The 60,948-nt window shown below is 39.3% G+C and overlaps 3 protein-coding genes across 3 annotated transcripts; 2 read left to right on the top strand and 1 right to left on the bottom strand.

Moving 5' to 3' along the window:
* Positions 1-986: 986 nt before the first annotated feature.
* cfap70 (cilia and flagella associated protein 70) lies at positions 987-13,763 on the top strand. The gene is made up of 26 exons (XM_061065647.1): positions 987-1,125; positions 1,563-1,749; positions 1,938-2,033; positions 2,124-2,182; positions 3,255-3,440; positions 3,730-3,912; positions 4,233-4,327; positions 4,677-4,767; positions 5,352-5,489; positions 6,311-6,424; positions 6,667-6,756; positions 6,883-6,974; positions 7,282-7,342; positions 7,453-7,632; positions 7,803-7,934; positions 8,017-8,145; positions 8,365-8,498; positions 8,930-9,045; positions 9,750-9,947; positions 10,389-10,531; positions 11,010-11,162; positions 11,298-11,459; positions 11,902-11,991; positions 12,313-12,414; positions 13,064-13,111; positions 13,410-13,763. The coding sequence occupies exons 1-26, from the start codon at positions 1,060-1,062 to the stop codon at positions 13,518-13,520; spliced, it is 3,156 nt and encodes a 1,051-aa protein (XP_060921630.1). The 5' UTR covers positions 987-1,059; the 3' UTR covers positions 13,521-13,763.
* Positions 13,764-14,148: 385 nt separating this feature from the next.
* Positions 14,149-22,141, bottom strand: LOC132978841 (transmembrane protein 138-like). The gene is made up of 5 exons (XM_061044177.1): positions 22,022-22,141; positions 16,969-17,174; positions 16,578-16,749; positions 16,138-16,213; positions 14,149-14,288 (listed from the first exon to the last, which is right to left on the bottom strand). The coding sequence occupies exons 1-5, from the start codon at positions 22,139-22,141 to the stop codon at positions 14,176-14,178; spliced, it is 687 nt and encodes a 228-aa protein (XP_060900160.1). The 3' UTR covers positions 14,149-14,175.
* Positions 22,076-46,876, top strand: LOC132995493 (CD151 antigen-like). Its single transcript, XM_061065531.1, has 8 exons — positions 22,076-22,284; positions 26,519-26,603; positions 31,442-31,633; positions 40,982-41,056; positions 43,358-43,462; positions 44,935-45,093; positions 45,299-45,385; positions 45,508-46,876. The coding sequence occupies exons 2-8, from the start codon at positions 26,520-26,522 to the stop codon at positions 45,565-45,567; spliced, it is 762 nt and encodes a 253-aa protein (XP_060921514.1). The 5' UTR covers positions 22,076-22,284; position 26,519; the 3' UTR covers positions 45,568-46,876.
* The last annotated feature ends 14,072 nt before the right edge of the window (positions 46,877-60,948 follow it).

Genomic DNA, 60,948 nt, shown 5'->3' with positions numbered 1-60,948 from the left:
TATGAAATATTTTAACCTAAATATAAAGTGTCAATTTAAATACAACTTAAAGCTTAGACTTAACTTAAAAAATACAAAATATAAAGGAGTAGATATAAGTGGACAATGATCGGACTAACAGATGTAAACAGATGTAACCATAACTATGTGCAGTAGTGACCAGATGTAAACAGAACTATGTGCAGTAAACGAGAAATAAATAGAGCTATGTGCAAGTAGGCTAAATACTAAATACTAAATGATAATTTAAAAGGTGCATGGTGAATAATGGAACAACAGAACTAATATAAACAATATAACTGTAAAGGTAAAATGAGATAAATAAAGTGATCGTAGTGCAATGATGGATAAGAAACAAGTTGCTTATACATGTTCTGCCTACAACTTAATTACAACATGAGTATATCAATTTACTATTAATAGTAATAATAGTGATAATAATAATAATACATTAGACTTATAGAGTGCTTTTTTGAATATTAAAAGACGCTTAAATTCATTAGTAGGCTAAACATCATTGTTGTTGATCCATCATGAAAGGTTCCACTGAGAGCAGTGACCCCTGCTGCCCATTTAGTCTAACTACAGAGGAGCTCAAAGTTTAATTCACTGAAAACAGTGGCAGGAAGAGACAGGGAGAAATTCTACTGTGGATTTCTTGAATAAAGAGTTAAATCGGTAGAACAGCGTTTTTAGTCGACCATAAAATTGTAACATTTTCAGCGGTGCTGTCTGTTTGTTGTAAATAGCAAAGAATAAGATGTTTATTAGATTTTAAACAACTTTGATATGTTGTTGTTATCTTGTTCCGTTCTTCTCTGTCTTAAGAACTCGTATCTTTGATTTCTAATTTATTTTCTATGATGGCCTGAAATGTTTTTAAAAATATACTGTATGTATATATTGCTGCCCTGTCTATATTACAGACTGTACGTAAACACATCACCATGTTTAGCAACGTTGCCATGGAAAAGTCAATGTGCGGTTACAACGATAAAGCGTAACCGATCCAACACTGCAACTTCTGCCAACTAACGTTTTGATCATTTGACCTCAGAAATGGAGACACAGAGGAGAGGAAGCGACTTGAAGATAGAAATAAATGTCACGCGTGGAAATAACCCGGTAAGGTGGCTCATAGTTCGCTAAAGTAAGCGCAAATCAATGACGAAAATCAGCTACACAACACATGCTAACAGGAGTTTAAAGGCCTTCATACACAGACTGGAAACAGACTGTCGTCAAATTATGGTTTGAAGCATCTTTATAGGAAGAGGTCACAACATAACAACTGTTAGGTATAGGCCTAGTAAAACAAAGTAAGTAAGAAGTCAAAAGTAAGAAGTAAGCTTTCATTTTTATAATGTTTTGTTTCCTTTTATTTTTACTTAACTTCATGAGGGACTCAAGTAGTTGGAGCTGTTTTACAAACCCCTGTGTTAGAAAAAATATTACATATATGATATTATATTGCAGGACTTACAGAGGCTGTGTGGATGACAGAATCCATATAATATCACTTTTTCTTTTTCTAATGCTTCTTATTCTGGGGTTTTTTTCAGCAAGGAAAAAAGGAAGACGGCTTCCAGACTTTTCTGCGGGTTGAAGTTGATGGCAATGTGCTCGGGCAATCAGACCAGAAGCAATTCATCCCTGCGGAGGAGTGTGTTTACTACGATTTCACCTGTAGTTTCCATTGCCCAAATGATGCTCAGGCTCTCAGTGGCATGGCCCATAAACCGATCATTCGTAAGCTGAGTTTAAAAACAACATTCTGATGTCTGATGTAACTGATTGTTGAGCCATTCATCTTCAGTCACATGTTTTATTTTTTTTTGTCAGATGTTTTTATTTCTTATTATTGTGTTCTGCAAATTAGCCACCAATGTCTCAATCAAAAAAAGCACTGTTAGATGTGAATGGTTTTGTGTGATCAGTGACGGTGACGGAGATTCTGCCTGAAGACAAGAAAGTTAAAGTGAAGACATCTGTGCTGGGTCAAGCTGTGGTTGACCTGCTGCCACTGTTACAAGGTATAGCTATATCTGCTAAAGTCACATGTTAAAATTGACTTCAAAGAGTTTGCATTTAAAATGTTGAATTTGTTTTTCTTCTGTCTGAAGGTCAGCGCAGCTTCTTGAGCACAGTCCCATTGAATCCAGTGAACAACTGCACGGCCAAGGTGAGAAGTGCTTTTAAGTTAAATTGTAAACTAAAAGTGAAGTTAATAATATCAATCAGTTAATATTAAGGCAAAAGATAGACCTGTCACATTCTCAGTATTTTAGCACTTTCTACAACAAATGTGTTAGTGTCGTAGAAAAGTACACATGACGTTTTTTTCTTTGCCATTAAAAATACAGCAACTCCATCGTACTGTACAGTGTAAGCTTATTTGCGGCCATGTTAGGTAGAGGGTGTGATGCTCAAATGTTGCATATTCCTGAATACAAAACTGTATAGATATATTTTAATATTAACATATGTCATGATATCGGACTGAATTCCTTTCCTTCACCCCTGGTGGTTTCATCCAGACAGCTTGTAGATTTAGACGGACGGTAGTTGCTTCTTTCTGATTTCTCTATCAGTGCATGTTTTACAATCACAGAGCAGCCAGAATGAGGACAGAGCAGTTAGTGCCAAAAGGAAGTGGCTGGCCGGCAAAGCCCTTTTAAAGTCCAAGAGGAAGGTAAATCCATGATAACTCACCAGTGCAGGAACAGTTACAGTGTGGATACATTTGTAACCTTTAACATGTCAGAGAAGAACACTGTCACATGTAGAAGCTGTGGCTCTAAGAGGGCTGTAGGGCATGTTTATCATACAGCATCGAATTGTGGTGCTAATGAAAGGTACAAATAAAAACCATCATTGGTTTTTTTTTTCATTAGTCTGTATAACTATCAGAAATGTTAATATGTTATGTGGTTATTTGTATGAGCTGGCTGCCAGGTTGAGGATGATAAGGTTACACACAAGACCAATAAGGACTACAGTGCTTCACTCAGGCGTTCTCAATGATTTCAATGTCACATAACTGTGACAACTTCACTTTCAGGTATCATCACTTCTCCCTCATCACTATAACTCAATACTAATAACCTCAAACTCTGCATAGCGGATTTAATCCCAAACCAGAGAGAAATATAATACAAATGTTCACTGAGACCAGTAGGCCAAAAGTATAAATTAGTTCATCGCTGACTATTTAAAAACATGATGGTTCCTCCTTACGATTTGACTCCCTTTAGCTAACAAGCCTGGATGTATGTGTCAGCGTGTCAGAGCCAGTGTTGTCTGAAGGTCAAATCACAGCCTCCAACCTGCTCAGAGTAACGGTGGAGACAGCTTACTCTGTCCCTGAAGCATGGCTGCAACAAACTGGCCCCGCCCCGAGTGTGTACACTGCTGCACTGGAGGTCCCGCTTACTGCAGAGGTTAGTGTTAAACTCTTTGTTTTATGGAGCTACTCTATGGTCTTTTATTTTTAACATATCCTATTCCAATCTTATACTCTTTGGTTTAACTGTTTACGGAAAGTGCATATCTCCAAAAATAAGGGATAGTTTTAACTCTCAATGATCTAAAATTTATGAGCATGCTTAAATAAATCAATCAAAATAAAACAGAATAACCTAGCTGTCTGATTCAGACTAACTTCAAATGAGAATCTCTCCAGGCTGAGGGACTTGATCACTGTGGCTGTACTATTCCCCTGACTTTTAGCGAAATCAGGCGCTGGTGTTCTCTGAAGGGTCTTTGAAGGAAGGGGGGCTTAGGGAGGAGCAGGGAAGACAGAAGAAGAGGCCCCATCAGGCCCTGTTGGCCCCTAGCAACCACTTCCTGCATGGTGTCTATTTCCAGAAGGAGTCCATAGAATTAGAGGACGGCGAGCTGACCGGTATAGAGGTACTGTTTTTGTAAATGTATATCTGCTCCTGCTAACAGTTGTTACCTGGTATACTTTGATGCATTGATCAGTTTTACAGTATGACACTTTACTGTCTTTTATTTTAATATATTCAGCCACGTTGATGTGAAAATGTCACATATCTACCTCTCATTTGATAGACATTTTAGTTACATTATACATCAAGCCATCTGAGACACAAGCTAAGCTAGTGACAAAACTGTAGATGACGGGATGAAATAAATAGAGAAACATGTTCATGAGGGCAAAACCATTAACGTATTCAGTCACAAGCCTAAAGGTGTAAATGTTCCTTCAGGATGCAGAGTTTCGTAATGAGGCAGAGACCATGAAGACCAGGGTTAGCTGGGACACAGAGATGTGCTGCTTCCTCGATGCAGGAGGGACAACCAGGTTAGCTACACACACGACTCACCCCTCGACGTTATTCACCATCATGTTACATGTTGACCAGACTCGGGATTTCTTCTTAGAAAGGGGAAGCATATTAGAAGTATTAGCACTTTCTTGAGGCTAAAAATATCTACAAATACCACATTTCAGGATCATCGCAGAGTGTACTGGAAAACTTGGAAAGCAGTAAATAGAATATAAACACGAGAGGAGAATAAGAGAAAATAAACACGCACAATCATACAATTACTGTACAGTATTGGGCGTGGATTTTAGGCTAGAAAATACAACAAGCAAAAAGGATTTACTGATAAGGTTGCTAATATATCAGTGTTGACTTTAATTTCAGGCTGCGGCAGAAGGTCATTGAAAGCAGACTATGGCCTCTGGAGATCATGAGGTCATCAGCTCCACTGGCAAAGGTTGCAGAAACCAAACTGGTAAGACAGCTTCGTTTTCTAATGATAGGTTTGGAAACATTTCCTAAGTCTCCTCTCCAGTGTTGCTCCTGCAGCGTTACCCCTTGATACAAAACCCAACATAAGACATTTCAAGCAAACAGACTACATACACAATCTTTTCAGGCATAATTATTCTATTTTAAGTAAGCTAATGGGATGCTTAAGTAGAGGCTCCAGTAAATATGCTAAGTAACAAATTTAAGAATATTTACCATCTTTCTTTGTTTGGAAACATGAAGCAAAGACCAATGAAAGAACAGCATCTTCATCTATTATATTTACACCTGAGTGTCTTGGTATTATGTTTTGTGATTCTGTATATAATATCTAAATCAAGTGTTCACACGCTATAATTAGTTTCACTGATAAAGGCAGAAAGCATTCTATTTCTCTCAGATTGAATGCATCTGTTCTTTACACTATGACAGTTTGCCTGAAAGATTTCTGAAGATAGAAATATATATTGAAAGGTAAGCCCTGTCACATTACATATTGTATCAGATACCGGGCAATAAACAGCCCTATTAGAGTGTGTTGATATGCATGTGTGTGTATGTGTGTAGCCAGATGAGGAGAACCTAGCGATCCCCTTCCATGGTGTGGCGTTCGTAGACATGGGGAGGCTGCTGTGTCCTGGAGTCAGGCGCATCAGAGGAGCATACAGCATTCAGCCATTCTCCGAAGCCGAGTTACGAAACAAGGTTGTACAAATGTACACACATAAATCATTTGCCTTCATATTTTTTTTTTTTTTTGCTTTTAACTTATAGTTCTCTTGATCAGGGTTGTTTATTACCTCTATCTGGAATGTTATATTAGAAAGTCTGAATGACCAACACTGAAATGGTTTTAGGCTCTCATTTTTAAAGAAGCACTTCTTAGAAATAATAGTTGGAGTACTTAAGTGGAGTCTGGCAAAATTAGTTCTTTGTCTCAGTGTCCAACTAAGTCACTGGTTGTATTCAGCTCAGTCCTGATATGTGATACATATATATAGCCTAAACTAAAAAGTATGGTGTGCCATTTTATATAAATATTATTAATGATGTGTATATTGTTGATCAAATTACAGTTTCATAACCCTTTGCAAAATTATTTGAATTTGTACAGTTTGAATGATTTACAGTAATGGTTAAAGGAACAACAACACAGAAAGTGATGTCACTAAACAGAGCTACGATCTGGGTTAGAAAACTGCTGCTACAAAACACTAAACGCACTCAGAGAAGATGATACAGCTAGTAAACTCTACAGAGAGCAAACTCACAACTTCCCTGCAAGCATCGCTTAAATCACTATCTTCGAATCCTAGAAAGTACACTGATGTCTGTGGGCGTCTTTTATGTGGTTTGATTCAAGCCACTTTGTTTGGTTCCCATTCACATAGTCTTGACATAACCAGGGCTGTGTACAAGCACAAGATTTTTTACAGCGCATAAACAGAGCAGACATCCAGCTACACTTAATAGTAACACTAGGTTAAATTGTCAAAGTCAGTTTGTCTTTCATCTTATACTTCAAGGCCAGACAGAGTGTCAGTGTGTTAAAGGAGCAGGCCAAGGCTGCAGCCAATCTGGTCAGATCTCGTGCCAGCTCATCTGCAGGTTCTTACAAGGCCAGGGCGGGAAAGAACAAGGTGAGCAAGGCTGCAATGCTAAATGCTTATTGTACATTAATGTTTTATGAACTAAATTTACAGGGGATTGGAAAATGTAAACTTGTGTACTGTAAAACTATAAAGTTCTCAAAGCTTTCTCTGACATAAATGATTTCACCACAATGTCTGTTTCACCAGAAGTTTCACCAAACTACAACCTTGGAGGTCTCAGGTTTTGTTTGTAGGGTTCGAAACGATTGAACCTGTTTTTCATTTTGCAGCCACCTATTAGTCAGAGTAAGATGGAGGGAGTCACCAGCGTGTCCCATACCCCAACCGAAGCTGAGCCATACATCAATATGGAGGGAAATGTAAGTTTACTCTAAACAGCAACACTACTCTGTACAGCAATATTAATCTAACCCCCCCCAGCTCACATCCTTGATACTGTAATATACACTGAACATGTGGTCAGTATATATTTTGGTTGATTACAGATGTATTTGGAGGCCAGAACTTATATTATCATTGAGGTAGCCTTGGACAAGCCACTGGTACCAAAAACCTCACCAGAGGAGCTGGCCAGGAGGTAACGTTTTATATAAATCTTCTTACTTTCTATTGGTTGCACTGTCTTGTTAGATTTAAGCACCTGCAATCGTGATATATAAGATATTAGAACTCATGAGATATTATTAAAGCCAACTTCTAAAGTCATCTAGTTTTACAATGATATCTTACTCATTAATGGTGCCACTCTAATAGTGTCATGTTTAAACCCCTTTACCAACTGCACTCTGGTCTTTTACTGTTGGTCATTGCCTGTTGGGTTTCGTACTGTATGCTGAACAAAAATAAGTTAGAATCTGCTAACATGATTCTCTATTTTTCTTCAGGGTTAAATCATTGATCCCTCCCAGACCTCTGCTTCCAGTGGGCCCTAGCAGAGCAGAAAGAGTAAAAAAAACATACACTGTTTTAATTTTACAGTACATTCACAGATACACTCACCAGAAGTTGAAAGATGCTTACTTCTTGACCCTTCCCATGGCTGTGTGCTCCTGCAGGCAGTGCTGGGATTCCACAGGCAGGTAGGCAACGTCGTGAGCCATGTTTCAGACCAGTACAACGAATTGTTCGGAGCCACCCAACCATCGGATGCCTGTAGCCGGGAGAAAATGATGGTTCAGCTGATGGGATCACTCAATGTCTCTGGCAGATATTTCGCCTTCAAGGAACAGATGAAGGTCAGAAAAACTACACTCAATGATAAATGAATGATAAAACTTTAAGGAACTCTGTGACCTTTTTCTTTTCTGTAGAAGCTTCAGCCCCTCAGGTTTTATGTCCTTGGGGGTTTTGGCTGTTCTGTCTCTTTAACACTACAAAACAGTGTGTACTTGTTTCTGTTTTTTAGCCTGCAGTGGTGCGGATTGTACGTGACAGGATGCAGCGGACAGAGGCGTTCACTGACCCTCAGGAGCTCAGGGCCTTTGTCAGCAAGCTCTATGTCTACCTGGTGGATGAGATGAAACATTCTCTAAACAAGGTCTTTCATTCAAACTCATACTCAAACACACATATTTATATACTGCACAATCTTTTAGTTTTTATCCTTGCCTCCACACCAGATTTATTCAGACGACATTGATGATGACTCCCAGGATGAGATCCAGTTGAGTTCTTCACAGCTAAGACATTTTGCCAGAGAGGCTCAGTTTACTGGGGATTATCAGCATGCTGCTCACTACTTCCAAGAGGTACAATGATATGCTTGCCTTTTCTAACACTTCTTCTCTTCACTCTGTATAAATGAGGAACATTTTGCTGAAAAAGTCACATCTCTTTTGTCCAGACTACGTATACTCAGCCATCCATAGTCATGTTTAAGAGTAATTAATAACAAATTCCTTGCCAGTACTGAGTCTAGCTGGGCAAAATATGAAAGTGGACTTTGAACTTTTTCTGTTACCTTGTAGTTAGTGGTGAGGCACCCATATGAAGCGTCATACAAGTTTGATTGGGGAAGGCTCTTCATGCAGAAAGGAGACTACATGAAAGCTAAAGAGTGTTTCCATGAGGCCGTGTCTGTTCAGCAGGAACACCAACCCAGGTAAGAAATGCTCTAGTTCCACTAAAAACATAAAATATCAACAGGTTTTCAAACTTCAATTTAAAGATATCATTAGTTTATATCAAGAGAGGAAATATGAGTCTTGCTTTCAAGAACCACATGAGCGCACCACTGAATACCTGAGTGTACAAACATTGTATCAGAATTATTTATCCATCCAAAATGAAATAATTGTCAAATGAAACAGATCCCCACTTGCTGCAGTTTCCCTTTTTTTGCTTTATCACTGCTAATAGGCATGGCAACGACATTAATAAACTCTCAAACTCAAGCAGTGCCTCTGTTTCAAACTGTGTGACAATATACATTTGTATCATTTCAAATTCTAAACAAAAAGGTATAACATAACAAAGGGCGAAATCTTGGAACTAGTAAATCAAGATTATGTCTGTATCCTCTTGTAATTCCAGCCTGATGATGTGTGGGGTTCTGGCAGCAATATTTGAGAATTTTGACGAGGCTAAGACCTTCCTGGAGCGAGCCACCAGCATTGACCCGCCTAGTGTGGTGGCCTGGACCCTGCTGGGTGAGATCAAAGTGTCTATTCCTACAGTACCTACTGTGGTTTAAACAGTGAACCTGCTCAAAACACAGAACACATACATGAATGATCGTGCTGCCATACAGCTAGGGCTTAGTACAATCACAGCTACAAATATAATATATTATATTTTTACTTTATTCAAATACAATAATGTGTCCCAGTGTTTCACCACCAAAATCATTTTGGTTCATCAGTCTTGAACAATAAAACATGTATTAGTATAGTAGCAGTGCAGTTTTTGTCTCATACAGTGGTTTCAAGGGGGCGCCAGTGGCCTAACGATTAGTGTGCATGCTCCATGTACAGAGGCTACAGTCCACGAGAGCAGGGAGCCCGGAAACAAATCTGACCTGTCGCTCCTTTCCCTCATGTCATACCCCACTCTCTCTCCCCGGTTTCTGACTCTATCCACTGTTCTACCTCTAAAATAAATGCATAAAAAGAACCCACAAAAGTGTTATCAAGTGATTTTTTACAGCCAAAAGGAGAAAAAGCTGTTAGTAAACACACAAAATGGTAAATATCTCAAGTATCAGAAATCAAAGCAGATGTCAACATTTAGCCACTTTGGTCGTATAACATCATATTAGTCCTAAATCAATCAAAGTCAAAACTTTCCAAAAACAGGAGAGTTGCATGTTGGGAGTTTTATATGTTCATTTCACATTTATGAGTGTGCTGTCAAGGTTTGATCCATGAGAGCCAGAACGAATCCATCCTAGCTGATTGGGCTTTTCTGGAGGCCAGAAAGCTGCTGAGGCTGAATGAAGCAAAGAAACAAACACAGAGGGAGGGGGAGGACAAAGACAAAGAGGATAAGAAAGAGAAACAAAAGGACAAGCCAGAGGAAGTAAAGATGGAAAAGTCTCCTGATGCTGAGCAAGGTGAGATGCAGAGGGGGGTAAAAAAAGAAAGTGCTCTCTTTGGTTCTGACCTTTGTTCTTACTAACAGATCTGCAGTGTGACCCATTTCAAATTATCCATTAAAATCATTTACATTCAGTTAAATTATCTGTACAATATCAAAAAGTTTTTGTTGTGAAAATGGCATGTTCTCATATGTCAATGAGTTGTTGTTTTTGTTTATTTCTGTTCCAATGCACTTCATTATTTTTATTCAGGAATGAAAACATGAAAACAGTGTTGTAATAATGTATAAATGGTGTAGATGATCTTTGCTGAAAAAAGATAACCAAAAAGGGACTCAGCTTTTCACTTGTTAGGGTTGTCTGTTTGTTGAAACTCTTCATGAATGAAAGACTGGCACTTCTGAGTTCTTGGAGCGGCTATTGCTCTCTGACAATATTATGGTTGTTTCCTAATAGACCCAGAGTGTGGAAACCAGGACTCAAACAGGCAAGGACAGCCTTCAGCACAGGGCGTCATGCCCAGACCAACTCGAACTAAACCCTCCACCACCATTTACACAGAGACAGTTCAGTTCTTGCTGCACAACATTGCCCTACAGGTAAAAACACACACACACACACACATATATATAGCGGCTGACCTCACCAGCTGGACACACATTGGTAAAATATGAATGAAACAACCTACAATGTAGAGTATTCCTGTTTGTTTTCTCACTTTACTTACTTGTTTTTTTACTTTATGCAGCTGTATGTGCAACAGGGATTTATGTCAGCCATTAATGCTCCAGCATGTGGACAATGTTAGTTGGTTGTGGGAGAGTCATGTAAATTGGAACCACTTTTCTGGCAGAAAAAAATAAAAGAAATATTGGTATGAATTTTTAGCACAACAAAAGCAAAATACAACAGCAAGAGTTGTTATTGTACATATGCTTTATTAGTACCAGTATTTCTTTTAAACAGTGGCAAACTTGAATGCCTTAAATTAATTTAAAATTGTCAGCAGAGTTTCAGAAAAGATCAAACAGAAAAATAAGACCCTGTTATCATCTGTCACTGTTTTCATTTTGTCAGATGGTGGAGCGTGCTCTGTCTCAGGAGCTGCTGTGTTTAGATGGAGGTCACAGTTTCTCCTATCTTCTTCATCTGGCCCAGTGGCAGCTGCTGAGAGCAGACTACTGCAGTGCCATAGCCAGCCTGAGGGAGGCACTGTTTTACAGAGAACAGGTACTCATACTCTGACTACTGGCTGCCCCCACTACATAATGTCTGGGTGGGAGATGTATCATGCATGGTTCACTGCTTCTGTACTGCTCTTTTGATGGGCCCTGACCTGAAAGGTGTATTCCACCCTGTGAATAGGAAGCAGATGCCTGGGCTTTGAATGGTCACTGTCACTACTTGCATGGGGCCTTTACTAATGCCCAGGAGAGCTACGAGCGGAGCCTGAACTTCCTGCAGCAGCCGTCAGATTCTCATATTGTCCTACTCCGTCTGGGATCCACCTACCTTCAGCAGGGGAAGGTCAGCTATTGAGAGCAACCTAACTGCTTGTCTCCTGGGTCAGACAGTTTAGTCATGTGTATTGTGTCTGTGGATGAGTCAGGGGAGGACGTGTTTCCAGGAAAGACAATAAGTTTAATCAGTCAGGGTTTTGTTCCCACCCCAAGGTGGGGCTCATGTGCATCTTGGGATACTCTTAAATACTGTGATAATGCAATGAAGTCACAGTGGGATTTATTTTCTACTGCTGAACTTCCCGTAAGGATGAATGGGTTTTACTAGTGCTTTGATTTCAGTGATTGTGTATCACTGTTTGAGTGTGCCATAAAAAGCATTGTGCTCAAGAAACCATACAGATATCACATTGTTTGAAATTCAATTTAAGTTGAAATGTATTGTTATGATTGTCAAACAAATTACACGAATCAACAATTTACTAAATCTCTCTGTTTGTGTGTTTTAGTTGGAGCAAGCCAAAGTTGTCTTCCTGCAGGCTTGTGAGCAGTCTCCATCCTGCCTGACCTGGCTGGGCCTGGGTACAGCCTGTTACCGGGTAAAAGCAAGCTGAAAATAATCTCAATTTAATTTAGGTTTTTAAGGATCTGAAGCAGTCTCATTCCCATGTTGTATGTTGTGATAATACAGTTTTAGAAGCTGTTAACACCAGGACTATTAGCCTCGGTTTTGTGTCTGTGTTGTTGTTATTTCTTTTCTCGTCTCTACTCTTGGATGTGATATATATATAGGCAACCGATAAGACTCATGTAGTCTAGTCATGGAGATGGTGGTTCAAAACATTATAAACATGTGTGGAGAGAAGTCAGCCATGGTTTAATTTGCAGATGTATTTTTTTTTGGCTGTCTGTCTGTGTAGCTGGAGGAGCTGCGTGTCGCTGAGGACGCTCTGACTGAGGCGAACCGCTTGAACAACCAGAACTCAGAGGTTTGGGCTTACCTGTCTCTGATCTGTCTGAAGGTGAGTCATAATGATGCTCTAAACTAAAGAACGCCTGAAAAATGTGTCCAAGACATCATGCCTTTCCTTAACACAGGAAACACAGCTGGTTTATCCTTTGGTCATTAGTATCCCACAGTCCCTTTCTCAACAATCATATTATCTCGGCATATTCCTCATCCAGACTAAACCATTGGTTTGTGAGGAAACAGTAGTTTTACTTAAAGGTTGACATATTATGCTGAATATACTTTACCATGTTTATGAAACACTCATATTTGCCCCTAGTCTGTCTACAAACCTCACAATTATGGGAAAATTCCTCTACGTCTTTTGCCTGCTCCACTTGTCAGAAAATGTGTGCTCAAACAGGTGGACAGATAACAGATTTTCCCTTCATGACATCACAAAGGACAGAACCCCTCCCCCAGGTGGGTGACACTCTCACAGCTAAGTGTTTGTTCTGCCCTTTGAGTCTGCCTCTCCACTGTAAACAATCGAGCAAGGGTGCAAGAAAGCCCGAGCGACACAAGCCCTTCCAGAGAGGGGCGTGGTCAGACACAGAAAATTTACATTTAAAAAAGGCATCACCTTTTCACCGTCTGCAAACAGATTTTGTTTCCAGAGTCTCAATGACATGAATTACTTTGTGATGAACTATTTGTTTCAGGCTGGCAAACAAGAGGAGGCAGAGCAGTGTCACAAATATGCTGCAAGGGTGAGTTAGTGCTGTATTTATCTATAATGGTGATTTTAGAATAGGGATAGTATTATATCTACGAGCTAGGAATTTATTGCTGAATATATTGATAAGGTTTTTCTTCTTTTTGCACATTTGGTTTAGTTTTATTGTCATACAAGTTAATAAAGGCCCCTTTATTTCTAACTCATTTTGTCACAATGAGTTCATTGAACTTAATAAGTCTGTGTAATGTGAGACCTGTTTGAAAGTTGCTTTCATTTCACACAAAGAAACTGCCATCATAAAACAACCTTTTCTCTTCTTTCATATAAAGTTCAACCTGCAGAACGAGTCACTCCTGAAGGAGTTCAGTGACTTGAAGGATCAGCTCCGCTTCGGTCATCTGGAGTCATGCTTTTCAGCAAGCTCTGAAGCAGGGGTTTAAATCATAAAACAAGTATGTTTCCTACATACAAACAAGAACAGTCTTAATGATCGATGTTTAAGGACTTTTTATGGTCATTGATGTACTGTAATGTATAAATATGTGCAATTGTTGTGACAATGAAACACGGCCAGCTCAGAGAAGTAGCTGGCCAAGCCATAACAAAGTGAATCCTCTTTCAATATCAACATTACAAACAAACTCAAAGCAACACTTCAAATGTATATAAAACAACAGAAACATATTCCTTTATTAAAAAATGTACAGTGTTAACAAAAGTAAAGAAAAAGGGCATATGGTGAGTAGAATCAACTGAATATCTGTCTCACTTTTCATTTCGTTTTTACCCTGTGAACGACAAAACACTCTGGCCCTGTTGTCAAAAAAAACCTCACCAGTTTTGGCACAATTCACCCTGCATTGGAAGGGAGGTTAACTTGAAAAGGTTTGAATTCTAATGTAAATGCTATTGTGATCTGAAATTCATTTCAAATAATTTTGATACACTTAATTGACCCCTTGGGGAAATGTGTTTTGAATGTTCTATACCTTTAGCATACCCTTTATGAAACTGCTTGCAAACTGAGTTTTAACTTATGGGTTTTACATGTGTCATCATTACACTTGTTCCACTATGTGCTCTGTTGTAGCGAGATCAATGTCTTGCCCGAACAAAGACCTCTCGTAGCCACGGCGAGTCCTCATAAAGTCGAGGGTCACCCAAATACTCTGTGGTCCGCTTGTAAAAGTAGTAGTACAACACAGAACCTGCAAAGGAGAAAAATACAGAGACTATGATTCAAAGTCAAAGGTGTTTTGAGTGAGGCTCACCTTTGTACCAAAGCATAAAAATGTAAAGGTTGATTTTAAATGATAATACTATTTTAACTAACCGTTTTAATCTAATGCTGAATAAAATGTGGACAAAAATAGCCATTAAAAATCTTTACTTCATATTTTAATGAAATTACCATGTTATCGTTTTTCTTTTCTGTCTAGCTGTTTTACTAAAAATCACACATCACAGGTGTAACCCCTTGTCTTGATTTGTTTAGTTTGGAAAGTTTACATGCTATATTAATGTGAAATATTGTCAAAACAATCAGCTTGCCAAATTTTAGAAGTGGAAGAATTCATGTGACTCATTTCAGTTATGATGTATTCATTAATTCAAACTCATTTTTGATTCATTTGCTCGTTTCAATGTGTGATTCCAACACAATAACACACAACATGAAACATTTTCTCATAACACTAATAAACTGTCCATGAACAAACAGGAGCAGGAAGAGGAAAATGAATAATACCTGCCCCTTTCTTAGTAACATTTGTAAAACCTGAGGGATGGAAATTGGAATTGAAATGATCAGAAATGTAAATGTTAACAATGGGATACAAAAATATATGAATGGCCTTTTTGCCATTTGTAAGCCAGAGGTATCAAGGTTACCAGGAGCATATTTTGTAATTGTACATTCACATTAGCATTGCAAACACACAGAGAAATGGAAAACACCTAGCAGAAAGTAATAGGCATTTGTAGGATCATAAAAGAACTCAGCCCAGCACAGTTTACTGTGTCGTTAAAGAGGGCTCATAACCAAAGAGATTTGATGTTGCTCCACTGAACTACACACTGAGTAATCGTCTGAGTGTGTCCTAAGTGGCAGACAAAACAAAGCGTCAGATAAAACATGGCTGCCGTGTGCAGTCATATTTAATAATAGAGAAGAACAACAATAAATCTCTTTATCCACTTATGAGCTTATACATGTATGAAATCACACCCACATGGCGGTGTGGGATCACTGCCTGTAGAAAGACAGGAGGGGCTTTAAGGAGGGACTATCTATCCATCCATCCATCCATTTTCCTCTGCTTATCCGAGGTTGGGTTGTGGTGGTAGCAAGCGCAGTAAGTCAACCCATATTTCTCTTTCCCCTGCAACGTTTTCCAACTCCTCCTGGTGAATTTTGAGGCGTTCCCAGGCTAGACAGCATATATAATCCCTCCACAGAACTCTGGGTCTACCCCTTGGTCTCCTCCCAGTTGGACGTGCCCGTAAAACCTCCAAAGGGAGGCGTCCAAAAATCTATCAAGACAAATGTGTGCTTTGTGGCAGTGACCTTCTTTAGAGCTCAGTGTGATAATCACACTCAAAACCATTTGGTTCTATTCTTACCATTGGTAAGTAATTGTTACATGGAAGCCTAAAAAAGAGTGGGGGAAATGACAGTGTAGTGTACGTAGTTCTAATAACTATGTAATGTTTCTTCTGAAATTCAGCAGTCACTCTTTTCAAATGTTGCTGTATAGGAAATAATTTGACATATTACCTTTTAAAGTACAAATCACATTAAGCAGAGAGGAAACACCACATGATCAGCTGTTTTCTGACCCGTGTTAATTCAGCATGTCTCAAATCCAGATGTAAACCAAGTAAATCAGAACACACCATCATAGAGTCTCACTGAGCTTTATCCTCAGAGAAAATTAGATTTGACATTCAATATAACGCTCTAAAGGCAGCATCAAATTATTAGGCTTCTTTGTTTTGGCATGAAGAAAACATCACTTTGGTTTGCTATAAGAAAAAAAACGTTATAAATAATCTTACCGACTCTTTGGACTACAAACAGCACCTGAAGGCCATCCGTCCAAATAAATCTGTTGCTATTTAGCCAGCGCAGATTCTGGAAAAAAATGACAGGAAAAAATAATGATCATTCCAACTTCATAGCTCTTTGTTACATAGAATAAAATGAACAGAAGGCAAATAACTCTTGATCCAATTACACTCCCTAAAATGAGACTGGTGGAAAAACTGGACAAGATGGGCTGTGTGAGGGTTTAAAATTTCTATTTCAATGTATAAGTCACATTTAAGCAATTTTTATTAAATCTATAGTATTTCCAACCCTGTAGTCGTGTATTCATCGATATCAATTCATTTATTATGTACATTTATAAAAGTGCAATAAGCAACATACAAAGTAAAATGAATAAGGACTCAAATTTAAAAAAGTCTCAGCCTATTTGTGCACACACAGCACGTACCGTAAGCCAGGAATGGAGTATGATACTGAAGGTCAAATAGAGAGCAGAGAACATTAGCAGAGATCTAAACCGCTCCAGCAATATGGCCACCAGGCCGATCTGGAACACGAAGGTGTTAAACAGCATCAACAGAATGATGATCACGTTGAACAGGATGGAAATGTCCTGCATACTGTTGAAGAAAAGCAGGGGGGGAGTGTTACCAACAGAAACAATAGGGAAAATAACAGAAAGCACTAGACGCTCTTTGTTCACAGTTCTTTCAGTTCCACTTCAGCATTTAAGATGGCTCAGAAACAACAACTGAAGCAGGCTATTTTAAGCTCAGAGTTTTTCCTGTGGGGCAAAAGATAATATTCTGCTGCAGAAATAGTGAGGAAGTATTTCTTACATGAAGAGTACCAGTTGCACAGCTGGTTCAGTCCTCAGCAGCTCGCTGAAGGAGTTGACAAACAGGTCGAAGGAGAGCAGGCTGAGCTGAATCAGTAACACCAGAGAGTAGTTGCTGGTTTGGAGCGTCTCCGGCCCGAAGGCCGGGCGTCCGGCTGGACTGTGGTTCCACGATGGATCCAAGGCTGCACTGCTCTCGCACAAACACTACATAGAAACATCAATCCTCATATAACAAGTCTGTTATGGGGCTCTCAGTGTGGCTTTCCTGCCTTGCTAGCCCGAATGATGGGGAAGTGGGACTCTTGCCAAATCAGGGCTCCATATTTTGTTTAATTAGTCCACTTTGCTTTGAAAAAATTAGAATGCAGGTCTTGGATGAGCTGCCTGGAAATCACAGATGCAAACATGTCACAACTGCTGATTGTTCAAGCTCCAAAGTTATAAGATGTGGCAGAGCAGGACAGTCTATTGTCTGTTGAAAGCCTCCAGAATTGGCAAGCTGTGATAGAAAAGGTTTTCTTGTACCTTCATGTCAAAGCTGTTCATCCATCAGGGGCCAAATAAATCCACAAAAGGCTCTGTCTAGGGTGAGAGGAAAGAATCATTAGTTTTCTGCTAGTCATGCAACTCTCACTATGGTGCAGATTTACATGCACTCAATGCAGAACTCCAGTTGACATTACACATTTTACAATGCTAAAACTGTAAAGTTGAATTAATTTAACTGTAAAACTGGCTAAACCCTCAATCTTTTATCAGTAATACCACAAACAAGCTGCTTTTACGATTGCTGGCAAAACATTTCTGTATGACCAGTAACTTCACATGTTGAACCACAAAGTACAAGTTTTGAAAAAGAGGGACAACATTGTTCAAGTATTGACTTAAAACCAAGAACAGTTCTGGATGTACGGTAAACAGAGATTGCCATGTTGATGACTGAATACAATTAATTCTGTGACAAAATAAGCAGAATATTTCAACTGCAAAAGATAAGCTGTACACGGCAAATTATTTGCACTGGTCCAGTTGAACTTGTCGGGTCACTAGAATCTATCCATGCAAAGATTGTGAGCTGTATTTGTTCATGTTTTGAATTATCTGAGATGGGAGAATTTCATTAACCTGGAGACTCTGTCCTGACTCTTTAAAGAGGAGACAGTGAGATTATCAAATGTTTTTTCAGATTGTCACTTGTGTGTAGTTTTTCACACAAGTGACAATCTGAACAGATATGTTTTTTTAATTCATTGAGTCAAAACCTTTGAGGCAACTTTATGCAGGAATTCATTTTTATTTTTGTTGCCACGACTACAGTTTCAGTGCTAACCTCTGTACTCTTGTCCAGCCTCTTACTTGAGTAATCCAGCTTTTTCTCTTCCAAACGTCAATTTTTGGTCTATTTGCCTCTTCTATAACTCTGTCCACACTGTGAATACTGTAGGCTTACTATAACTAGAAGGAAAGGTGTTTACCTGTAGGGCTTTATGCCAGAAAGCTTTGCCTAAAGTTTCACGTATGTAGCCTAAAGGTGGACATATGTCTCACTGCTCAAACCTGCTAAACCCAGATTACATCAAGATCCTGAGCTATTCCTTAAAGCTACTTCAACACATTTAGAGTAGAGCAGCCTATTCCTTCATAGTTGTGTTGCAGATAGAGAAAACAGTCCCCCTTTTACTACTGTTGGTGTAAGTGTAAGATAACTTTAAATCTTTTGCTTAGCTCTTTTGGCATGAGCCAGGATCCATCAGGCTGCTTCACACCCACACCAGGTAGATCCTCTTATGACCCCTGTATTTATAGCTTTGCACGACTGTGGCAGGTGTGAGGAAGATTAAGCATACCTCTACACTGTGTAGTGTCAACCAAAGGACTACTTATTCCTGAACACTGTCTAACTACAATTCTGGCTTAGCGGCTTTGTTGGCTCTTGGGAATAAAACTGTTTAACAACTATATGCTACCCAATAGAGAAAAAATACTGTAATTATTATAAAGGTGAAGCATCTTTCTTTGGTTTTCATGTGCTATGGGTTTGCATCTGAGATTAAATTCATATCCTACTCTTGTGATATAGAATAAAATCTGCAGCTATTGACCATTTTCGATGTCAGTTCCTTTTTTCAGTTCCTCTATTAACATTTTATTGTTTAGTCTGTGACGTCAAATAATTGTGTAAATGTTCCTCAGAGTACCAAGAGATGTTTCCAAATGTATTCCTTTGTCTGACCAACAGTCCAAAACCAACAACTCTTCATTAAGTATGAAAAACATCAAAGAAAAGCAGCAATTTCTTACATTTGAGAAGCTATAACTAGCCAATCTTTTACATTTTTGCTCGAAAATGGCTGAAACTTAAATATTAATTTAACTGACTTCTATTAAATTTTTCCTCTGCAGCTCTTAAATAAATAACTTTGTCAGGCATTGCAGTTTTCCTTTGAGAGGAATAAGATGGTGTAATTAAGAAACATTTGTTATTGTTGTATGCACCGAACTTCAAGTTCTTAGAACTGCACCTTTTAATCTTCTTAGGAAAGTCTGTAGCAGCTTGTTGCTTTAGGACATAAACCACATATCCTTGCTTTTACGACTGAACATAAACAAGAGCAGCAAAACACAAAAAAAGTATTTACCTGTAAAAGAAGATCGATGTTAGAGGCTGGAGTATTGAGGATCTGTCCAAAAGATGCATGAGGACAACCAAGTGTGAGCACAGATTGACAGCTTGTGTCTGTCCTACTGACAAGGGTTTAACCCCCTCACTTCGCTAATAGACAGGCACAAGCTTTTTGTCATGACATGTTTTTGTGGTTGGTTGGCTGGCTTGTTGGTTTGTTTACATCCACATTAATGACAAACTACAGTATCAAGACTGGATGTGTACAGAAGTAGTGTTGCTAAATCAAATGTTTGAAAGATTGGATGGTAGAGATTGCACCCTTTGATGCTCAATGGATGCATTGGTGTGACTTCCTCATGTGACTGGCTTTTGATGTATTTTGTGAATGAATAAATTTGTTTATATTTGACAGTGACGTCTGGGACATTTACTTTTCATTTTTTTATATCTCACCTCTGTGGTACTCATATTTTTACGTTATTTATTCTGTAATACTCTACACACACTCCTTTTACCTGGAAATTATCTGGACTTTTTTCTTGATGGTATGTTTGAAAGCACAACACTTCACAACAAATTTCTTTGGGTCATTTGTTCAATTACGTATCATTTTTGTTGTTCTTTTTTTTTTTTATTGAGGACAGACATTTAGGTCAACATGTAAAGGCTTTAGTAATGAGAACTTTTTAAGAGGTTATACGAGGAGGCTGTTTGAGCTTTCCCCAGTTTTCTTCCCCAGTCACATTTCATTGAAGATTACGGTAACTCTTCTAAGAAGGACGCCTGGAGTAGAGCCAGAGGGAAACCACTGCCATCTGGTGGTGAGCGTGTTAAGACCAGCAGTGTGATGATAAATATTGCTTAAGTCAAGGTGCTTAGTTAAATTCCATCACTGCAGGATACATATCACTTTATTTCATAATTTGGTGAATGTAACATTTGTAATTAAACATTGTGGTATTTATTTCCTATTTTAAAACTCTAAAATTCACTCTTTTTAATGTGTCAGAGGAACTCTCTGCCTGGACCCTGGAAATATGACAGAAACATCACAGTGATATAATGTCCTCGAGCTGAACTATTAGTTCTGCATTAATTCGTCAAAGTACACTTCTGACCAATCATCTGTGAAACAGAGATTACAGTCGACCATAATCATTCTCCTTTACTGCCTATATAAAAGTTATTATGAGCTTTTTGTTGAGTCTTCCGTTTTACCACAGTTCCCTTGTGATAATTTCTCTAAATTTCTAACATCTATTGATCTATTTTTTTTCACATTATATTCTTTATAGGACCAACTGTTATGCCAGAATGTCCCCCTGGGGATTAACAAAGTATTTCTGATTCTGATTCTTAAACAGAACAAAAAAAAAGCAATTTCAAGCAGCAACCTGTGAGCTAACAATAATGACACAAAGTCACAGAGGGTATTTTGTATTATATAAATGAACAACTAGACTTATAATGAGCTGGGATTTTGATTTGATGCTCTAATTTTTTCCTCTTTAATTCTCAATGTGACTAAACTGCAACGTTAACTTATGAATTTCTATTGTTATCTTATTGTATCTTCATACAAGCGTATATCATTGCATTATAATTTATAAGTAGGCTACACTATATTTTGTATTGATGATTTGAATCTGCATAGTTATTTTGCTGTCAAAGTGTCATGATTTGGTTTTGTATTTGAGTTTCCCTGTTTTATCCCAGTGTTGCTTGTTTCCCTTGTGTGTTAATGTTCCCTAGTGTTGCTGGTTTTTTCCCTTGTGTGTTTCCTAGTTTTGTCTTCAGTGTTTTCTGTTTTATTTTGTCATTTATTATCCTCGTGCATCTCTGTGTTCTAGTGTGTTTTTGTTTCATTCTTGAGTTCTGTGTGTCTTTAGTGTTTCATGATTTAGTTTGTAGTTGTCCTCAGTGTTTCTTGTATTCCTGCCTCTGTGTGTTTCCCAGTGTGATTGTCCTCACCTGTGTCATTAGTCTCACCTGTGTCTGATTACCCTATGTCTGTTTATTCTCTGTGTTAGTTCATTGTATGTGTTTGTCGGTGCGTATGTTATGTCAGTGTACATGTTATGTCAGTGTACAGGTGGCTCCCTGTTTTTGATCCTTGTGTTTTAGTTGAAGTAAGTTTTTGTTTGGCTTTTTGTTAAAATAAATAGTTTAGTTAATTCTGCACTTGGGTCCACACCTCCTTGTTTCCCGACTGTGACACAAAGAAATGAAGTGGGGAGAAAGGCCTGTTTCCTGATGGAAGAAATATCCCACAAAGAAGCAAAACAGTTCAATACTGAAATATAGCACAGGAATATCAAAATTACATTGAAGCAGACGTGCAGTTCTTCAGAAAGAATAGTCACAAACACGCTTACTTTTAGATACTCATCCCCTTTTTCCCTCTCTATCTGCTTGCGTCACATACCGCTAAGCGTAAAGCATTGCCCCGGGACAGTAAAGAAGAAGGCAGGAAGCATGTAAGGTGGCCTGGGGTGGAGTCAGCCTCAGCCGCAGCAGCTCCACACTCCTCTCTACGTGAGCTCATTTTGATTTCTGTAGCCTCCAGCTTCACTCTACTGTCGGAGAGGCCTTTATCCGAGCAAAGTGGAATGAAAAGAAGCAGAATTTAGGACTACTTTCCACACAATTCACCGCGCTTAAATCGACAGAAGATCAAATAAACAGCAGGTAAGTGAAAGTAGTAAGTACACTCTGAGTAAACCGTGTTAGCTCACACTGCGGGGTCGTGTTATTAGACTATACGTAGTAGCATTGTCGTCTTTTGCAAGACAGTTGAACACTTACTAGCTTTGCTGTTTGAGCGAAGGTTGCCACAGAAGTTTTAACAAGGCTATTGTTGTTTCAAAAAGTCTGCTGTTTGGATGCATTTTTACCCTGTTGTATCAGCGGAAGCAAACATAGGACGAGTCGTAGACTGTTATAACTTCAGAGTTAGCTTGAAACCAGCGAACAGATGCGCTATAGCGTTAGATTAAAAACACACAAAAATGACAGTAAAAATCATGCTGGGTACATTTTTATAGAATAATTAATGTGGTTTATGGTCATTTTAACTACATTTTTCTCAAACTGCAATCTCATTCAAGTGTTTAATTAATCTTAGCGTTGTGATTTGTACTATATTTGGTAGCTGACTTTACATTATAGTGTGTAACCATGGTAACAACCTTACTACTACTAGGCTACTAAGCACATTTTTATATATTACATACCGACTAGTCCATCAACAGGGGTTTCATTACCATAGGTGGTTTTTCCGGTCATTTCAAGGTGAGGTCTCAGATACAATTATTCTAAAGTGACTCACCTGAAACAGAAGATGGCTGTGCTCAGACTGGCAGCATAAACCTGACATACTCACATTTATACACACAGATAGCCTATATTGTTTTACACAAACATGTTTTTCTCCTGTGTTGTGAATCAGAGAGGGAACACTGAAACATTAAATATTTGAATGTGACACGTTTAGGCCTTTGAAACTTTATGAGAAGAGGCTACTCAGGATGTGGTATACCTTTTATCAATGTTAGCTTTTCACCTTTTTTAAAAAAAATTTGGAAACACTTATACGAAAACTTTTAATCAAATTGTTGGTAAATAACATTACAATGGCTCAGAAGTCAGACCCACAAAAAGTCCTGGTATAGGCTCTGACAAGTGCTTTTGCTTAATGACCCAGTGCACCTACATAATGCATACCTTGAGACTTGCTCAATCCAGACTTTAATGCTAATTTTTTTTTTTTTTTTACACCAAAACAGATCCAGTTGCAGAAGTCCAGTGTAAATGTGTCTAAACTCAGCAGCTCTCTATTGTCATCAGACTTTATTTACAATCAGGAGTGGAGACAGATGAGTCTAAATATAGGATGTGAGAATGAAATGGGTTTGACGTGTGATTGTCCGTGTCCAGACCTTCACATGTAACACAGTACTCATTTATCCAAGAGTAACTATTTTGTTAAATACACAGAGCTGAACCCTGTTCTTTGCATTACCTATTACTTTTAATGTATGTTTTTTGTTGTTTTTTTTTTGGGGGGGGGCGCCTGTTATTCCTTTATTTATTTTATCTTTTTAGATTTAGGACAGTGGACTAAGTAAAGAAACCAGGGAGACAGAGAGATTGGGGAACGACATGCGGGAAAGGAGCCGCAGGTCGGACTCGAACCCGGCCGTCCACCTGGAGGACTATGCCTCCTCACATGGGGGGCACGCACGATAGGCTACCGTCCAATTACATTTGTTATCTGGGATGTAAGAAGACAATGAAATAGGATCGAGGTCAAGGCTTCAGCATACGGTTATAAATTCAACATGTACAATAAAATTAGAAAAAAAAGAAAAACAGCAAAAATCATTTCACTAAATAACTTAAAACAAAGGATCAGCTTCGGAATTTTTAAATAATGTTTTTCTGTTGATTACTTTTCATTGCAGCTATAACTGTGCAAGAGAGTATGTTACTTTGTAAAGAATAATAAGAACAGGAGTCCTAGCCATGCAGGCCAGCCAAATCATTGCCCTCCTTTAAAGCTCCTGCGTGGAGTTTTTAACTGGTTTTAAAATGGATTGAAATGATACTGAGGCCTGTTGATGACCTTCATAAGCAAACAAAATGAAATTTTGAGATTTTGAGAAAGCAGGATGAGTTTTCGTGTCAGAAAAAAATAATTAAAGTTAAAATTAAAGTAATTACACAAATTTAGCGTGGACTGCTTTTCTACAAGAGATACGATAGTCGATATGTACCAACTGTTCCCCACAGACACTTTAAGCAACACATAACATCATTTTTATACTGAATTTTAGTGACATTTCTAATTTAAAAAAAATATTTTGAAATAGCGGCCTTGCCACGCTTTTTCATAAGTTCATTTTATTTTAGTATTCACCAAAGCTGTTCTTTGTTTTCAAAGCTAATACTGAAAATTTCTGCATAAAAAATACGTTTTGGTTCAATTTTTGCAAATATATCTTCCATACCAGGCCTGACAACTTCCCAACATTTGAAAATACCTGATAGCAAATGCAGGTAATATAAACTCCTCTGGACCTGTTCCAAGTATTTCACCACTGTAGTTCCCCAGATTAGACGAGACATTACTAAATGCTGTTTATAGTGAGTGTGTCAGACAGGCTGTATATCCTGGCTGACAGACAACAGGCGTATTTAATGGGCCTTTGAGTAAAGATACCACATACTAAAATAAACTGAATCTGATATGATTCCTATTCCTAATTATGCAGCAAAACATCTTACCCAATATGTAAAAAGGACATTTCTTTTGAGTGTATTATTTTTCTTTCCTTTAGAAGACTTGTTAAATGTACCTTCTTGACTCAGCTGTTTTCAACTCTAAAACGTCCCATAGGGAGGTAATGTTTGATTTCAATTAACAGGATCGCGCTAAGAGGGCCAGATGGTGGACAGACAGAAGCCCAGACGTTCTCTCACTCATTCATTCAGTGCTCACATCTGAGTTGACAGTAGTGTCTGTGGGGGAGGGGGAGCAGACTGAAGAGTCATGGGAGGGAGAGGAGAAATGAGGAGGCAGTCAGAGGGGGGCAAGTCCGGGCTTGAGTGGTAACTAAGCCAAGAAAAAAAGCGTGAGACTTTTCGAACAAAGATTACATGAAGGCAGCAAGTGTTTTTCTGAGATTGGAGCTATAAATCTTGCAAATTTCAAGCTTTCGAGTCGTGTTGTTGTAGTGAATACATTGTCAAATGTTAATACAGTGTCATACTGCGGCCTGATCACAGAGATGGTGGAGATAAGATTCAATGTAATTTTAATCCTGCTTTAAAAAAAACACTGTCTCTTTAAATCTGATTTATGAACCTAACTCTGCTGAAAAAAAATAATCTGCTGCTAACTGAAGTTCATTTTTGCTGATAGAAGCATTGCATATTATTGGTACTAAGTTCCAGGGAAGTGGGTGGGTATAATTTCCAGCCTTTGGCAGCTCCTACTCAGTGCTTAGTCATGGATCTCCCTGCATACACATGTAATAACTCAGCTCACTGATTCTGCCTACACTGCTGATCTGATGCTTACTCCCTTATGTTCTGCTTTAGCCCTGTAGCATCTCATTTGCTAAAAGCACCTCACATTAAAAGAAAGGCTTGCTTTCACTTTGAAGCCCAATTCTTTAGCCTCAATGCCAACTACCAGGCTGCGCTGTACCCTCTCAGCCTGTTTGTGCTTCAACAATTAGTTGATCAGATCCTGCATTAATTACCCTTTTACAGTTATTACTATAGAAAATGCAACAATGTTTCTGCCTTTCTTTGTCATCTATGTCAGCAAACTAATTATAATTGGGTTTTTGAACAGTTGCCTAATCAATCGCCATTCAGGGACAAATAAAGTTGAAGTTGAGATCTTGCTTAGTTTACAAAAAAAGGTTGTATGCAGATACAAACCTGTTTGAACCCATATAAAAATTACTAAATGTGTCTCTAGAAAACATCAACAGGTTTCTACAATGAAAGAACAAGACACCAGCCACCTTTACACACTTACCTTTACCAACACACCTTTTTTATTTTGAAAACGAAACGTGTTATCCATAGTTAGGCGCGTAGCTGACATCATTAACAGTTCGCCGCGATGTAATGGTTCAACAAGAGGCCCAAAATCCGCCTCAGCTTCGACTCTCAGCCTGTCTTTAGGTTGACTGAAAGTTAGGCTGAGACAGGATTTCCAACATGGCGGCGGCTGCCGATGAGCCTTTGGAGCCCAATGCCGTAACAGATGGCTGACTTCACTCAGGCTTCGTCCATTAATATTTACATGCTGTGTTTTGGTCACAGGTTCAGTGTATTGACTGTGTTGAAGCTGCAAAACATAACTCCTTGCATTTCATACTAACATTTAATCTGCTGTCTCTTCCAGCATGGGGGCCAATGAGGAGAAAAAAGAAGCATGTGGAACCGTCTGCCTGAAGTACCTCCTGTTTACATTCAACTTTCTCTTTTGGGTAAGTTTCCACTCTGCTGAGTTAAGCCTGCACTAAAGAGTTAATTGCCAACGTATTTGTGTTGGTTTAAAGGGTCTCTCTCTCTCAGTCACCTGCGTACTTGAGCAGGATTTATGATCTGAGTATTTCACTTTCTAAACACTTGCTTTGGTTTGTTGGTTTGGAGATGGTTTTTATTGGTTATAATAACCTTTTCTCAGCAAGAGAACTCCTGAGACAGTGAAAGAATGACATCTGTTTAAAACTAACCTCAAGGGTTGCCATATGTTACTGTTTTTGGAAGAGTAAAGCAAAGTAGACCTGCAAAATGATTCCCCATCACTGCCCTGTGGGCATGCATCACAGTTGGTTTAAAAGATAAATAATTTTGCGTGAAAGTTTTCTCTATGAATAAGGTTTAATGTCTAGATGTGGGTGGTCTGCATGGCAGTACAATGTTTGTGGTGGTTTCATTTTAGCCTCTGCTCAAATCCAATGTGTAGAAAATTCGTTGTCAATCGATTGAAAATGATTTGTTAAAACAAAAACTAAAAAGCCAGAGGGATCAACACAGATATCTCTCTCCAGAGAAGCCCAAGTTGTGAAATTAATTTAACAGTAACCTATCAGAAAACATATGTAACCTAATTCCTTTAAAAGAACAGGCTATTTTCCGTCTTAACAAACCGAAGCCAGTGAAAACATTCTTTTCTTTGACAGCAAAATGACAGGGAGACACATGCACACAGCTTAGGCTTTGCAGACATGAATATGTTGTTATGTACTTGGTGTAAATTTGAAAAATTAGCTGATAAAACTCCTTCTGAACCCATCAACAAAGCCTCTTTTCAGGCAGAAGATAAATGCCTGCTGCTGTTCCAGTTCATAGAATCAAAGCCAAGTTGCATACTTTCACAGAAGAACACAAAAGATGCATTCACAGCCGGATTCTTTTCAAATTTTTAGTGTCAAGAATACAGCGTTCCAGGATGGGAGCACACCAAATAACTGATCTCATAATTTCCCTATGTGGTGATAAACAGGAGTCAAACACCACAGCAGCCGCCTCACTGTCAGCAGATGAAGGGTGTGTGTTTCGTTCTCGTTCTGTGTGAAATCACACTTACAGCTCTGCCCATATGTGATAATCATCTGTCTGCCCAAAAAAAGCTGATGTCTGTCAGATTGGCAAGACCAACATTTCTCAGTAATTTCAGTGTCAGATGCTGGAGTAACAAACATGAATATTTAGGGACCCAATTAAGTCTGTTGACTAAATTTGTTTGGAAAAAGTATTTATTGTAGCTTTATGCATGGCTGCTATGAAAGTATTTCTGGATAGAATATCAGCACATGATGCTGTTGAGGAGACCAATACCAGGGACAAATTTGTTTTTTTTATCTGTTCGTCCTGCACCTTGGCAGAGTATATCACCGACCGTATGGCAGCAGCTTGTACTCTATATAAAGTAGGTGAATGTGGTCACCAAGGATAGCCTGTACTTTTTTTGTAGCTCTGGCTCTGTGTCAAAGGGCAAGTTCATCAAAACTAGTGCCAGCAAATTTACTGCACATTCTCACTATTTGCTCCAACTTCTTCCTAATTTTCAGATTAAGAGAACCAAACCAGCGGATAGAAGATGAGGTTAAAACAGACTCACTAGAACAAGAATAAAAGATTTTGATAAAGACCCAGTCAACGTTAAGAACTAGTACAAGTTCTGGAGTCATATTCCTAGTACATATCTTTTGTACATTTTGAGGTTAAAAAATGTTTAACTATTTTTAGTTTAAATTACACCAATGATGAAATAGCTGTCATAGTACGCTCCACTTTGTTCTGGAAAACTTGACTTGAACATTTGAAATCAACTTGGATGGCCTTCAGATCCCAAATGCAAACAGAATCTGCGGTGTGAACATGAAAAACAATGTAAAGGCCAAGTATATAACTTTGAGCAAGCAGAGCACAGCAGAGCCATTGAAAAAAGCATACTGCAGCAGAATAATTAATGTTATTACAGCACCAATGGTGCACTGCACAAACACCTTAGAATTAGAATAAAATAGAGTAAAATAAATACATATCTATCTATGGTGTTCTATAGTGTCACCCAGCAAACAGAAGACATATTGATCTGGCATAATCTCTTCTTCACCTCAGGGTCCTTTGAACTTTCATTTTCTTCCAGTTCCTACCTCTAACTGCCACTGGAGGTCAGCAAATAGTGCATTTCCCATGTGCAACATTCAATTACACTTGAAAAGTATTCATTAATTCCTGTGGTTCATTGAGTTTTAACAGCAGATAAAGCTGCAGCTCAATCCCGCATTGAGTGATTATTGCTGAACCCCTTTCTGTTACTAATACTGTGGCTGTCTGGGCTGGACTCTACGGGTAGCATGAGGATTTTTAGAAAGTCTTAAGAAGCTTTATGTAGAAGAAACAAAAAAGTAATGCAAACAAAACTGTTTCACATGGTTTCTTTATAATGTGGAGTGTAAAAATTATCTAAAGTCTCTCTTGCATCAGAGTCTAAGTATTAAATTGAAACCAACAACTCAATGGGACATCTTTTATAGTGCTGTTTACTTCTAAAATGCAGCTGGTGACAGAAGGTCGGGGATTTAAATGCTCATCATGAGCCACCGCACAGAGAATCACAGACTTTTGAAGATATCTGCTGTCTACAGGCTTCAGACATGGAGGGAGTGGACATATGTATAGTTATCAGGTTATGGCCTGAACTGAACTCTACCATACTTCAGTGGAAGTAAGAATTCAAACAAAAGAATCCAGCACTGTAACTCACTTTATGACCCCTCCTGTTGCGTATAAAGCCCTCTTTAAAACAGTAATGCTGAGTAAAGACAGTTGACTGAAGTGTTCTACTCAGTCTTGTTGTTCTGTGTTTAATCCTGCCGCTCTGTTTCTGGGTGTGAATCTGACTCAGTGTGTAGCTTCTGCAGCCATCATCATCTTTCTTTGTCTTTATAAAAAAAATCAGAATTACACAAGCTGTTGGATTGATGACTTTTAGAGGATGACAGACTTGTGTTGCATTGCTGCACCAGCTGCTACTTGTCATTGTGATATCCTACGAGTTAAATTTTCCTCATACTCTGAGATTAGATATGGTTGGAGATGATGGACTCTGACAGTTTTATGGTGGATTAAAGCATTGACTTTTGTGCAGTTTTGTTCTTACTCTTGGTCAATCCTGATAACTTAATTTTAGACTTCTTTAGACTTTGAAGCAACAACATGTCACTATTTTCCTGGAAAATTAAGCTTCAAAATTATTTTGATGCTACGGTAAAATGTAATATGGAAAATGGTGCTTCTTTTGTTCCCACTCCACGCTCCAAACTCCTGTGCCAGCATTAACAAAACATTACTTGGATATGATCTCCAGAGAGAAGGATGGCTCTGTTTCCGGATTTAAAAAAAGCCCTGATGGTATACTTGTATGGTTTACTATCTTAGCTCAGTGTTCTTAATACCAAACATATATCATTGCAAGGACAAAGAGACGGCAGAGGACACTGATAGAGAAGAAAGTAAGAGAGTGACAGTAGAAGAGTTTGTCCATGTAATCATGGTCTGGCTACACTAAGACTGTAGGGGAGCCAAGGTGGAATATAGATACAAATATATTAGTTAACCTGCAAGGGATTTTCTTAATTAGTCTGTTAGTCTGTAAATGGAAATATGTAACAAGAAAAAATAGTATTTGTATAATTTAGGGCCCAAGAATCTGTACTTACTGATATTAAATGTATTCTCGTATGACAACAGTAAAGATGGAAAAGGAAAGCTGCAAATTCTAACACTTGAGTCTGTCTTGAACCAGAAAATATGAACTAAAATAATTAAAAATGTATTTATTTTAGTTACATTTAAGAGCAAGAAAACGTTGCCAACGTTGTCAAATTGACATTTAGTTACAACTGTTTAAAGTTGAAATGAATTTTTTTAAATGTACATGTGTTTGCCATTAGGTCTTTATGAAACAAGAAGAAACAGCCTGTGACATGAATGGAAACTTTATTGCCCCTAGAGCGATTTGCCTTGCACCAAGAGCATCAAAACACAATTAAAGTTACCAAAGACGTGGAAGCCATATACAGGACAAAAATACATCATTCATCATCACATATAAAATGCATCATTAAAGCATCACATGATTACATGAAGGATTTCAAAAGCAGGTTCAATAAAGTGCAGAGTGCCAACTTCATACTGTATGATCAGAGTTTATTAAGCAGCTGAATGCTACGTGGTACAAAGGATGTAATGCCTCTTTTAGTGCTCATCCTGTTCCTGCGCCCTGACGTCTTTCTTGCCCTTGCAACCTTGTCACACTACATTACAGAATATGTAAATAACGGTAATGTCACTGACAGTAAGTCTTAGTTCTGACTGACAGTCTGAATCCAGGGTTTAAGATGTCCAAAATAGTTGCTGACTAATGTTCCTCTTTTCCCAAATCATCTGACTAATGGCCGCAGACGTAGCTAAGATTTAACTTTTTAGTATCAAACCCGTCTAAGTATTATCGACAGCCTTGGCTTCCTGACCCGCGCAGCTCAGTCAGCTCATTCACAATTATCTTACAGCATAATCTGATTCAAGATTAGATTATTTTGTGAGGACGTGGTGGGTCTTTTTTTCAATCTGTTCACTTTCCACCATAGGGGCGATTATTCAAGGTGTCTCCTTCACCGCTTTGAAGGAGACTTGGTTGATGAATAATTGAAACTTTTCGGCACTCTCAGTTTTTGTCTCCTCAGAGTTGTACGTGTGCTGTCGGCCACTGGTGTAGATCTGATTCTATCATGTGCTCCTCTTTTCCCAGTTGGCGGGGGTCGTGGTGATGGCGGTGGGTGTTTGGACCTTGGTTGAGAAGAGTGACTACATCAGCCTTCTCTCCTCCAAGACCTACGCTGCCTCCGCCTACATACTGGTCCTGGCTGGAGCCATCGTCATGGTAACAGGCGTGCTAGGCTGCTGTGCCACCTTCAAGGAGCGAAGGAGGCTACTGCAAGTGGTAAGAGATCACGTCGAGGTTGAGAGATAATACAAGATGCACACAGCACATCAGTGGAAATATTACAGTATATGAAACTGCAATCACTTGTTCTCTTACTTAAAATGAGAAAACAACCAACCATGTTTTGTTTTTTTCAAGAAATTTGACAAAACAGACAAGTGGTTACCGTTTTTTCCTGCCACCCACTCTCATTAAAGTAAAGTTTCTTAAACTCATATTTTCCACATTCCTCTTTGAAAACCTATTTCATAAAATATTAGCTAGCCCGACCGATTAATCGGCCAGCGGATAATGTCAGACGATATTAGCAGATCCAGTGACTATTGGTATTGGTTTATTTTATCGCAGAATATACGCTGATATTACTACATTTATTCACCAGTGAAATAGCATTTAATTTGAGTATTATTGTATCACTCTAGTTCTCTTCCACCAGCAGAGTGTGTTACATGGATGTCAACCAGCATTATCACCCTCCAGAGTGTATGGCTGTGATGCACGTAAATGCACAATTACTTTCCAGTTGAGTGACCATCTTGTCTTCATTATAAATCTTTACCACAAGTATATGTTAACTGCATTTGAGGGATCAACACAATAAATGTGTATATCTATGTCTATCTATCTCTACAGATCGAAGATAGATCGCAGAAAGCTATCAGCTGATATATCAGTATCAGATTTTTTTTCTCTCTCCAATATTGATACAAGGATCGGACCAATAAATCCCTTATCGGTCGGGGCCTAGAAAAATAAACATACCCAAGCTGTACTCACTTTAACTTTTGAAAAACTTAAAAAATATGTTTTTATTAATTGCATAGATTGATTTTGAATAACTTCATGGTCATTACATAAATTATGATTAGTTTATCTTTGTCTAGGACATACAGGATTAGATTCAAAATGGCAAATTGATAAAAATCCTCACTCACTTTGAAGTCAAATAAATTACAGGTGTCTTACAAACCAACATTCATTGTAGAAGTATACGGTGGACTCACAGGGATAATGTGGTCGCACATCCAAACTGAGAACTCACCGGGGCCAAATAACAGCCTGGATCTCATTCAGTTCAGACAAAACAAAACATCATGAAGCAGGAGCTTGTTAGCCCATATTTGTTTTGGCACACACTGTACCTGGCACAGAGTTATGCCAACAAATACAGCAGTGCTTTACTGATCATACACTCCTCAGAACCTCATCTTCACATTACACAAGGACAGATGTGTGCATGATCAAAACTTGGGTGTCAAATGTTTGTTTCATATAAACTTTGCAGGAACATTTCTCATTTTTGGCATGCTTTACTTTTCAACAAAAATGAGTCCATAGAAACCTGGCACACTTAGAAAATGTCTTTTGTGCATCTTTAGAGACAGTAACATAATCGCTCTCTAGTTGGAATTAGTTTTGGACTGTGCTCATGTCCCACATTTCTAGTCTTCCAACAAGTCCAACCATACGCCAGTCACCCCATTCAAGAGTAGCTACCTACTCGTCAGGATCTTTCCTATACTTATCTAAACACAGACACCCACTTTTGGGAGGAATTTTGAGTTCCGTATTGCGTCGAGAAGCTTTGAATCTCCAGGCAGATTTAAAAAAAACTCAGTTGTGTGTGCTTACAGTGGATTCCCAGAGCTGCCAGAGCTTCTTTTTGCTTAAAACATAATAGAAAAGTCTATAGAACTATACACATTAAATGAAGTCCCCCATACATCCAGATTATTTGATTTATAGCTCAGGCATCTTTGTACAAATTGAGATGTGTGCACCAACTTTTCTCTTGCGTGTTGTGCAGGTTAGAAACGCTCTGCGCATCCTGAAAAGTGGAGATTAGGGCGATGAATCACGGTGAAGAAATGAACTTGTCGGCAAGGAGAGATGCTATCGGGATTGCTTAAGAGGGCAAACATAAGGGCGAGATGGCAGGAGGGGGAGAGTAATTGTTTTTCCTTTATGTGCTGAGTGCCTGGTACCTGCTCAGAGTATCTGAAGACAGCAGTGATTGTCCACAGTGTCCTGTAAGCTCAAAGGTCACACGTTTTTAGCACAAAAACAGCTGATCCAGCCACAGAATCAGTCAGATAATCTTCAACTGTACGGCCCAAATGACCCAGCAGCCGCTGATTAAAGAGAATGCCAAATCAGTCCCTCTGTACGGCTTTTAATGATGTTATTACTACAGCAAGTATGAGAGAGGTCAGCAAGACAAATAGAAAGAGGGAAACTATCCCAAGATAGGAGGGTGTGGTGTGTGTCTGCAAACATACAGACTTATTGTTTGGTTGTAGAAAAGTGACAGAACAGTGTAATGACTCAGGGAGAAGGAGGAGCAACTTTTCCCTTCCAAATGGAAGAGCCAAATGGAAAGTAATCCTAACATAGACCGGATCCACCTGTGGAAACACTGACTTCATACAGTTTGAGGGGACATATTGCAAGTCTGACTGTTTGTCTCTTTTTGTACTTTTCTGTTTTACTTTCTCTCTTTCTATCGTTGTTTTTTATTTCCCTACTCCTTTCACTTTGTTTAAAACCTATCTACAGACAAACCATACAGGAAGTACATTTCAAATTTTGGCCAAAAAGGGAGAGGGACAAAAGTTCATTGTTTTAATTTTTTCAGGCTAGCCATTGGACTAAGTATATGCTTTAAATTGTTGCTGAATCGAGACGCTGCCTTGCATCAATACAGGATTAATTGGCCTAACCTTCTTCAAAGCCATCATATGAAACTGGATGTTAGCAAATTAGACACCATTTTTAAGTCATAAATCCTATATCACCCCATCCCTTAATTTCCTAATATGTATATAATGTAAAAAAAAAAAAGGGTTGTGATAAACTGAATGAGACAGTGAATAACTTGACAGTAGTTCATTTTTTTACATTGACATACTGTACAGACATAACAGTGTGTACGAGGTCATTCTGTCATATAAGGAAGAATGATTCATAAAGTTATATCACTGTGGTTTTTAAGCTTCTACCTGGTTTTGATGTGTCAAATTTAGGAACAAATGCTCAACTAGAGATCTACTTTCTGACGGTCTCCTAGTACCTCTCAGTATCTCTAGTTCCTCTCAGTTTATTTTTAAAATCTGACTTAAGGTCTTATTTTGCTCCTTTATTTCTGTTTTTAAGTTGTTCTATAAAAGACAACAGGCTGGCAGAGCTGCAAGTGGAAGGACACTGTGAGCAGTCTCTGCTTTGTATTTAATTTCTGTCCAGCTGCTCAACTCGCAGCATGCCTGACCTGCAACCTGATGGAGTCCTTCATGACTAAGTTATAATGATCATCACTCATAGAGGGCGAGGCTTTATTCAGATGCACAGCGGAGATTCTGAGGAGTGTCGTTATGGCTTCAACAAGGGAAGTAGAGCTAGACAGAAAGTCCAGAGTGAGGTTTTTTCCAAAAAAAGGGACATTAAAAACACATCCCAGCTTATTTAAGTTTACTTATTTTCAAGGTCAGTTACATAGACATATCCAGGTTGTTGTTTTTGTGAGTAAAGAAGGTAGTGTATCTTTTCAAGAGGTCTAGGTTAGCTATTTCACTAAAAAGGTGGCCGTGCTGGATCTGAAATCAGTGCACACCTTCCCTGTGAGTTTGGTGTGTGTTTGTGTGTGTTTGCTGAATGCATGGTGCATGTTGGGGAGTTGAGATCACAGCCATGAATCACAGAGGAGGAATGAACTTGTCAGGAGGGACGAGTGATAGCAACAGATTGCCAAAGATGGAGAATATAATGTGGTTCTGTGTGTGTGTGTGTGTGTGTGTGTGTGTGTGTGTGTGTGTGTGTGTGTGTGTGTGTGTGTGTGTGTTAATGTGTGTATGTGTGTGTTTATGTGAGCTATACTGACTTTATATCATAAATCAAAGAAGCCAATTAATGGAGTGACATCTTGTCACTTCATCTTGTAAGAATTTGCATTTTTAACGCGTAACAAATTCCCCCTCACTTTGTCTTCATCCAAAATCTTTTATTTATGAAATTCAAATTGTCCATAAAACTAGTGCTGACATTGTATGCTTTTTTTTCACAGATTTTTCTTTGTGATCATCTTATTTATTTAGTTTATGCTCATAAGTGAACTGTGTGCATTGTTTCATACTTGTTTTGACAGATACACAGTTTGTTAGACCACATGGAAGATATCAGAGCCCACAATATATTCTGATATCTTAGTTGGCTTTACTGTCAGCAGAAGAGATGATATAAATCTAAACAAGTATGCACACACAAACACGCAGTATGTTCAAGTAGAATTTACACTAAAATTGACAAGGATAAAAACAAATTTGTCTTTAGCACCTGATGAAACTATTTGATCTTGAAATGAATCAAATACTCGATAAGTAGATGGACAGACATTTTTCAGTACATTTATTAATAATTGTCAGAAATGTCTAACATAATTTCCTCCAGCTTCTCCAATGTTGACATTTTCTCCTCTCAAGAGCCCTTAACATGACTCCATCGTTTTGCTGTCATTTATCATTTGTACTTACACAGTGCATTGTAACAATGTAATATATTTAATGTCGGTATGAATTAAAAATACAAAAGGTAGATATACACAAGCTCAAAGATATTACACAGTCTATTACGCACCAGTTACTACCTCTGATGGCGGATCAGCAGCGGAACGTTCATCACCATTCCACCTCTGTGCGTTACTCATTGCAGACAAGGTTTAACTTGATATAAGCAACATTTGTTTAATATCATTAAAGTTTGATATATATATATGTATACATCTAATGTTGTTGAATTTATGACTGTAGGCTGGAGCTGCGATCTCAACCACTATCCTCAAATATTTCATTGTCTTCTTACATCTCACATAAAAAATGTAATCGGGCGGTAGCCTAGCGGTTAGTGCTTGCGCCCCATGGGAGGAGGCGTAGTCCTCCAGGAGGGCGGCCCAGGTTCGAGTCCAACTTGTGGCTCCTTTCCCGCATGTCATTCCCCACTCTCTCTCTCTCTCTCTCTCTCTCGCCCTGATTTCCGACTCTATCCACTGTCCAGTCTCTACAATAAAGGCCCAGCATGTTGCATCGTCTATGATAACAGATCAGGTTTACATATCAGCTCACAGATTATCAGGTTTGAAATGTCAGGCTTGCTTGTAAGCGAAACTCTAATAGACACAGGGGTCTTCCAGGAAAAACAGAAGAGTCACGAGGGCTGATTAGACAAGCCTAGTATTAGACATCCAAATGCAGTGCCCTTAACAAATATCCTGAGGTCAATACAGAACCAATGGTTAAATCAGACACAGCTAAAGTTAGTTTAAAGTTCCCATTGATCAGCTCATTGTGTGAGGCTGGAGAGTTGACATTGTAGCCCAAAGGTCACAGGATGACTCCTCTCTAAAAACAGACACGTGTCTGATCGTTATCAGTCTGATGAAAGTCACCTTCAGCGTGACTCTGAACTCCTGCTTACTCAGTAATTGTTAAGGCGGCGGTACACTTCTAATGAAGTCTGAAAAAAGAAACACAGTCAGACACGGAGCTGCATACAAATGTTTGCATTCTCACTGCAGCTATCTGTTGTTCCTTTATGTACACTGAGTGCATGATGGAGGAAATGAGTTAAGAAAACTCTGGAGAAATATGGCTACTGTGGAAGTGGGGGCATAAAAGGTCAAAGAAACTGTTCAAATATTTTCTAACAACCTCAGCAAGATGAGTCTGAGTTTACCCGGAGATGTCAGATGTTTTGTAGTTTGGCCAGGAAGCCTACGTGCAGCATGCCGTTGAGTGTGAAGCCAATGCAGGGCTCTGAAAAAAGTGTTGTACTTATGAACCCACTGAGAGACATATTTGCAGTAATTACAGCGTGCCCTGAAGTCACCCGGGGAAAGACTGGCAGCTCTGACGTAAAATGAGTATGTCTGTGAGAGAAAGAGAGTGTGCCTGATATCATGAAGAATCCTCTGGAGTCACTGCAGTCAGTAATTCACCCGACTTGGTCTCTGCAGCCATCTCTACAACCATCTGCAACATCTTTTTGTCCAGTCATACCCTCTCTATACATCATTGTCCATGTGGGATCACTCTGGGAAGCATGCTTTGTAAGTCAGAGTCTGAAATATGTGCCTGCTACTATCTCTTTTGTCCTCGTCTTCATCTACATTTGACAGGATTTTCTATACAATGTTTGGTAGGCATCAGTTCACTTAGAAGAGCGAGACCAACACATCACTCGGCCAATGTTTTTGGACACAATACATTCTATATTTTAGACACATAATGCAGAAAACTATTCTTGGAAGGATTTAGAAAGGGAGTTTTTTTTCCAGAAGAGTTTACTGCGACATCATGTAAACAATCCTCTCAGCACTGTCTGCAGCACATGCAGCATCACAATAGCCCACACTGAAATGTGTTAACAATGTAAACTATGTTAAAGAGTCTTTAGTATACTACTGACTAACTTTCTAATGTCATCAGTGTGATATTCACCATACTGGTCACCTTATTTTTAGTCACGTTTTAATTCTGTTCATGGTCCATTCACAAATGTTCCGGATATTGCCATTTGATTGTACCAGAGTTAGCTTAAAGCTGTCACTCATCGGCATTCCCTCGTTAGAAGATGTAAGTGGCCTCACTGACAGGAACCACATACGATACAATATCTAGTAAGTCTATTTTCTTTTCAGTCTTTTTGACTGATGACTTCGATGATTATGACGATGAGTTAATTTATTGCAATGGTTATTTTTATTCTTTATTAATAACAGATACTTTCTGCCTCTGTTTAGCTTCCATCCTTTAAAAGACCTCTCTACAATTCTACATTTCATCTAGCGGACGCTTTTATCCAAAGTGACATACATCAGAGAGTAAGAACAACACTAGCAAGGATCTAGAGAGGAGGAAACAACGTCAGTAAGTGCAAACAAACAAACGGACACACAGGTCCTGACAGGCAGTGCACAGAGGCAAAGCACAACATCGACATCTGTCCTTGAGAGTTCTTATCAGCATCAGGACCATCCTAAGATCATCATTATCAAACAAAACCATTGGCCTTAGCCTGAAAAAAATTGCAAACGTGAGGCAAAGCATGTCACTTTTTGATCTGAAAAAGTATGTATCACAACTGTATAAACTGGCTGTTATTTCCCAAAACATTGAGTAGAACTGCAGTTGGATTGGATCATCACACACTGCGATTACTTTCATTTGTTTGATTTGTTTAATCTTACATTTCCTGCATTCTGGATCTGTTGTCTTACTTCTTGAACCATCAACACAACTTCAAAATGCACCTCAGTCTCTGCCCAACTATCAGACTCGGAGCCAATCAGAGATCTAATCAGCACAAGCTATCAAATCAAAGAGCGAGTCCACTTTAGCGGCTGATTTCTTCCCTCTGATAGCAGCTGGCCAGAGGAATTTAGGTCAAGGTTTTTTTTTTTTTTTTTGTCTGATAATATCTCCTCTTGTCCTTAATTCTGAACAAACTTGGCATGAAAAGCAGACAGTCCCTAAAACTCCACAGGCCCAATCACGAATCAGACACCGGCGATAAACTCTGAACAGGAAAGCTCAGAGCAAGCACACTGAAATCTGCATTGGCGCGGTGACTTAATGCATCTTCAGGATTTAAGAAACCAACTTTGAGCTGAAGGCCTGATCAAAAATAGAAAACTGTTAAAGAAAGGAGTTTTAGCTTTTTCATCAGTTAAGAAATCTCTTATGGTCTGGCAAGGTTATATGTATATGTATATATACATTACTACAGTATTACTTCTTTATGCAAACCTCTTCAAAAAGGGCAATACAGAACAACTCTGCATTAAGTCCTCTTCTGTGAAGGTTTTGAGGCCTCACGTGTTGGTGTGTTTGTGTTTAACAACATAACAATCTTAAAAAGAAAAAGTCTCTGGTCCTATTCCTGAACAAAGTCTGAAATTGCTTAACTGTTCTTAAATTTAGCTGCATCCTCCACTTTGCATCCTCCACTGTTGCTTTCCAAAACAAATCTTAATGCCCTTTGAGATCATTAACTGAACATTTTACAGTCCAACCACATATAGTCCTTGATTTTACCCAAGATCATATCCCTCTTCACAACAAAGTCTGCTTTGACAAAACAATTGCTTAACTGTAAATGGTGTAAGCTACATCATCCAGTACGCATGAATTAATCGTACATTTAACTTTTTCTCTCACACTTATGTTCTTATCGATGTGGAAATATTTCTTCACCACCTTTGTGATCATTAATTGATAATTTTCAGAATCAGAACCAGAATCAGAATCAGGTTTTATTGCCAAGTACATTTACACATACAAGGAATTTGACTTGGTGTATTGGTGCTAAACAATAAACGAGGAAACAAGTCCTGCCTCATGCTCTCCATGCTGTTACTCACTTCAATTCTCTTTCCACTTTTTTTTTTTTAAATATATTTTTTGGACCAGTTTTGCCGGAGGGACAGGAAGTGTTAGGAGAAGTGAGTGGGGGATGACATGCAGCAAAGGGCTAAGGTCGGATTCGAACCCATGGCTGCTGCGATGAGGACTAGCCTCTGTACATGCGGCACACAACATAACCACTAGGCTATCCAGCGCCCCTTCTCTATCTACTTCTAATCTTTTTCTCATACTGTTGCAGCATCGCCGTGATTAACCTACAAAAATTTATGAAAGGAATCTGTTGTTCTACTTGGACTTGGAGTGCTTTATAGTCACTTTCAGCTCCATGTGTAGCTGTTTTGATGTTTTGATTCACTCCCACTGCTCTCATAACATCATTTTTGGCAGTGGGCAACTGTTTTCAGCTCTAAAAAACCCCACTGTTCACTATCTGCACAGCACCAAGTAGATAAACACAGCTCGAGACTAGATGCTGCACACAGTGGAAAATTCAGCAGCTAAAGAGACAGATATTTCCCTCAGGACTTGATTGAGACCGAGAGAGCATAAAGAGAGAATACTGCACTTCAAAAGCACACAAAAAAACCATTCGATATTTTAAAGTACTGTATGTATAGACTGCTTTGAGTCTGCTTTTCAAAAAAATCACATCTCAAACCTGGTAATAATTTGAGCATGGGTTTTGGACTGTTTCACTTGCTGTTTGCTACAAAGCTAGTATTCAAAGGCAGTAAGAATGTTAACCAAGGCATGTTAACCATGCCTTGGTTTGGTGGTTTCTTAATCAAACAGACTTACATATCTATTAAATCACCCTACTAGAAGTGCTGCATGCATGACTTTAAATGCTCTGATATCTGATTTTAAAAAGCCACTTGTCGCTTCATCACATTACCATCCGCTAACCATATTTTCTTCTTCTTCCTCTCCACAGTACTTTGGCCTGCTGCTGTGCATCTTTCTGTTGGAGATCCTCGCTGGCGTCCTGGCTTATATCTACTATCAGCAGGTAATCTCCCTTGGGCCAAAAAGAAAACACGGCCCTTTTCCAATAGGTTTTGAGTTGTATGCCTGACATGTCAGAGGAGCAGCTGACAGATACGGGAAGATTAGATATTGGACTCACATGGCAGGAAACTAATCCAAGAGAGCCTATTAAAATTACAAATACCAGACTGACCATATTACTTGGGGTTCATTGAGTTGAAATAGTATGAAAACGCCTCCAGTAGAGCACATAACGAGGCTGAGTGCCCTGTGATAAATCATTTAAAACATTTTGATATGATTTTATTCTGAAATTCTCTGAAACAGAAGAGTTCACTTATTCCACCCTCCCTACTTGAACAAAAAAATGACTTTGGAGAGTATTTGTGCTTATTAGTACAACAGATTACATACATATGTGAACATTTTGCTCATCTCATGTGCTTCAGAAAATGAAAGAGCTGAATTGATAGCCTCACAAGGCAAAGTTAAGCTCAAACAATGTAGGCTTGTAATGACTGCACAATAAGCAGCCATGGATGAAAAGTTTTTCCCATTTGTAATATTACCATGACATTGCTTTCCACCGGCATCAGTCCCTCCCTGACTAATCTTAAACCCTGGTGGCTTGTAGCTCAGCAACAGGCTCAGTCTGGAGCTGCACTGCCATCATTATAACTGCCTCATTCATAATACACAACACGAGAAGCCACTGAGCTGCAAGGCTCTCTGCTGCTTTCCAAACCTGTCTCCTTCTCCTTCGCCTCAAAAGACTCTCGCATTAATTAAGTTCTGCAGAAGTTTCTATAGGTGCTCCTTTTTTTATCTCTTTCTCCACCCTCCCTTTTTATTACCCCTTATCTTTCAGTCACAAATACACTTGAACACATTTTGTAAACTGCTAATTATCCACAAGCAAGGCAAGCAACTCAATCTCATATTTTGCCATGATGTCATAACCATCCAAGGTAGACTTACCACGAGCTACCTGAGTGTGAAACGATGGTATATGCTCCTGTAGAAGACCTAAGTTCATATGATATCAACCTTCTACACTACCCGCGATCATAAGAGTGTCACAGCGACGTCTCTGATTGGTGGAGCTCACTGTTTCCATGGAAATGTTTCCACCCTCCAGCGCTGTATGGGAACTGATAGCTGATATCATATACTGTATATTAGGAAGCAAACACGAATTATATCAGCTATCAGTTCGCAATGGTACTAATATGACCTTGTTATGCTCCAGTAAATTTAACTAATATATACAATACAAATTACAATATAGTACAACTTATGACATATAACAAAAGTTACATATAACACAAAGCGGTATCGTTCACAATGGATTGTGGGATGGGTAGTTCCTTGGCTAGGGAAAAATTTAATTCTGTACACATTCTTGTACCTCTTAAACTCTTGCTGTTTTCTCCGTTTTCCAATTTTTGCGCCCGATCAAATGTATTATAGTCATGAGTCTTTTGGTAGCTGGTTGTCTTGGTTCCAGGCTTCGATGTCATGATATAAGGATTTAGTGAAATGTCAATGTAGATTTTGAATGGGGAAATGTACTTCCTGAACAAGATCAGCCTAAAAAGTGGGCGGACTCTGTTGATCTCTGTGGATTAGAACCAACATCAAGGATACTGGTTGGGCAGTTTCACAGCCGTCACCTGAATAGATGCTTACATTAGTTTTTATTGGTTTGGCTGTATTAGATTCAGCTCCACATTATGTTTTGCTCTCGCACAGAGGCAGTTTCAGCTCATTGAGCCTCTTTAAATCTCAAATTGCTGTTTCCACTTCACTGCCAACTTGTTTCCCAAACAGTCAACAGGTAAAATGAAATGCTTCACCCTCCTTTTTCCTCGTTCTACCATTTTCCTCCTCCCCTCTGTCTTCACCTCCCGTCTCTCATCTCTATGCCCTCCCCTCCTCATCATTCATTCCCTTGATATCTCCTTCACGCTTTGATTTACAGTGCTCTCCCAGCTGGCTTGTTGCCATAGAAACTGAGCCCCCCAGACCTCCCGCTCCTACAGCGAGTATTTTTCTGCCTCTGGTCCAAAGAACAAAAAATAAAACATAAAACACTGTCTTCCTCTGCCGTAACCCTGGCTCCTTCTGCTCCTTTGTTGTTAGAACTGCTGTCTGTAACATGTATTGTCAAGAGAGCTTTTAAATTATTTGTGTTACAAATCTCATACGTAGCAAAAGTCAACTATTGCAACTAATTTATCCCACGGCTGTACTGTGAGTTTTTTTGTTGTAATTATGTGGGCTACCAGTGCAAAACTCTGTGTCGGTCTGTGTGTCTGAACAGTTGAATGAGGAGCTGAAGCAGAACCTGAGGGAGACCATGACCCAGAAGTATCAACAGATCCCCCATGAGCAGATCACCAGGGCTGTAGACAAACTGCAGCAGGAGGTGAGTGTCTGCCTGAGGTGATTTAATATTTTATCTACAAATAACTGGGTGTTACAGTTAAGAGTGCAGTCACAACCACAGTTATTTAAAAACATTGGAAAGTTGATGTATTAAGTTAGTAATATAATAAGCGAGTTAGAGCGTCTGAGCTAAATTCACATGGCCTCACATGATGCCTGTTGATTGGACAGTGTTTGGTATCCTATCATCCCATCAGATTAGAGATTTCGGTGATGAGGTTTATTCGAGACAAATCCGATTCAAGTCACTCAGACTTCAGCTAAGCTTGACGGAGTTGTCTGCTCCCTCTGCTGTCTGTGTTTTACTCTCTCCTTTGACTTATGCCAGTTGACAGCACAGGACGGAAGGAATAAATATGAGCAGCAGATGAGACATAAATCGCTTCATTTTGTATGCATAGATTTTTTTTTTCAAGTACGAGATGCCCCCGGCTGTCAGACATCACCATTTATTTATATATTTTTTTCTACCTTTTTTTACTTTGTGTCCATTTCAAGAAAATAGTTTTGACTGTCTTTGCTGTCTTGCTGGGAGTTAATAGGATGACTAATGAATTCAGCAGCTTGGTTAGTTTACAGCCTGGTTAGCTTAGCGTAGCATAAAAAACTGTGAACAGGGGAAGCCATTAGCCTGGTTTTGATAAAAGCTATAAAAAAAAAAAGAAAATGCCTACCAGCACCACCAAAGCCCCCTAATAAACATGTTTTTTTATTCCTAGAAATAACAAAGATGTGAAAAATACTTCTAAAACACACATTGTGGTTTTTACAGGCAAATGTGTGCTGACATGTGCAATATGGTAGTGGTTAGTGTGTGCAGAGGCTGTATTCCTATAAGCAGGCAGCCCGGGTTTGAATCTGCTCGGTTTCTGACTCTATACACAGTTCTGTTTCTCAATAAAGACATACAAAGACGAAAACTAAATATTAGAAAAATGTTAAACAACTCAAAAGAGCAAATGACTTAAAATGACATTCTCTATCTCGCTTTCTACCTCACTTGTAAGTGACAGTCTGAGATTTTAATAAGATTCATAACTTCCAAAAATAAATGCCAAAGAAATGTTTGGGCTAAAGTCACTCCCTGCTAAGTGCTAAGGCTAGCTCTTTAACTCAGTAGAATGCCAAATGGAGCAGCAAGAAATTCAGCCAGTCTCACAGATAACTGGTGTAGCTCCTTACGTATGTACTAATTCATACTGTAAATAGACTGAATCATGAATCCAGAATCATTTTGAATTGAAAATAGATTCTGAATCGAATCGTGACCCCAAGAATCAAAATCGAATCGTATCGTGAGACACCCAAAGATTCCAAGCCTCAGTCTTAATGTTTTATTCTGATGAGCAGAGATGAGTCTTTAGGGATTTAAACAATGCCAGTTGATAAAGTTTTACGTCTTTCCATACTCTTCTTTTTAACGTGTTGTTTTCCTCCTCCATCTCTGGACAGTTCAAGTGCTGTGGCAGCAACAGTTCATCGGACTGGGCCGATAGTGTCTGGATCCGCTCCAGAGGCGCAAACGGCAGAATGGTGCCTGACAGCTGCTGTAAGACTCAGACTGAGCTCTGCGGCCGCAGGGACCACCCGTCCAATATCTACAAGGTGGAGGTGAGAGGATGAAGGGTGCTGTGAGTGCCGGTGGAGTTGACTTATCAGTATTTCTGTCATGTCTCAGTATGTAAGAGAGCCTGCGGTGTTCGAGGAACAGAGAGAGAAGAGGCAAACTGTATACTCAATATCTGTTTACAGTGAGACTCTAGTAACTCTCCCACATCTACTGATGCAGCATAAAGACACTTTGCTTTTCATTTAGGGTGGCTGCATCACTAAACTGGAGAAATTCATTCTGGACCATCTCAAGATCATCGGAGCAGTGGGGGTTGGGATTGCATGTGTACAGGTGAGCAAAGAGCTCTACTTTGAAGCAGTGTTTTTGCACATAAACATATCAAATGAATGTTTGTCCACTGAGACTGCAGTTTTTGCTTATTCATGTTTCCTTCTCTTCCATCTGATCCCCAGATCATTGGGATGGTGTTTACATGCTGCCTATATCGAAGTCTAAAGGCAGAGCCGTACTAAGAGAGGCAGAAAGAAGAAGATGAATAGTGTTGATGAAGGAGGTAACTTCATCACCACATGCCAAACTCAAATAGCCCATAGGTTCTTTTCTTTGCCTTGCCACATAGGGGGAGGAAAATTTGGCAGGGGATCAAAATGCACATCAGAGGATCTAATTTTGGTAAACAAAAGGTGGAAATACGCTACAAGGTATCTTGAGGTAATTAGCCGTTAAAAATGCAGTTTCAGCTCCATCTCCAAGATCACAGTGCTGTGAAAAAAAAAAAAAGCCTCGGAGAGAAACTGATGGGAATTTGAACACAGATTGTGTAAATTAGTGTGGGGACAGCCTACTCGGGACTCAAACATTGTCGTTTTTTTTTTCTTCCACTCCGATTCCCTCGATGTACGTTTATGTTTGCAGACAGGATGCTGCACTCGAAAGTGTTGTAAAAACCAGCGGAGTAAGACTGGCACTTGGAGGAAAATGTAAATTCTGGTCACAGCAGCTTCCCCTTCCCCAGCAGTGTGTGGTTTAACAAGCCTACACCTCTGGGGCCCTCTTCATCTTCAGCAGCATTTTGTTTCCACGCTAACTTCCCTGTCATGCATTTTAAAAGTTGTGCGATAGTGGCCTTTTTAAACCTTTGACCTGTTACTTTTTATACGTTGCAAATGATCATTTTGTGTAACACTTGAGGGCGTTTCTTCTGAGCAACGAGGATGTATTCCCTAATATGTCGTCATAGTGATATGTCAGTGTTAAATCATGATTTGATTCAATTTAAAGATCTGCTGAGAAGGACACACTGTCTGCCTCAGGGAAGGTAATGCCTTGCTCAAAAGCATATCCATGAGGATTGTCGAGGCAATTATGTGACTTCTCTAAAGTTTAAAACCTGATTAAAACATTTTTTGATCTTCTTGCTGACACATACAAGCAGTGCCTCTAATTTATGCTTGTAAGAAAGTGCCTCATTTTAGATATTTTACTTAATCTTTTTTTATATGTGGGATTTATCCACTGATGCCAAAGTTGAATACCGTAACTTTGTGTAAGGACCTACTGTATCTCCTCAAGCCTTATACACCTATCTACTGACGGCTCTCTCTTTTTTTAGATTGTTTTCATAAATGAAGATTTTGTTTACTTTTCTATACTTAACTATATTATTGTATTTAACAGACACGTGGTAGAAGATGATTTTTCACTCACTTGTCAGTAACGATCCTTTTACTGTGTGCCTCACAGACGACACTGAATTAACCTGCTGTAATTTCTCTTTGTGATAATCCTGGAAATATTTTCAGTTTGAATAAATGTTGATCACCATTACATCTCTGCGTGTGCTGTGTCGCTTTCTCAGCAATCGATTCATGATTTCTAAAACCACCAGCTGAGTGTTTTTTTAATTACTTTTGAAAGCACAAATGCTGAGCTACATCCTCCACCTCGTAGTTATGAGGTCATTTCATCCCCAAAAACTGCCAAAAATATATATTTCTACAAAAAAAACACACACTAGCCTGTAACCAGTAGACCTTAAATAATTGGCACCAGCTTACAGGTGCATTAGTGTATTAACCCAGAGTCTGTTCCCTAATGTTATTGTTCCATTGGGATGTAGATTCAGCATGTTAGCCATATTGCTGACAACTCCTTCAGGGATGTATTACCTATACCATGGCAGCTTTACAACCTGTAATAGCACTTCTTCTGCTCTTTGCTCGCTCTTCTGACCTTCTACTTTCGTTTAGTGACCGTGCATCCGTGTCATTGATGCACACAGCAGCAGCAGTTACTGCATGCAAACACAGGGAGGCAGCACCAGCCAGGCTTTCACCACAACAACACAACACTGATGCAAACAGCTGGTGAGACTGTGTGCATAACACCCAGAGGCTATTGAGGATTACCCCCCCCCCCCCCCCCCCCCATACACACACAGAAACACACACACTCACTCCTCCTAATTCAAAAAGGCAGACAAGCCTTAACATGGGTTCACTAAGTGTTCAGGAGGAAATGAATCGTGTTGTTTTTAAAACCTGCAGACTCTGCAAATGTCCCTTGAATGTTTCTCTTTACCTGCTTGTAATGTTTTAGCGGAAAACATGCAACTCATTCATAAAAATATGCCTCTGTTTGTGCTACATAATGAGCCTGACAAACATTAAACAGCAACTGGTCAGCTTGCAGCCACAGACTGCTAATTGGTTTCCATTGGGACTGCTAATAATACAAATTAAGCCATTTCTCACTCAGTGAAGCTGGCAGTGTAGAAACATTTCCCCTCTGTGTAACAGGCTCACATGGGGGAAATAAAATGACAGAAAAGTGTGTGTTTTATCCCAGAGAAGTAGTTGAAAGTGCTCTTACTGCACACCTTGTGAAAGCTGAGTCATCCCGGTCTAAATGAGTGAGAAAATTGTTTTTGTTTTTCCTCATGTAGGGGGGTAGTGGGGGGGGGGTTGAGCAGTTTCCATTGGAGTGAAAGTAGTTGAGCACATGGCAGTTTTAACAGGGCTTTTTTCCAAGCAGCAGACATCTGTGGAATGCAACTGGTCTGCTCTGCCCTGCTCTTGACACAGCCATTGCCTTTGCTTGTTGCCTGAGTTTGACTTTAAATAGATGACAAAAATTATGACAAGGCTTCAAACGATCACTTTGTTCCACCCAATTGTGCCCCGCTGATGGAAACCACAATAAATCTGCCTCCAGCAGGGCAGGCCTCCCTGACTGTGCTCCCTGCTCATAATGAGAGCCTGCATACAGGCTAACACAAGGGTTAGTCTAATAATGCCGGTGCATGACATTTCAAGAATATCTCCTCCTGTACTTTAAGCAGTGTCCATTCGGTGCACATGTCACCCTCTGTACCTCAGCTCGTCCAGCAGAGACTTTGATATTTTTAGTCCAAGGGGGCTTTGTGCACTCTTCTTTTACCTCTACCGTTTTTTTTTTCTTGGAAGGTGATGGGATTTCTGTGCATACAGGACAAACACACACAGGGAGCTGTGTAATAGTTTGTCAGCCGTCGGTGACAGGAGGAGGAACACATTCATTCTCTGGGTAAGCCAAGGGCAGGGGAGCCCAAGGGTAAAGAGGCCTGTATGAGAGTCTAATTTTAGGTTATTTTTTGTATAAATTCCAGATTATTTGCCTGGAGACGGCTTGTTTACTGAGTTTAACGATTTGTTGTCTCTGATTCGGTTTCACAGCAGTTACATTTATCATGAGCCAAATCGGTTCCTGTCTTCACCCGGGTCGGGTAAAGGTTAACGTATAGTATCAGTCATGGTAAAGTTTAGTGTTACATGTAGGAAATAAATGCCAACCCCCGAGTTAAACCCCTCATTAGCAGCGCTTACTTGGGAGTTGGTTTGTGTTTTTAACTGTATATGGTCGTCCGATAATACGAAATCCAACCATGACATTCCTTTCAGTTTCATGTTTGTGAAAAGTGTTGGTTTTTATTCCGAGTCTCAGAGATTTTGACTCATCAGTAAAAATGTTTGAGAATGTTTTTCATTATTTTTGAATCAGGAAAAAAAATCACATTTTGTGTCAGTTGTCATAGTTACTGCTTACTTCCATTGATTAATTAAATATAGAGAGAGGGAGGACAGGTGTCTGACTGATGGACATAAACCCTGACTTTTTTCAAACTTTCCCGATTAGCAGGGTATTTTATTTATTTTTAATTCTAAAAATGAAATGTGAGTTAGTCTGAGGCTTTTGTACGAGACTCAGCTCAGTTGAGTATTTTTATGTGACATAGTTCTCATGACTTTTTGTATTATGTTTTAATATAATCTTGAATGGCATAGAGATTATTTAGAGATTTTGAAATTACCAAAAGTTTCCTCTCAAAGTTTTCTCCCCAATATCGGTTCCAAACCTGTGGTTCAGGGACACCCAAAGAGTTCAGGTGATGAATCCAGGGGGGGTCACACTGGTTTACAGAAACACAAAGAACTTTAAACCATGCTGATTTTTTGCAGGCTTTCCGCTTTCCTTTTTTGGTCATCAACTTGATATTTTTATGTCTCGTGTCCTTTAAATGACCCTTTGGATTACTGGCCAGTGAAAGGAGATATGCAACCTTTGACAAGGTGCTCTGCAAATAGACATTGCATAGTTTTCAGAGGTCACATGCCAAAAAGGTTCTGAGCTACTGTATGTCAACATCTGTCTGTGTACTCATTATTAAAAAAGATGACAGGAAGCTCTACAGGTGACTTGGTGAATCGTTTATGAGGACTCTGATTCTTTAGCTCTGACTTTCATCCAGCTAACTGTGCTGCTACTGTACAGGTGAAAACAGAAAGCCTGAGCAATAATCTGCTTGCATGCTTAGCTGTATGAATGATCTGCATCCCAAATGTGTCTGCTGCTGCTCCAGGCACGGGCACACCAGGTCATTTCATTTTCAATCAAGGCCTCAGCTGTTTACATTGAGTATGTGTGAGGAGGGGTGGGGGGTGGGGGTAACAAATGTAATCTTGAGTCTGTAGATGGCAGCAACACTCTTGGCCAATCTGTCTCAATATAATGGGGGAAAATAAAGTATTTTGTCATGGCGGTCAAGGGCTGCCAGCCGAAATTGAAATTAATTGGAATATTCCAGCGTGAAGGAAAGAATTCCACTGTGATTGTGAAGTAAAACCATTCCATATGAACACACCTGAGCACTTATAGTACAGGTTAAATGTATGAACAGTCATGCTCCTGTGCATTTAAAAAAAAAAAAACAGTCCTACAGAAATGGATTAATATAGGAAGATTAAAACAAAGCAACAGCCTGTACTTCACCCTCATGATGACTGTGGCTGGGGTCAGGGATAAGCCTCATTATGCAGCAGAAGAGATGATGTCACTTTTCTTCTCCTCACTTGGTCAAACTGTAAATGAACTTGCTGAACATGACTGATGATATTTGGCTATTTTTACTCAGTTATCAACAGTGTTATTAAGCGCTGACTTCACAGTTTTTCTGGTGCGCGTGTGTGTGTGTATAAGAAGGGTGCTGATTATGTAAGTCATTTACATTTCTCCCAATTTAAGAGTGACTGGCTCAGCGAAGTGAGAGACTTTGAGCCTCGGTAGCTTTCAAGCTCCCCTCAAGACTTTTTAATTCTGGAGAGCCGTGTGAAATAAAACCTCTCACTGAGCTGCTCCTCGGCTTTTAGGAGGTGTCACTGGTGCATCTTTTGAAAAGAAAAAAAAAAAAAAGCACATCAGGGTAAAGCTCCTGTGTGCTGACAAGAGGCTCACATGTGGCTCTTATCCCCTCAGCATGAAGATTCGGCTCCATGGAGCTCTTACGTCACTGGGTCTGTCACTCACTTGCTCACTCAGGCTTATTTCAGCCCTCGCTCGCTCCCCGGAGCGCCTCAACATCTGGCTCTCCATCCTCTTCCTCTTCTGGGTCACGTCACATCCAGGCAGAGCAGCTCCTGAATCCTTCTGTGTCTCCAAGGTGCTTTGACCAGCTGCCTCTCCATCTTCCTCATGGGGGGTCGGACTGTATTTGTCTTTAGAGTGGGGGGGGGAGGGGGGGGTCGTGTCCCCAGGGATAACATCAGAGCTGCAGATGGAGACAGGGTGGGGTGTGGAGGGTACGGCCTTGGATGTGATACAACAACAATCACTCATATTTACATAATACCGTTAATATCATCCACAACCTGCGGCACTGAGTAAATATAGAGCATAGGTTATGTTTGGGAGGGATTGGCTCAGACACATTTCCTTTAATAACATGATGGTAGATGTTATCTGATTATAAAATGAAAGCCAGAAAAAAAGACTTATTTATACATCAGAAAAGGCCAATAATTAAAGGGACAGTATCCCTTTTAATTTCCCATCAAAGCTTTGACAGAGAAAGGAAAAAGTTCAGCTTGTACTTCCTGGATAATATTAATAAGTCCATCCCGTTATATTAAATCATTACGTCTTTGATTTGATTTCCAACATTTCAACTTTTTTTGTAACCGATAATTTAAACTCATTTCTTGTCATGATCTGAGAGTCGTATGAAACTCTTCAATAATTCAAGAATTAAAAGTACTTAATTATTTAACCACAAGTGGTATAGTCAATTGAACTCATGTACGTTTCCTGCACACCAAATTTGATTCAAATCAGATCAAACATTATCTCCATTTCGCAATGAAGTGGTTGTACAGAGCAGAAAGAGAAAGCGTTTCCCAGGAAATCTCATATCAACTAAACATAGTGTCCAACAAACATGGCTTAAACAAATAACACTATAAAACTATATAAAACCGGGTGCCGGTAGCTTAGTGGTTAGTGTGCGCGCCCCAGAGGGAGTGTTCCTCCAGCGGGCACCCTAAGTTTGAATCCGACCTGTGGCTCCTTTCCCTCATGTCATTCCCCACTCTCTCTCTCTCGCTCCCTGATTTCTGGCTTTATCCACTGTCCTGACTCCAAAATAAAGGCATAACCCCCCCTCCACCCCCTCTCCAAAATAAAAACTCTCAAACAATATAAATAACAGCACAGTCCCTACGCCAGATGGCATGTTTTTTTTATTATCACTGTGTTTTTATAGACTTTTTCACATTAACTGAGTACAGATACAACATGAATGACACAGACATAATGAATGCAGGAGATTATAAATTAAGATTAGAAAACAAAATAGAAAATCTACCAACTAAAAGCCTGTAAAAGAAAAGTCACCAGTTCACAGAGTGCCACTCATACAAAGCAATACCACTCTTTCATGGGTTGAGCCTAATAGTATGTTTAAGTCCAATAAAAGTGCAGGAGTTATGGACACTGAGTCTACTTTAGGTTTTTACATTTGAGTAAACGTAGTTTAACTTAAAAGTAGTAAATCTGTATCTAAAAATTAACTTTAGCTTTGGAATAAGTCCAGTGGAGTAACAGACAAAGTGTTCATCAAGAAAATAAATCAGTAACTGTAAATACATGTATCTCCAAAAGAGTGAGGATTTTTAATCCTTAAATAAATGCTTTGTCAGAGACCTTAAATCAGTTCTGTTTCTCTTAAGTTTTTAAAGGATAGGACAGGGTAGAGATGAACATGGATATCCTCTGCCAGAGTCCTGCAGTTATCACTGTTTGTGTCTGAAATGTACTTAAAATACAATTTCACCTCAACGTGGGTCCACCAATTTCATTTTGATAATCTTTGTCAAATAAAAAAACAGATTTTTTTTTTTTTTCATTCAGCTTTTTTTGGGTGGGATAGAGGTTGTTCTAATCTATTATTGAGAAAATGACAGGACATTACTCAGCAGTAGTATCTGTAGAGTGCCTGTGTGTGGTGTCTTGTTATCTGTATTATAGTTTTTAATATTCCAAATGACGCAGGTGCACTTGATTTATCTAATTGGTAGCATCTCCACACTGTCGGGGGTCAATGACTCTGATCAGCACCTGATCACAGCCAACAGGGACATTACATGAGCATCAAAAGAGTTTCTAAAGTGGGTAATAAAATGCTTATCGACGTACTTAAATTAAGCCAGATAGGGATGTAGATATAGTTTTTAATATCCTTAAGTTTCAATCAGAAAGGGCACTCATGCAGGTTAAATCATAATTAAAGGTAGGACACAAGCACAGACAAATAGAGGACCTTTAACACAGTATGTCAATATGAAAGCTTTGAGGGCTGAGCGGGCGCTTGATGGAGAAGTGGTACATGCTGATTGATTCTTGTGACATTTGGAGAGGTATCAATGGTTGATTTATGAATCTATCGTTCATTTTTGCTTCCTTTTTGTGAGTTTCTCTGGCCATTATAGGGTTGTTACATCACAAAACAACATGCTTATTAAGTTAAATGTAAAGATATGAGAGGAACTAGAACTATACCTCAACATATGTTGCCGACCTCCTTCATTCAAACACAGCAGAAATATATAACAAGTGTTCAACTGTAGACATTTTCTTTTTGGACTCTTCTGAGTGAGCAACAGAGACGCCTCAGGGTTTCTGAATGTGTCTCAATATTGGGACAATAATGAAGTCAATGGTCTGGGGCTTTCTCCCCGCTCAGAATGACTTGGTCTATTTTACAGAAGGCAATAGCTCTGGGATTATGAATCTTTGGTCTTTATGTGACAGTGACTGTCAGGCATTAGTACGTACACACACACAGGGTGAGTATTGATTCACTGTTCATTCAAAGAACAATATTGAACTCATGATGTAACACACTCAGTGTGATAACATGTACAGTGCGAGCTTTGTCTGTGAAAACTCTGATAAAATTTTTTTTTTGCTATGGAGAATAAAATCCAAGTGAAAAGAAAGTGACTGTTTCCTGAGGTGGCTAAAACTACAACTCTGTATGTATGACAATGTTTCTGAGTAACTTCTTAATGCACTACAGTTGACCATGTCATCTTAAAAGTTAATACTATGACGTTGTTGTTTTCATATGCTTGTGTACTGATGCAAAGAATAAGTTATTATTTGTTTAAGTGAAAACCACTTATCAGCTTAATGAATTAAGAATTTAAGTGGACACAGGAAACCTTAAGAGGTGTTTAAATATCAATTAAGCATTAAATCAAATTGACACCTAATACTTAACATATAGAGCAGATCTTTATAGTGATATCTAATGAGCTCTAACTGAATCCACCATGGATGAACACTAAACAACTGCAGCCAAGAAATATGTCCTTTTAACAGGAAGTAGAAGCTAACACTGGGTGGTGGACCACCACCAGGCAAGGGTTTGGTTGGAAAAAAGGTCAGCACACTCTTTTAAATAGTTCTTCTAGAATGAGAAGCCCTGTGTTTTTCTAATGGCATTAAGAAGAACACAGGCTGAAAGAATCTCATCACCAGAAGTGTTAATATGTCGTTTTTACATCCAGTTGACCTTGCGTGTGAGGCAAGCGTGTGCTAAGTTTCAGATCATCAGAAGCCTGCAGGGGGCGCTAAACGTCTCGTCCTGCTAAACACGCGATAGTCCCTCGTTATGAAAGCAAGAATTTCATGAGAATACATTTAAGTGTTGTCAAAAACCATAAAGTTTTTGATTTATTACGTATTCATTATCAATTATTGAGCCCAGGAACATAATGTCCACACATGGAATATCATGGATGTTTAACTCATCAATGTAGTTAGAAGTTACCCAACACTCATTGTGTTTCACTTAATAGATCGCAGCAAGCTGAAGCACCTGGAGCACCACAATAACATGATTCCTCTCAAAAAATAATGCATCAACAAAATCAACTAATCAACACAAATCAGATTAAGTTCAGTATAAGACTGACGACTCATCATGGTTTGCTAATCAAGTTTTACCTCTGATTATGTTTCCCATTAAGAAAAACATGGTATACGGTTTACATGGCAGCCTGTAATCATGCACCTTGATTTCAATGATTATTATTTTTAGTGCTTATAAGTGCACAAATTTAGCTAATTTATTCCTCACCCTGCATTACCTCCCTTAGACTCCCTCCTCCTTTAGATTGAGTCAGGCTGGAAAATGACAGTGCATCATTTCTGCAGTTCTTGCTCTTTCTTTTGTGTTGTTGTTTTCTTTTTTTCCCCAGCACAGTAGGCCAGGAGCTGTTGATTTGCTGTTCCTCCAATCTCCAGGTATATGTCATTGATAGGGGGAAAAAGAAAGAGGAGGCGGTGGAGGTGTTGGGTATGTGTGTGTGTGTGTGTTTGTGTGTGTGTGTGTTGGAGGCAGGGGGCTGCGAGTTGCTGGAGCATAAAAAGTCCACTACTATTTGTCTCCGTCAGCTGTGTGCTGGGCTGTCAGTGGAGCCGCCTGCATGCTGCACCAAAGGCCTCCCTGGGAGCTCGATGTCTCTCTGTGTTCATCTTCCAGGCAGGAACCTGAGCGCCTGTTGCTCTCTCTGCATGGGAGAGGGTGTGTGTTTGTGTTTGCTGGGAGGGAACAAAACAGGAAGTAACTATTACCTGCAAGGCAAAGAGTCACTTAACCAAGAGGGGGTGGTTGAGCTAGCAGTGATGCAAGCAAGTTCGGAGCTGCAATTGGGTGACCACACTTTAACGTCATGATCGTATGATTGTCTGCAAGAAATATCCTTGTTTAGTCATTATTTTGCCAAGGGAGTATTTTGTCCACTGATGAAAGCTCTAACATTTGCAGTTTTCAATGTTATTACAAATTGAGTGTCAAGTTGACCTTACCTAGAAAAACCACCCAGCTGTGGTTGGTCTGCATGAGAGAGAAGGGAGAGGCAAGCATTATTTCCTCTGGCTGAATAAAAAAAAGAAAGAAAAATGAGTGCAATGCAATCCAAATTTTTTGGGTTGCACTAAAAGTATTTGCTGGAGGTTTAACAATATAGTAAAACAACAAAGTCTGTTTGTTTAACAGAGGAGAGGCTCTCTGTAATTAATTGGGTTCCTTTTGAAAGACTTGCAAATTTAACACTCCGTCCAGAATCCAAACCAAAAAATAAAGCTTAACTCCTCAAAAAAGCTGAGGAAATGTTGGCAGCAGCTGGTTCTAAGTCCAGCCCGATGTCCTGAATCTGTTGTTTTTGACCCGACACAGTACACAATCTCTGCACAAGGTAAAGCACCTCCATTGATATTTATTTAGTGGATTCAGTAAATTCGAAAAACAGTTTTTAGCTCAGGATAGAGACCTGCTTCTACACCTAGTGACAGCATACAAGCAGATTATGTGCGTGAGCAGCAAGACTCCACTTTTCTTTCTGAGATCAATGGCTGCACAATGGCAAAAGACGTGTAATGATATCAGGAGACTCATTCCAGTGTGTCTAACATGCACCTATTGAACCTCCTATGTAGGTGCATTTTCCAATCCCAGTAAATGGTAAATAGTTTAATCCATTTAAGGCACCTCAGGAAAGAAATGTGAGAACAAAGCACCCAACCACATTGAAGTTTAAGACCAAGGATGAAGTGCATTTGCTATTGAATACATGTTTTTAAGCTTTGTTGGTTAGAAGCTAGCGATGGCAGCACCAATGCATTCTGCAACTCTTGCTGTTTTGCCCTGAGTGCTAGATTGGACCTTCATCTTAAATGAGGGCAAAAGACTTGGGTTGGGTTGACTCATTAGCATAAGTAATGTTATTTCTCAGTTATTTTTCACTACATTTTTAAAGGCTTTCCTGATAACATACCCCATTGCTTCATACTTATTTCAAAGCAGATCCCCGTTTTTTGAAATGTGGACTTTGAACACACTGCGTCACCACAACACTGAAAAATAACAAAGCCAAGTCACCAGAAATTAGCTCTTCAAGCTGATTTTTCTAACATTTTTCCCCAGAGAGCTCGTGCTCTCCGGGCCCACTGGCATTTCTTTTAAGACGCTTTGTTTGTATTTCTGCTTTATTAAACAGTTAACTGTTACAACAGAGAGAAAAGACGGAAAGAAACAAGTATCAAAGACATGAAGCCGATCAGAGACACAGGGACAGCTCCGAGGTCGTTTTTCTTGAGAATTATACCTGAACATCCAAATGTAGCTAATAAAAATATGACATTCACATATCTTATCCAGCAAATTAATGCATCATTATTCCCCAGCCAGACGGGGGTCTTTCTATGTGAGTGAGTCCAGGTCCAAAGAACTTCTTTTAGGTTAACCGATGACTCTAAATAACCAGAAGGCTTGAGAGTTACTTGTTGTTTTTCTCTATATGTCAGCCCTGTGATTGACTGGAGACCAGTCCAGGGTGTACCCCTCCTCTTGCCCAATGACAACTGGGATTGGCTCCAAAGCCAAAAAAAAAAGCCACTGTCACTCTGAGAGGAACATTCAGCTGTTTACAGCACATGTACAGTTATTGATGAGCATTACAAAATAATTAAGTGGAGGGTTTTTTTTTTGTCGAGTGTGATATGATGGCTTTGATTTGGACAGGCCTCTTCTTTATAATGACTTTCTATGTAAGAACATCAAATAAATCTCTGTCCCTATTGCTCTAAATATAAATGTAAAAATACTTTTCATAATCACTTCTCACATTATCTCACATTAAAACAGTGGAATAAAACCATGAAATCAAAAAAATTGGACAACGTTAAAGAAGTATCTGTAAAGAAGACACATTCTAACCTGCCTTCTGTCTTAGTCTAATCACCTGACACACCCCAAGGGAGAAATAAAGATGGACAGTATTATAGGATCTGTAAGATAAAATATCGTCAAATCAAGAACTCAAGAGAATAGTTGTTTATTGCCATTTACATGAAAGCACAGTTGTGTTAAAGTAATTTTGTGCATTACTCCAACAGACGGCTCTACAAAAATATGTAAAAATAGAGTAACAAAAAAGATCAAGAACATGTACGAGGCTACACAATTTTGTGCATGTTATTATTATTACACATGACATTGTTTTGACGTCATGCTTTTGCACACAGAACATTTTCCACAGCTGTTGTTGCAAACTTCCCGGCGTTATAAAACATTGACGTGAGGCAGACACCAGCCAATGTTTGCTCTTGTAATTTCCTGAATTGATCTGTTAAATTGTCAATCCATTATCCAATATAATGTTTTATACTTTTAACACGATCCTTTTGCATCGTTGGAAGCTCGTGATATCAAGAACAAATCGAATCCTTTATGCTGAGAAATGTCTGAACCATGAAACTGTACGGAGTTCGACTTTGACGTGTTCATACACTAATGTCAGGTCCCATCCAGCTCAGTGCTTTTATGTGTAGGCTTCCCTCGCTGCCTCTGAGAGGTCAGCACCACTGTTACATCACAGGCTGGCACTCGACCTGATGAAACTGCCCCGAGAGAGTACATCGGTCCAGTCGACAAGGACTGTCTGTGTCTGGCTGCGTACATACAAACTGTATTATTTGACCTCCAGAAAAAGAAAGAGGTTTTACAGTTTTACAAAGTAGCCTTGAAACATTTCATATAACCTACTGTTGGAGACATTCACCTGAATATATCAACATGCATCAGAGCCTGTGCCACAACACACCACCTCTGTGTTAAAAGCTCAACAAATGTTACTGTTAGGAAAAGTTCAACTGTCACAACGACTCTGGATACAAATACTTAGGGCAGCACAACAGGGAACAAAGAGTGTAGAAAATAGTCCTGTGAATTGTCCTCGCTGTCACGTCGAGTTGACATTTATGAGCACGTCTGAACGAAACACAAAGCCATCTCCATTGTGATCGAAGCTGCAGCAGCATCGCCGACGACCGTGGCAGGCCCTGAGCGAGGCTAACATCCTCAGATGCATCTCAATTGAGTCACTGATGCAGCCCTAACCCATTTCCAAATGAGCGTCTGGCAGGGCACTCATGTCGAGGCGGATAGGCTGACTGCGCTGAGTCGTGTGGACAAATGGTGAGGGCGTCGAGCTGCAAAGAGAATGAAAATGACCAAGACAGACAAACAGACAGACAGAGGGAGATACAGTCAGAGAGATGGAGATGTAAAGAGGCGTCGCGCTGGCTCTTGCAGCTCCCACACACTTATCGTCTCCGTGTTGTCATTTTTATTTGTTTGTTTTTGCAAGGATGATTCTGAGATGAATCACCATGTGACCTACATCGGAGAACCAGGGCTGAGAGAGAAATCAAACAGATAACATAGGTTGTCTTCTGCACAGACACTTGTTCCAAATTAGAAGTTATTTAACAAGCCTCCTTCAGGGAGAAATAATGAACTATGTATAAATAAGGTTTGTCCTGAAAGACAAGGAAGGAATTCGTCTCAGTCATCAAGTGTGTCCCACTGGCATTACATTCTATATCTTCATCTCTTACTTCCCTGTAGGGCTTAAACCTTTAGATAGTGGGTGTTTAGCCCAAAGCCAATGAGAGCGCACAGGGTGTGAAGACAGGCTCTAAAAAACTGTGAATATGAGCATCATTACCCCATCAAATGTCCGATATAAATCATCATAAGGGGCATAGATATGAGGAATTAGAGCTCTACTGTACCTCCAATTTAGTTGAGAAGGATATGATCATCTTTTGTTAAGACTCATATATATGATTAAAAGTTGATGACTAAAGGCCGTAGTTCTTCCAACCAAGACATAGAAGGACGTTGTGATGTAGTATAAATGTGGAGAAATATCCACATCAGGAGGTCTTTGGGTCCGATGGCTACATCAAACTAACTCAGGAATTTATCCGAGGATAAAGTCTCATACAGACACACAAGGAACTCTTAAATGTCCTCACATATAATGCACCAGGCTTATATCCTGTAATGTAAAGCCATCTGTGGCAGTATTAGATGTTCAGACCAATAGCTCTCAATGAAGTCATTGATAGACAAAAGCACCTTTCACACATGAACTCATGAATGAATTCTGGGCATTTGGGTCCTGAAATTTTCCTGACTTGCATCACTGTTAGTGTCAGATGAACCTCAAAACTCAAAATATTCCGTTCAGTTTAGCTGATGGGGAGGCTGCATAGAGTCAGCAGTAGGAGAAGGGGGAGGAGTCTTAGATTGGTGACAGTATCTGGGTTACTGTCACTACAACATATATCAGGTCATTCCACAATACAAACACATGAGTAGAAAACGAGTAGTATGCACTGTCCTATTACTAAATAAAGGCATAAAAGCCCCAAAATTAAACTTAAAAAAAAGGAGTGCAGTGCATGTGTGAAAAGGGCTCAACAAAGTCCATTTGGGTCTGCACTATAGTGGAGAGTCATACAACACAGAACCCTTGTGAAACCAACAGTAAACATTAAGCTGTGGTTTCAACCTGCCCCAAGATGTTTCCCCGACTTTCACCTTGTTATTTTTGATGAACCTGATCAAACGCATGAATGAGAGGCAGCCAGTAGTTACCTGTGGGTCAGCTAGATCTGGTTTTAAAAACTGATAGCTCTGGACTTAATGGACTTTTGTTTTTTTATGTGCATCTGGCTGCTGTATGTGTGTTTGTGAATGTGTGTGCATGCAAATGTGTGTGTGTGTGTGTGTGTGTGTGTGTGTGTGTGTGTGTGTGTGTGTTTTTTTGGCTGATCTCAGCACTCCTCAGTGAGTTTGAAGGTTGCAGTAGAAGAAAACATGAAATTTGATACACCTCTCACAGTGTATACTTCAGCTGGAAGCTCTCCACATTTTCACTTTTTTTTTCTATTACCACACCCTTAACAGAATCTTGAAGAGAACTTTAACTTGTTATAACATTTTCCTTTTTAATTAAAGGCTTACCGATGTTTTATTAAACTCTCAAATAATCTAACATGTCCAGTTTAGGTTAAACTCAATAAAAAGAAAAATCAGGAACAAAAGTTAAAAGGTTAAGAAGAGAAAAAAACCTCCATATTTTAGACTGTTTTGACCCACTGGTCCCCTTTTTCTAATGTTTTACAAATGATCAGTAAGACAGAGACGCATGCTAAGCCTCAGCCTG

Source organism: Labrus mixtus, chromosome 1, assembly GCF_963584025.1.
Source record: "Labrus mixtus chromosome 1, fLabMix1.1, whole genome shotgun sequence".
Classification (NCBI taxonomy): Eukaryota; Metazoa; Chordata; class Actinopteri; order Labriformes; family Labridae; genus Labrus; species Labrus mixtus.
Note: the sequence above shows the minus strand (reverse complement) of the source record. Positions and strands in the feature narration are given on the sequence as shown.

Excerpts from the sequence above, each read along its gene's own strand:
- LOC132995493 (XM_061065531.1), top strand. The coding sequence starts at position 26,520 with ATGGGGGCCAATGAGGAGAAAAAAGAAGCATGTGGAACCGTCTGCCTG. Across the intron at positions 26,604-31,441 it reads CATTCAACTTTCTCTTTTGG|TTGGCGGGGGTCGTGGTGAT; the intron begins GTAAGTTTCCAC and ends CTCTTTTCCCAG. Across the intron at positions 43,463-44,934 it reads TAGACAAACTGCAGCAGGAG|TTCAAGTGCTGTGGCAGCAA; the intron begins GTGAGTGTCTGC and ends ATCTCTGGACAG.
- cfap70 (XM_061065647.1), top strand. The coding sequence starts at position 1,060 with ATGGAGACACAGAGGAGAGGAAGCGACTTGAAGATAGAAATAAATGTC. Across the intron at positions 6,425-6,666 it reads CCAGGGCGGGAAAGAACAAG|CCACCTATTAGTCAGAGTAA; the intron begins GTGAGCAAGGCT and ends TTCATTTTGCAG. Across the intron at positions 12,415-13,063 it reads TGTCTCTGATCTGTCTGAAG|GCTGGCAAACAAGAGGAGGC; the intron begins GTGAGTCATAAT and ends TATTTGTTTCAG.
- LOC132978841 (XM_061044177.1), bottom strand. The coding sequence starts at position 22,141 with ATGAGCTCACGTAGAGAGGAGTGTGGAGCTGCTGCGGCTGAGGCTGAC. Across the intron at positions 16,750-16,968 it reads GTGCAACTGGTACTCTTCAT|TATGCAGGACATTTCCATCC; the intron begins GTAAGAAATACT and ends TTTCTTCAACAG. Across the intron at positions 14,289-16,137 it reads GTTTGTAGTCCAAAGAGTCG|GTTCTGTGTTGTACTACTAC; the intron begins GTAAGATTATTT and ends TCTCCTTTGCAG.